Below are 64959 nucleotides of genomic sequence, written 5' to 3'. Positions count from 1 at the left end.
AGACCCCTAGCACTTAGAGACCCCTAGCACTTAGAGACCCCTAGCACTTAGAGACCCCTAGCACTTAGAGACCCCTAGCACTTAGACCAGCACTAAGACCCCTAGCACTTAGAGACCCCTAGCACTTAGAGACCCCTAGCACTTAGAGACCCCTAGCACTTAGAGACCCCTAGCACTTAGAGACCCCTAGCACTTAGAGACCCCTAGCACTTAGAGACCCCTAGCACTTAGAGACCCCTAGCACTTAGAGACCCCTAGCACTTAGAGACCCCTAGCACTTAGAGACCCCTAGCACTTAGAGACCCCTAGCACTTAGAGACCCCTAGCACTTAGAGACCCCTAGCACTTAGAGACCCCTAGCACTTAGAGACCCCTAGCACTTAGAGACCCCTAGCACTTAGAGACCCCTAGCACTTAGAGACCCCTAGCACTTAGAGACCCCTAGCACTTAGAGACCCCTAGCACTTAGAGACCCCTAGCACTTAGAGACCCCTAGCACTTAGAGACCCCTAGCACTTAGAGACCCCTAGCACTTAGAGACCCCTAGCACTTAGAGACCCCTAGCACTTAGAGACCCCTAGCACTTAGAGACCCCTAGCACTTAGAGACCCCTAGCACTTAGAGACCCCTAGCACTTAGAGACCCCTAGCACTTAGAGACCCCTAGCACTTAGAGACCCCTAGCACTTAGAGACCCCTAGCACTTAGAGACCCCTAGCACTTAGAGACCCCTAGCACTTAGAGACCCCTAGCACTTAGAGACCCCTAGCACTTAGAGACCCCTAGCACTTAGAGACCCCTAGCACTTAGAGACCCCTAGCACTTAGAGACCCCTAGCACTTAGAGACCCCTAGCACTTAGAGACCCCTAGCACTTAGAGACCCTAGCACTTAGAGACCCCTAGCACTTAGAGACCCCTAGCACTTAGAGACCCCTAGCACTTAGAGACCCCTAGCACTTAGAGACCCCTAGCACTTAGAGACCCCTAGCACTTAGAGACCCCTAGCACTTAGAGACCCCTAGCACTTAGAGACCCCTAGCACTTAGAGACCCCTAGCACTTAGAGACCCCTAGCACTTAGAGACCCCTAGCACTTAGAGACCCCTAGCACTTAGAGACCCCTAGCACTTAGAGACCCCTAGCACTTAGAGACCCCTAGCACTTAGAGACCCCTAGCACTTAGAGACCCCTAGCACTTAGAGACCCCTAGCACTTAGAGACCCCTAGCACTTAGAGACCCCTAGCACTTAGAGACCCCTAGCACTTAGAGACCCCTAGCACTTAGAAGACCCCTAGCACTTAGAGACCCCTAGCACTTAGAGACCCCTAGCACTTAGAGACCCCTAGCACTTAGAGACCCCTAGCACTTAGAGACCCCCTAGCACTTAGAGACCCCTAGCACTTAGAGACCCCTAGCACTTAGAGACCCCTAGCACTTAGAGACCCCTAGCACTTAGAGACCCCTAGCACTTAGAGACCCCTAGCACTTAGAGACCCCTAGCACTTAGAGACCCCTAGCACTTAGAGACCCCTAGCACTTAGAGACCCCTAGCACTTAGAGACCCCTAGCACTTAGAGACCCCTAGCACTTAGAGACCCCTAGCACTTAGAGACCCCTAGCACTTAGAGACCCCTAGCACTTAGAGACCCCTAGCACTTAGAGACCCCTAGCACTTACCCCAACCATAAACCTCAATATCTAACCCCCCTAAAGCACCCTAACCCCCCTAAAGCACCCTAACCCCCCCTAAAGCACCCTAACCCCCTTACTTACCGTTTTTTACTTACCTTTTTGGGATCCCCCTTGGTAAATGTACCTGAAACCCCCCTCCCAAAGGCAATAATTAACAACAACCACCAGGGGGCATGATATTTTATTCAATTGAACCATTATCACCAAGGTGACCTGCAAGAAAAAATTCTGAAACAAAAAACAGGAGATATGAACTTACCTTTAAAACCCATTGCCTGCCATATGCTTACTTCCCAGGGCTTACCACTACGGGGAACAGTCATTTATACTAGATGTATAGTTTCCTATTGTAATACTATAAAGTAATCTAATATTTTCAAACAGCACTACAGTAAAAAAAAGCACTGCAGGTTTCTACCGATTAAATTAAATATTGTTATCAATCATTGTATGAGTTTAATCACTCACACACCATTACACACAAAAACCCAATATTACAATGCAGCAGAGGGCCATAAAAACATTACATAAGAATAAAGATATAATCATTAAACCGGCAGATAACGATCCCTGAGGCTTTATCTTGGATACACAGCAGTACAAAATTAGAAGCACTAAGGCAATTGGAAGAAACTAATTATTACATCCCACTGACAAAATCAAAGCCAAAACATTAAGGGACATCTATATACCAACCCAGTCTATAACAGAGCAATGTACAATAATTATATTTATCACTACCTACTCCTCGAAAGCTGTAACATTAAATAAGCTTAAAAATTACTTTCAGAGGACACAACAGTTGCAAAAATTCAGGTTCATCTCCGCCTATCGGTAAAACAAAAATCTTAAGGATATTTTAGTGCATTCCAAATTCAATACTTTTAAAGACAATACCTTAGCACAAGTATACCCTTATTTTAAACCAATTAACAGCATAAGGCATTGGGATCTCACATTTGTTATTCAGGAAAACATCTCTCTCACTACCTGTAATGTGATCTTTCTGATCCAATGTAACCATTGTCAGGAAAAGTATGTGGGAGACGGGCAACAAATTAGTAAACCATTAGTCTTAAACAACACTTGTACACATTTTCCCAGAATACCAAGCTCATTATGGTAGCACAACACTTCCAATAACATGGCCTAAACAATGTAGTAATTTCAGGCTTACTAGCAAATAGTACATGGTCACGCACAAAGGGTCAGAATGGAATACAGGTGGATCCAGCGATTACAGACCTGGACACCTCAAGGGTTTAATATGAGGTACGTGGGGCACACTTGGCGGGGGGTGGCCTCAGGAACCCGCTGGCAACATCAGAAATGGATTCAGTTTGTAGGGGGGATAACTTGTGTAGCATTTATGTATGCAAAGCACGGGGACACTTACTATTATATTGAGGAACACACACTAATATGTGTGCTGATATTAACATTTCTATCATACCACTAACATTTGAGCACTCACCTCTATGGACCAAGGAAGGCATCCCTGCACCAGGATACAAATTATTATTATTTTTTTTTAAATGCAGATACATGAATTGGCACTGCAAGGTTTTTTAGTTTAATGGGGGGATAATACAGCAGATAATCCTGTTAACATATTAGCATCAAAACCGGAAGTGGGCGTAACTCAGCCTAGGAATGTCGTCGACACAAGAAACAAAGTTACTCAGATCAAAGCCGATGAGTAGAGTAAAGACATAAAACTAGCATCAAAACAGGCTATGTACAGAAAAAACTACAATCATGTTAGCATATTAGCAACAAAACCGGAAGTGGGCGTAACTCACCCTAGGAATGTCGTCGACACTAGAAACAAAGTTCCTCAGATCAGAGTTGATGAGTAAAGATAAAACTAGCATCAAAACAGGCAATGCACAAAAAAAACTACAATCATGTTGGCATATTAGCATCAAAACCGGAAGTGGGCGTAACACCCTAGGAATGTCGTCGACACAAGAAACAAAGTTACTCAGATCAAAGCTGATGAGTAGAGTAAAGACATAAAACTAGCGTCAAAACAGGCTATGTACAGAAAAAACTACAATCATGTTAGCATCAAAACAGGCAGTGGGCGTAACACAGCCTAGGAATGTCGTCGACACTAGAAACAAAACGTTCCTCAGATCAGAGTTGATGAGTAGAGTAAAGACCACTTCCGGTTATCTCACTGCTGATTTCCTGGAGCTGCTAGATTCCCTCAACCTACAACAACATGTTGATGTCCCCACACATTCCAGGGGTCACACACTTGACTTGGTGTCAAGTGAGGCCAAGCACAGAGCCCTGTGGGACACCACAGGTGACGTTGTGGATGTGAGATTTTGCGCTGCCAAGGGTGACATGTTCGGTTCTGCCAGTTAGGTATGACGTGAACCAGTTATGAACAGTTCCTGAGAGTCCAAGGGTGCATTGCAGGCGGTGAAAGAGGATGTTATGGTCTATTGTGTCAAAAGCAGCTGTCAGGTCAAGGAGGATGAGTATAGAAGGGGAACCAGTATCTGCCGTCATCAGAAGATCATTGGTGACCCTGGCCAGGGCGGAAACCGGACTGAAATTTTTCAAACAGGTTACTCAGTTTGAGGTGATCATGAAGTTGTGCTGCAACAGTTTTTTTCCAGAACTTTAGAGAGGCATGGAAGATTGGAGATGGGCCCATAGTTAGAGAGAACTTCAGAGTCCATGGTGGGTTTTTTCAATAGAGGTCTGATGACAGCAGTTTTTAAAGTAGAAGGAATATGGCCAGTCAGGAGGGATTGGTTTATGATCCGGGTGATGAGTGGAGAGACGGCAGAGATGTTGACCTTTAGCAGGGCTGAAGGGAAAGGGTCCAGGGAACTGGTAGATGGTTTCATTTTCCTGATGACGTTCTCCACCTCTTCCCCGTGTGGTAGCAGAGAAGGAGCAAAGTGGCTGGACCTTCTCAGGTAGTAGGTCGACAGTTGGAGGAGGCAAGATATTCGTGATGGAGAGGTATGAACGGATATTATCAACTTTTTGTCTGAAGAAATTGATGTGCATGTTGCACCTCTGCTGTTGCACTGCTGACAGGTTCAGAGGAGAGAAATTTAAGGTCCAGGGCGAGGGCATCTGCATTGATGGTCTTCAGATTTCTGAAATGGATCTGACGTTTTGGTTTGATATGGGGGGAGAGAAAGGCCAGCTCCATTGACACTACTTTATGGTCCAAGATACCAAGATCATATACCTGTAGATTACTGATGGGGGCGAAGTTTGAAATGACCAAGTCAAGTGTGTGACCCCTGGAATGTGTGGGGACATCAACATGTTGTTATAGGTTGAGGGAATCTAGCCGCTCCAGGAAAATCAGCAGTGAGATAACCGGAAGTGGGCGTAACTCACCCTAAAAATGTCGTCGACACTAGAAACAAAGTTCCTCAGATCAGAGTTGATGAGTAGAGTAAAGACATAAAACTAGCATCAAAACAGGCAATGTAAAAAAACTACAATCATGCTAGCATATTAGCATCAAAACCAGAAGTCGGCATCTCACAGCCTAGGAATACCGTAGAGATTAGAAACAAAGATCCTCAGATCCATCTTAATAAGTAGAGGCAAGTGAAGAAATTAGCATCAAAACAGGCAATGTACAGAAAAAACTACAATCATGTTAGCATCAAAACAGGAAGTGGGCGTAACACAGCCTAGGAATGTCGTTGACACTAGAAACAAAGTTCCTCAGATCAGAGTAGATGAGTAGAGTAAAGACATAAAACTAGCGTCAAAACAGGGAATGTACAGAAAAAAACTACAATCATGTTAACATATTAGCATCAAAACCAGAAGTCGGCATCTCACAGCCTAGGAATACCCTAGAGATTAGAAACAAAGATCCTCAGATCAGAGTTGATGAGAAGAGTAAAGACATAAAACTAGCATCAAAACAGGCAATGTAAAAAAACTACAATTATGCTAGCATCAAAACCGGAAGTGGGCGTAACTCACCCTAAGAATGTCGTCGACACTAGAAACAAAGTTGCTCAGATCAGAGTTGATGAGTAGAGTGAAGACATAAAACTAGCATCAAAAACAGGCAATGCACAAAAAAACTACAATCATGCTAGCATATTAGCATCAAAACCAGAAGTCGGCATCTCACAGCCTAGGAATACCCTAGAGATTAGAAACAAAGTTACTCAGATCCGGCTTGATGAGTAGAGTAGAGTAAAGACATTAAACTAGCATCAAAACAGGCAATGTACAGAAAAAACTACAATCATGTTTGCATCAAAACAGGAAGTGGGCGTAACACAGCCTAGGAATGTCGTCGACACTAGAAACAAAGTTGCTCAGATCAGAGTTGATGAGTAGAGTGAAGACATAAAACTAGCATCAAAAACAGGCAATGTACAAAAAACTACAATCATGCTAGCATATTAGCATCAAAACCAGAAGTCGGCATCTCACAGCCTAGGAATACCGTAGAGATTAGAAACAAAGATCCTCAGATCCATCTTAATAAGTAGAGGCAAGTGAAGAAATTAGCATCAAAACAGGCAATGCACAAAAAAACTACAATCATGTTAGCATATTAGCAACAAAACCGGAAGTGGGCGTAACTCACCCTAGGAATGTCGTCGACACTAGAAACAAAGTTCCTCAGATGAGAGTAGATGAGTAGAGTAAAGACATTAAACTAGCATCAAAACAGGCAATGTACAAAAAACTACAATCATGCTAGCATATTAGCATCAAAACCAGAAGTCGGCATCTCACAGCCTAGGAATACTCTAGAGATTAGAAACAAAGTTACTCAGATCCGGCTTGATGAGTAGAGTAAAGACATTAAACTAGCATCAAAATAGGCAATGTACAGAAAAAACTACAATCATGTTTGCATCAAAACAGGAAGTGGGCGTAACACAGCCTAGGAATGTCGTCGACACTAGAAACAAAGTTGCTCAGATCAGAGTTGATGAGTAAAGACATTAAACTAGCATCAAAACAGGCAATGCACAAAAAAACTACAATCATGCTAGCATATTAGCATCAAAACCAGAAGTGGGCGTAACTCACCCTAGGAATGTCGTCGACACTAGAAACAAAGTTCCTCAGATCAGAGTAGATGAGTAGAGTAAAGACATAAAACTAGCATCAAAACAGGCAATGCACAAAAAAACTACAATCATGTTAACATATTAGCATCAAAACCAGAAGTCGGCATCTCACAGCCTAGGAATACCCTAGAGATTAGAAACAAAGATCCTCAGATCAGAGTTGATGAGTAGAGTAAAGACATAAAAACTAGCATCAAAACAGGCAATGTTAAAAAACTACAATCATGCTAGCATCAAAACCGGAAGTGGGCGTAACTCACCCTAGGAATGTCGTCGACACTAGAAACAAAGTTGCTCAGATCAGAGTTGATGAGAAAAGACATAAAACTAGCGTCAAAACAGGCAATGTACAAAAAACTACAATCATGCTAGCATATCAGCATCAAAACCAGAAGTCGGCATCTCACAGCCTAGGAATACCGTAGAGATTAGAAACAAAGATCCTCAGATCCATCTTAATAAGTAGAGGCAAGTAAAGAAATTAGCATCAAAACAGGCAATGCACAAAAAAAACTACAATCATGTTAGCAACAAAACCGGAAGTGGGCGTAACTCACCCTAGGAATGTCGTCGACACTAGAAACAAAGTTCCTCAGATCAGAGTTGATGAGTAGAGTAAAGACATTAAACTAGCATCAAAACAGGCAATGTAAAAAAACTACAATCATGCTAGCATATTAGCATCAAAACCAGAAGTCGGCATCTCACAGCCTAGGAATACTCTAGAGATTAGAAACAAAGTTACTCAGATCCGGCTTGATGAGTAGAGTAAAGACATTAAACTAGCATCAAAACAGGCAATGTAAAAACACTACAATCATGCTAGCATATTAGCATCAAAACCAGAAGTCGGCATCTCACAGCCTAGGAATACCGTAGAGATTAGAAACAAAGATCCTCAGATCCATCTTAATAAGTAGAGGCAAGTGAAGAAATTAGCATCAAAACAGGCAATGTACAGAAAAAACTACAATCATGTTAGCATCAAAACAGGAAGTGGGCGTAACACAGCCTAGGAATGTCGTCGACACTAGAAACAAAGTTCCTCAGATCAGAGTTGATGAGTAGAGTAAAGACCACTTCCGGTTATCTCACTGCTGATTTCCTGGAGCTGCTAGATTCCCTCAACCTACAACAACATGTTGATGTCCCCACACATTCCAGGGGTCACACACTTGACTTGGTGTCAAGTGAGGCCAAGCACAGAGCCCTGTGGGACACCACAGGTGACGTTGTGGATGTGAGATTTTGCGCTGCCAAGGGTGACATGTTCGGTTCTGCCAGTTAGGTATGACGTGAACCAGTTATGAACAGTTCCTGAGAGTCCCATGGTGCATTGCAGGCGGTGAAAGAGGATGTTATGGTCTATTGTGTCAAAAGCAGCTGTCAGGTCAAGGAGGATGAGTATAGAAGGGGAACCAGTATCTGCCGTCATCAGAAGATCATTGGTGACCCTGGCCAGGGCGGAAACCGGACTGAAATTTTTCAAACAGGTTACTCAGTTTGAGGTGATCATGAAGTTGTGCTGCAACAGTTTTTTTCCAGAACTTTAGAGAGGCATGGAAGATTGGAGATGGGCCCATAGTTAGAGAGAACTTCAGAGTCCATGGTGGGTTTTTTCAATAGAGGTCTGATGACAGCAGTTTTTAAAGTAGAAGGAATATGGCCAGTCAGGAGGGATTGGTTTATGATCCGGGTGATGAGTGGAGAGACGGCAGAGATGTTGACCTTTAGCAGGGCTGAAGGGAAAGGGTCCAGGGAACTGGTAGATGGTTTCATTTTCCTGATGACGTTCTCCACCTCTTCCCGTGTGGTAGCAGAGAAGGAGCAAAGTGGCTGGACCTTCTCAGGTAGTAGGTCGACAGTTGGAGGAGGCAAGATATTCGTGATGGAGAGGTATGAACGGATATTATCAACTTTTTGTCTGAAGAAATTGATGTGCATGTTGCACCTCTGCTGTTGCACTGCTGACAGGTTCAGAGGAGAGAAATTTAAGGTCCAGGGCGAGGGCATCTGCATTGATGGTCTTCAGATTTCTGAAATGGATCTGACGTTTTGGTTTGATATGGGGGGAGAGAAAGGCCAGCTCCATTGACACTACTTTATGGTCCGAGATACCAAGATCATATACCTGTAGATTACTGATGGGGGCGAAGTTTGAAATGACCAAGTCAAGTGTGTGACCCCTGGAATGTGTGGGGACATCAACATGTTATTATAGGTTGAGGGAATCTAGCCGCTCCAGGAAAATCAGCAGTGAGATAACCGGAAGTGGGCGTAACTCACCCTAGGAATGTCGTCGACACTAGAAACAAAGTTCCTCAGATGAGAGTTGATGAGTAGAGTAAAGACATTAAACTAGCATCAAAACAGGCAATGTAAAAACACTACAATCATGCTAGCATATTAGCATCAAAACCAGAAGTCGGCATCTCAGAGCCTAGGAATACCCTAGAGATTAGAAACAAAGATCCTCAGATCAGAGTTGATGAGTAGAGTAAAGACATAAAACTAGCATCAAAACAGGCAATGTTAAAAAACTACAATCATGCTAGCATCAAAACCGGAAGTGGGCGTAACAGCCTAGGAATGTCGTCGACACTAGAAACAAAGTTCCTCAGATCAGAGTTGATGAGTAAAGACATTAAACTAGCATCAAAACAGGCAATGCACAAAAAAACTACAATCATGTTAGCATATTAGCATCAAAACCGGAAGTGGGCGTAACTCACCCTAGGAATGTCGTCGACACTAGAAACAAAGTTCCTCAGATGAGAGTTGATGAGTAGAGTAAAGACATAAAACTAGCATCAAAACAGGCAATGTAAAAACACTACAATCATGCTAGCATATTAGCATCAAAACCAGAAGTCGGCATCTCACAGCCTAGGAATACCGTAGAGATTAGAAACAAAGATCCTCAGATCCATCTTAATAAGTAGAGGCAAGTGAAGAAATTAGCATCAAAACAGGCAATGTACAGAAAAAACTACAATCATGTTAGCATCAAAACAGGAAGTGGGCGTAACACAGCCTAGGAATGTCGTCGACACTAGAAACAAAGTTCCTCAGATCAGAGTTGATGAGTAAAGACATTAAACTAGCATCAAAACAGGCAATGTACAAAAAACTACAATCATGCTAGCATATTAGCATCAAAACCAGAAGTCGGCATCTCAGAGCCTAGGAATACCGTAGAGATTAGAAACAAAGTTCCTCAGATCCATCTTAATAAGTAGAGCCAAGTGAAGAAATTAGCGTCAAAATAGGCAATGTACAGAAAAAACTACAATCATGTTAGCATATTAGCATCAAAACCGGAAGTGGGCGTAACTCACCCTAGGAATGTCGTCGACACTAGAAACAAAGTTCCTCAGATCAGAGTTGATGAGTAGAATCAGGTGATGAAACTAGTGTCAAAATAGGCAAAGTACAGAATGTAGCGTCCCCGGTTGAAATGATCGTCTCTCAAACTGATGGTTCACAATCCTTTATTTAACCTTGCCTTGTGAACTCACCGTAAGAGCTATAAAGTGTACAGAAAATAATCACTATTAGTAGCTCAGACAGCAAGTTACCTTTAACACCTTTCCTTATTCCAAAACATAAATGAATTCTTTCCTTTAAGTTCTAATATCCTTTTGTCAACGTTTTCTACATAGATTATCTTTTACACGTATATTCAATTAAACCATTTTAACAATGTGTAACAGACTGGGCCACAGCCTGCGTAGTAGAGGTCTAGGCTGCCCAATCCTCCGGACGGAGATGGTACAGCAGGATCTAGGTCCCTGTACCCTCACCAATCGCCTCCCTAGTCTGGTACATGCACTACGTGAGCAGATCGGCTAAGGCTCCAGGACTTCCCTATCAGCGTCACGGTGCCAACCTGGAGTGTAGTACTGTTGGGGATAGCGTGATGTTTAAGTACCCACACCGTACCCCCACCCTCCGACCGAAGTACCCAGCAGTAGCAGGTGAGACGCCCCTACTCCGGAGAGAGCCTAAATAATAGAAGCAGGGTAACCACTGTAACCCAGGATAGGGTAAATTGAACACATAGGCAGTTTATTCTCTGCAAGATGATTACCAAATTATTGATAGATGGAAAATAGATGGAAAGAACCAAAGCTCACATAAAACAAAGGACTGCAATTACCAAATTGAGTTTCACCAACCACCTAACTCCCCTCTATTAATGAAACCCCAGCCCCAGTCACCCTACTGAGCGCTCAGTGTCTAACGGTGGAGGCTTCAAGTAAGAACTCCCGTTTACCTCCGACGGGATATTTTTTACCCTTCATATAACACGTTCGTAGTAACCTTACAACAGGACACATTCATATTACACATGCACAACAACAACCTCATAACAGAAATGAACCTTATTCATTTAGCACTTTATACCACCGGCACATTGTAATAATCCGTCCGATAACATCAACACTCCCATGCGAAAGTCTGTTCAGTACATCTACTTCCAAAAATGACCGCCAGAGAAATCAGGCATCCGGGCATGCAGTTAGAACATAGCGGGCCTGCCCTGCCAGGTGGTAGCGTGCGCAGAAAATGGGGTGTGCAGCAGCGATCTTTTAAAACTCCGCTTAGTGTCCGTCACGTTAGCAGAAGTCTTCTACTTCTTGGCCAAGTTGCTGATCATCCTGATGTACATTCGCCGAAATAAACTTTATTAAATATCACCTGCGTCGTCCTTGGTGCTGGAGCTGATGAGTCGTCTCTGTATAGCAGGGAAGCTACCGCGATTCCTCCAAGCTCCGGTTCCCTCTGCGCGACACCGGGAGCAGCTCTCGTCTGTCGTTCTGGTAACACACAGCAATTTCCCTTCTCCGGAGCACCAACGTGGCTCGAACCTGCCTTCAGACTAATCTGGTCCTGTGTACCGGTTGACTACATTAAGGAATTCTCCCTACTTACTCTACATCACCCGAACGAACCAAAAAAAACCTCCTTTCCCCCTCTCTCTCCCGCCAACTCCACTGCCCTGCTATACGCAGCCACGTTACGTCGTGACGCACCGTCACACTTGCTTTTAAACACCTTCGAATCACGAAATAAAGTAAATCATTATCAAATTGTCCGTGACCTTACATGACAAATAAAACAAAGCAGCTTGTAAATTATAACCCTTTAACACGCTTAATTTATCCGTGCTCTTTAGCACCTTGTAGTGAGCAAAAACGTAGTCCATTTTACTCGGCAAAACACCTTACAACACAAATATTAAACATATATACATTTACAAATCAACCTTCAAAATCCACCTTGTTCCTCATCAACCAGGAGCTAAAACCATCACTGGTATTTAAGAAATTAACCAAAAAAGAATCGTAATATAACTATTCCTTTTTCACGGAACACACCTTGCTTCGACTTCCATGAAGTTTTCCCGCTACTGTGCGGTTTGCAACACTGGTTTATGGCAGCTTGTTGCTCTATGTTCCTTCAAAATAAAAGCCGTTCTTTCACAATAAAAGGCATCACTCGTCTTATACAGTTAAACAAGGAATAACATTTGTAACCAATAAATGTAATAAACGAAATATTAATACGGTCATTTACACTCCCACCAAATCATTAGAGCTCAAATGGGAACCAAACGGAGTGATAATGATTTCCTAATGAAGAAATGACCTGTAACTGTTGACCTGTAAACATTACATTGTATGAAAACACAGTTTACATGACAGAATAAACCTTAAACTTCAGAATGTAATTAAACAGTCTCCAATAGCAAAACCAGTTTCTGCACTGGGCGTTCCACTACAGAAGGTTTACTGTAACATTGTCCTTTGTCCATCTTCCTTTCTCCAAAACGAAGCTTTACCTTTCTTACAAGTCCATCTTTGTCAGTTGTTGTGTCCATTACACGTGCTAATCTCCATTCATTGCGTGGCAAGTCATCCATTTTCTCCATCACAACATCTCCAACCTTCAAGTTTCTCCTTGGAGAGTGCCATTTCTGTCTTGTTGCGATGTTAGACAGATACTCCTTTTTCCAACGTGACCAAAACTGTTCTGATAAATACTGCACCTGCAGCCACCTTTTCTGTGCATAAATGTCCTCTTTAATGAATCTACCTGGCGGGGGCATGGATGACCTTGACTTCATCATTAGCAGGTGATTGGGTGTTAATGGCTCGGGACTGTTTGGATCACTTAAGTTGTCCACTGTAAGAGGCCTGCTGTTGACAATCGCCATTGCCTCATAAAAGAATGTCCTTAATGATGCGTCGTCCATTCTGCCTGATGAAAGAGAAACTGTTGAGCGCAGAACATTTCGGACAGTCCTGATTTGCCTTTCCCACACACCTCCTGTGTGGCTTGAATGAGGAGCGTGCATTTTGAAGTCGCATTGTTTCTCAGCAAGAAACGCAGTAATGCGATCACAGTCCATTTGTTTCAATGCTTCTTGCAGCTCATTTTTTGCGCCAACAAAGTTACTTCCTTGATCACACCTTATCTCACTGACAGCTCCTCTGATGGCTATGAAACAGCGGAGGGCATTTATAAAGGCGTCCGTGGTCATGTCGTCTAACATTTCCATGTGCACTGCTCTGCAGCAAAAGCACGTAAAAATAAGTCCATAATGCTTGTTCACCTTACGAGCTTTCTTAGTTAGAAAAGGGCCAAAACAGTCCATTCCACAGAATGTGAATGGTGGAGCTGGATCTAAACGCTGGACTGGGAGATAAGCCATTTTCTGTTCCTCAGTACCCCTTCTGAGTCTGCGACACCTTACACATTTCTGTATAAAGTTTCTTACAGCTTTGTTGATGCTTGGAAACCAAAATCCATTTGATCTGATTTCATTGATTGTCAGTCCCTTTCCTTGGTGCTGCACTTTACTGTGGAAATGGCTGATTATTAGCTGAGTGACATGGTTACCCTTTGGAATTATCACTGGGTGTTTCAATATAGAGGAGAATGAAGCATCTTTAAGTTTTCCTCCCACCTTGAGGAGTCCATCGCTATCAAGAAAGGTATCCATTTGATACAGTTTGCTTTTGTAGGGGAGTTCCTTTTCATTTTTAAGCAACTTTATCTCCACTGCATACTCCCTGGCTTGTATGTCTTTCAGAATAACATTTTGTGCGTTTTGTCTTTCTTGTACAGTACTGTGGCTTGTTGTTTTCTTTCTCTTAGCACAGCGAATGAGGCGAGCTAGGGCTTGAGTGGCCTTGTACCATGATGAAAATTTTGTTAACCTCTCTGATAAACCTTTCTTCTCTGCTTTGAGGGTGTTCAGTGTATGTACCCTTTTGACTTCTGGATCCCCGAGTAGTATGTTTTCGCCAATTCCTGAAGCTGGAGGAACTTCCTTCTCCCACAGAAACTGTGGCCCTTTGAACCAGACTGATGTTATAAGCTCACCCACACTGGAACCTCTGGAGGCGATGTCTGCAGGATTCTGGTCAGAAGGCACATATCTCCACTGCTGAGGGAAGCTGTTAGTCCTTATCTTTTGAATTCTGTTGGAGACAAATGTGTGAAACCGACGTGCTTCATTATTAATGTAGCCTAAAACTACCTTTGAGTCAGTCCAGAAGTACTCTTCACTCTGTGTCAATCCAAGCTCGTCCCTTAACATGTTACTTGCATTAATGGAGACAACCGCAGCTGTCAGTTCAAGACGTGGGATTGTTGTTATCTTGATAGGAGCCACTCTAGTCTTTGCTGTAACTAAAGCACAATGCACTTTATCATCTTGGTTTATATGTTTTAAATAAGAACACTGGCCATAGCCATGTGAGCTGGCATCAGAAAAATGATGCAACTCTCTTTTCACTATTTGCCCAAAGTCTGTAGGAACATAACAGCGTGGAATTGTGATTTTCTCTAAGTTCCTTAAGTCACTGTTCCAATTGTCCCACACTGGCCTTAATTCACTGGAGAGGGGGTCATCCCAGCCTGAGCCTTGTTTGCAGGTCTCCTGAAGCACCCGTTTGCCTGTGAGCACAAAGGGGGAGATGAATCCCAGTGGGTCGTAAAGAGATGCGACAGTAGATAGGATGCCACGCCGTGTAGCAGGTTGTTAGTTGGGTCGAAAGCGAAATCTGAGTGTGTCTGATTCAATATGCCAGTGAATGCCTAGCACTCTTTCAAGTTTAGAGTCATTGAGTGTCAGATCACATGCCTGCTGTGAAGGAGCACGTTCAGATGGTGGGATGCTGTTTAACACAGTTTGGTCGTTGCTTACAAACTTGTGCAGTCTGAGGCCACCTGATGCGCAGATTGTCTGAGCATCTTGGGCGAGCTGAACAGCTTCTTTGATGCTTGCAGTGCTTGTCACCCCATCGTCCACATAAAAATCTTTCATTATGAACTGAGATGCAAGGGGGAACTGTGTCTCATTTTCTTTGGCAAGATACTTTAAACCGTAATTTGCACATCCTGGTGATGATGAAGCGCCGAAGAGGTGAACCTTCATTCGGAATTCTTGGGGCTCTGTGTTCATGTTGCCATTTTTCCACCATAAAAATCTTAAATAGTCTATCTGATTCATGCACAAAAAATTGGTGGAACATTTTCTCAATGTCGCACAACAATGCAACTTCATGCAGTCTAAATCTGATGAGAACTCCATTTAGATTATTTAGCAAATCTGGGCCAGACAGCAGATGGTCGTTCAGACTGGTACCTTTGTACTTAGCGGAGGCATCAAAGACTACCCTCAGTTTGTCTGGTTTCTGGGGATGATATATCCCGTGGTGGGGAATATACCACCTTTCTCCTTCCTTTGCTTCACTTTCCACTTCCTCTGCTTCTCCTCTTTCTAGGACTTCATTCATAAACTTCACATACTGCTCCTTATGCCTTTGGTCCTTTGACAGTTTGTTTTTGAGACTTTGAAGTCGCCCAATGGCCATTTGCTTGTTGTCCGGTAAGAGTGGTCGTTCTTTAAATGGAAGTGGCATTTCGTAATGTCCTTCAGTATTTTTATAAATTCCTTCCTTTAATGTCTTTAGAAAGAGAATGTCATCTTGCGACACTGACCTGTTGTCCTTGACGTCATCCTTGAAGTCTGACTCGAGAACCTTAAGTGCATCAGCTGGAGTCACTAGGGGGAGCTCTTTTACTGTTATTCTGTGACACACAGTGCTGAAGGAGTCATTGTGAGATGATGTGGGGCCAACAATACTCCAGCCCAATGCTGTGTGGACTGCATAGGGTTCGTTCTCCTCTCCTAATATTACCTGTCTCGGAGCCAGAGCCTTTGAGCAATTGTAGCCAATTAAAAGGCCAACTTCACATCCTAGATGCAGGGGAATCTCATTCACTATCTCCTTGAGATGATTCCATCGTTTTGCTGTTTCACAAGTAGGAATGTGAGAGCGGTTAACTGGTATACAGTCTTTGGTGTAAGCTAAAGGGAGTTCAATTGTTTCCGTGGAGTTGTAGCCTCTCACCTTGAGACCTGAAACACGTTCGCTTGGTACAACAGCATCTTTACCCAGCATTGTAGTGAGCTTTAATCTTATTGGAGTGGACTTTGCCTTGAGATCATTGGACACATCTTGGTCTATGAACACTGTGTCACTCTGAGTATCTAAGAGTGCATAAACAAGCTTCTCTGTACCTGGAAGTTGCTCTGAAGAGACCCATACTGGTACAATCATGGAAGTGCTGACACATTGTTCACTGTTTTCAACATTGAGAGACAGGGTAGTTGCAGTCTGCTCTGTGTTGATCTGAATTGAGTCTGTAGTTGAATTTTTCTTGTCGTAGTTGAAGTCGTACAGACAGGTAGGGTGTTTTTTCTTGCACATTTCACACACAAGTCTGTAACGACATGCCTTTGCACTGTGTCCTGGTTTGAGACAACCATAACAGAGCCTTTTGTTCTTTATGTATTTCCTTCTCTCTTCAAGTGACTGGACCTTAAACCGTGGGCAAACATGAAGTTTGTGTCCATTGTCTTGACAGAGCATGCATGGTAGTTTAACATTCAATCTTTGTTTTGCATTTTCTGTCTCTGTTAACACCTGCGTGTGGAGGACACTTGAGGTAGGCCTTTTTTCCCTTTGTAAGTTCCTTGCAGTGGCTGTGGTGAAGTCTGTAGAATGGAGAGCCTGGAATGATGTGATTGGGTTGCATACAATCTCTGATTCAGAAGACATGAACTCAGCAAAGTGCTTTAAACCAGGAAATTTTCGATTATCTCTCATAAACTGAGTAGCTTGACGATTCCACCTTGCAGCAGCCCAATTTGGTAACTTTTGAACAAGTTTCTGGTTCTCCTCACAATCGTTGAGAATGTTTAGGCCTTCAATGTAAGGCATCGCCTCATGGCATGTTTGAATGAAATCAGCAAATGCCCTAAATCCTTTAGAGTCATTTGTTTGTATCTTTGGCCATTTTGACAGCTTTTCTCTAAACGCTTTCTGAACAATAAATGGATGTCCATACCTTTGATTGAGGCGTTCCCATGCATCCTTATACGCTTCGCTGTCATTCCTGTAGAAGATGCCATCAAGTGTTTGTCGTGCTGCACCTCCCACATATTTCTTTAAGTAGTATAGTTTGTCAGCAGATGAGATGTTCTTCTTGTCAATGAGGGCAGTAAATGAAGCTTTCCACTCAATGAACTGTAGTAGGTCACCTGTGAACATGAATGGCTCTGGTATTGGCAGCCTGTTCATGGAGATACTGTCTGTTGGAGAAAGCGTCAGGCTTTCCACTCCAACTCTGCACACAGGACCAAACTACAATACAGTATATGTTGGAGAAAGCGACAGGCTTTCCACTCCAACTCTGTACACACCATTAATTACGAGACAACACACTTAGAGTTTTACTTGCACAAGGGTAACCACACTCTCTGCATGCTAGGCTACAAAGGAATGTGTTACAAAGGGTGGTTCCCCTTGGCACCTTTATTTATAGTCAATGGGGGGCAGGGGTCTTGGAGTGAGAACAAAGAAAAGACTGTGAGAGTAAGAAGAAGTTCTGGTTTTCCTCAGGTAGACAACTATTTAAACACGTGCTCAGGATACATGTAAACTAATATAATCTAAATTATGAAGGTAAAGGAAAACAAAATAATGTATATACATATTTACACTCATTGCTGATTATACAGAAATGATAACAAATGATTACTAACAGTTTCTTCAACCTAACAGTCCCTCCTGTTTATCATGACAGTATGATCAGAAGCATCAGTATTGTACAAATTGCAAAAACACTTTCAGCACAACCGTCATTCAGATCACATCATCATCATTATTAAGAGGGCTAGACAAGGTTAGTAAATCCATTCGTTCTTCTGCAGTGTATAGCAGAAAAACAGAACTAAAAGTATGTTGTATCATGGAACGGAGGCAGGGTATAATACAAATGAAACAACAACATACAAATAATAATGTAACAAGAATGGGGAGTGAGAACTTTAGCAGTAACTGCCACCAGGACCCAGTAAGAAACCAATTCAACCATGAGGGACTGGCATGGGGATCCAGGGACATATGTGTACAGACATAACAGTTAGTTAAATTGTCTTTCTTTGCTGAATCATAAACATAACGATACCAGTAATTTTGTAGGAAAGGATGGGTCTCATTTGTGGAGATAGGTCTCAGGTAGGAACCATCATGTGTCCATCTAGGTGGATGAAACACCTGCTCTGGTGAGTGCAGAAGCAGACCAACAATTCCCATAAAGAGAATTACACCGAGAGTTACCTTACCACATCCCCACCCAATCAGAGCCATTCTAAATGGAGTGCAGATCAGCTGTTTTCTTCACCGGGTTGAGACGTCAGTATCCTATTGATTGCTGCGCCTTTGTAGCGGACTTCCACTGCTACTCCGAAGGTACAGAGGTCTCTGATACGTGCTTGATGGGCTTACAGTGACTCTTATGTATCCAGGAAGGTCGCTCTGCTATCTTCACCGCTGTTGGTGTTGTGAGGAGGACTTGATAAGGACCGTCCCACCGAGGAGTGCTCCAATCCTTTCGCAACAGGACCTTGACCAGGATCCAATCTCCTGGCTGCAGATTATCCTGTTGAACAGAAACAGAATTTACTGGCAGACTACTGGGGTTATGTTTTTGTTGTGATGATAATAGCTTACGCATCCAATCGGCTAACGTATTTTCTCTGTCTGCTTTTCCTATATCACTCATTTCGGTTGCTAAGGGAAACGGTCTACCATACACTATTTCAAATGGTGTCAATCCTGCAGGAGTGGGAGTTATTCTCATCCATAATTTTACTAGAGACAAACATTCTGGCCACGGTCTTTTTGTCTCTTCCACTGTCTTTCTGAGTCTTGTTTTAATGGTGCCGTTGGTCCTTTCCACTAAGCCTGCGCTCTGGGGGTGATACGCGCAATGATTCTTAAGCGTAAAACCTAATGCTTGTGAGCAAAGGGACATGGTCTGATTTACAAAATGAGTCCCATTGTCCGATCTTATAATATGAGGTATGCCATAGGTAGGGAAATAATGGCCTACCAAACATTTTGCAACGGTCATTGCATCACAGTGTTTTACAGGGTATATTTCTACCCACTTAGAAAAGGTGTCTATAATGACTAGACAGTACTTCTTTCCTTGTGACCAAGATAATTCAATGAAATCCATATGTACAATTTGAAATGGATACTCAGCTGCGGGAAACTGGCCACGTTTTGGCCTTATGTTGCCTTGTGCATTGTGTTTACAGCAAATTAAGCACGCTCGACAAAATTGTTTTGCATAATCAGAAAAATTTATAGTATAAAAGTATTGTTGAATAATATGTACCATCCCTCCTGTTGAGACATGGGTGTTTCCATGGCTCACTAAGGCAGCTGTCTTGTATAAATTTTTTGGTAGGATGGGCTTGTCATTCATATAATAAGTTTTCCCTTGCTGTATTGCTCCTCTCTTAATCCAGCTCTGTATTTCTGTTTTAGGTGCATGAGTCTGTGCATCACATAGTACATCACTATCTATCAACAAGACATCTGTAACATTTAAGGCAGGTTGTTTTTGTGCAGCACTTTTTGCCGTCATGTCCGCAAAACTGTTTCCTTTAGCTATTGCGGAAGCATCAGTTTGGTGTGCCTTACATTTGCATATCGCAAGGCAATATGGTAATTGCACAACATCTAACAACCTGAGTAATAGGTTCGTATGAGTTAAAGATGTTCCTTGCGATGTCTTGAATCCTCTATTTTTCCACACTCTTGCATGGTGATGAACAGCTCCAAACACATATTGACTATCAGTGTATATTGTAAGTGGCTTGTTTTTGAAGAGCTCGCATGCCCTAATTACAGCATAGAGTTCAGCCGCTTGTGCTGAACAAGCAGGGGGGAGTGCATTGGCCTCCAACACTTCAGTAGATGTAACTACAGCATATCCGACCTTGTTCTTCCCCATGTCATTTTTTGATGCTGATCCATCTACAAAAACAACTGTTGAATCTGGTATTGGGGTCTGTAAAATATCTGCTCTTGGTTTGGTTTGTTCTTCCACAACTGCTTTGCACGAATGTGGCTCTCCATCTTCCGCTGTCGGAAGAAGGGTGCTAGGGTTGAGAGGACCACATCGCTGTATTGTGATGTTTGACTGTGAAAGCAGGAGTGAGACTAGGGTCAGATGTCTAACATGTGTGAGGAATGGCAGTGGCGTCTGCAGTAAAACTAAAGAAACTGAATGTGGCACCTTCAAAGTGAGTGGGTGACACAACACTAATTCTGCTGATAATTTCACTGCTTCTGCAGCAGCTGCACATGCCTGCAAACACTGCGGAAAACCAGCTGCCACTGCATCTAATCGTTTAGAATAGAACGCTAATGGCCTCTCTTTTGCGCCGAATGGCTGTGTTAATACTGCCTTCATATACCCTTGATTTGCATCAACACATAGGGTAAATGGTTGTTGATAATCTGGCAGAGCAAGTGTCACATTAGTTTGTAACATCATTTTTAAGTTTGTGAATGCCAATTCTCCTTCTTTTGTCCACTGAATTTTATCTTTCAGTGCCATGTTCTTCCCATAAATCAGGGTTTGTAAAGGTTGAACGAGTGCAGCATAATCAGGTAACCATTCCCTGCAATAATTGCAAAGTCCTAAGAAGGACATCATTTGCTGTTTAGTCTTTGGCTTTGGTGCCTCTTGTATTGCCTGTTTTCTAGTTTCTAATAACGATCGACCTTGTTGGGAGAGTTTATGTCCAAGATATATAACTTCCTCTCTGCAATACTGTAATTTTTGTTTTGATGCTTTATGTCCTGTATCATACAAATGCTGTAACACTAACAGTGTGGCTTCTTTGCAATGCTGTTTTGTATCTGAAGCAATTAATATATCATCTACATACAATAGCACTTGACTATGGGACGGTATTTTACAGGAACTCATTGAATAGCGTAGTGCCATTGTATATACATGTGGACTTTCTGAAAACCCTTGAGGGAGTCTAGTGTATGTGTATTTATGTCCTTTATAAGTGAAACCAAATAAGTGTTGTGAATCAGGATGTAGTGGTACTGAGAAAAAGGCATTACTCAGATCCACTACTGAAAAATACTTCTTGTCAGGGGACAAGGAATTTAACAAAAGGTGTGGATTAGGCACATCTGGTGCAGCATGTTGTACTATTTCATTTACTGGTCTTAAATCCTGCACCATGCGCCATTTCCCTGTATGTCCCTTCTGGACGGGGAAGATAGGAGTATTGCAAGTGGCCTCAGGAGCCTCTCGCAATATTCCTGATGCCAAAATATCCTGCACTACAGGGGCTATACCTTTCTCTGCTTCAGGTTTTAACGGGTATTGTCTAACTACCGGGCGGTGTTCTGATTTCACAATTACTTTGTAAGGTGGAAACCCCTTTACCAGTCCTACATCAGCGGGGGAGGACGACCACAACCCTTCCGGGAGGCGATCTAGATCTGGACATGATCCCTCCTCCAGGGTTGGAAAAATTTGTCAGGTTGGGTTCTGCAAGTGTGTGGTGAGAGTGGTTTGAACTCTCCATCCCAAAGGAAACCGCCACACATTGTGTTTTTTGTCATAGCTCCAACAGGAGCCAGGTACGGGTTGGTAGTCATTGTAACTGTGCATGGAATCTCGTAAGAACATCTCTACATCCCTCCACTGCATCTGAGGTGGTTTTGATAGAGATACGTGTGGTGTTCCCCCTCTGAACACAGCCTGTTGTTTATTAGATAAGATGACTGAAGCAGCAGAAAAGCCAGTAGTGGAGTTAACATATATATGTTGTAAGGTGATACAAGTGTCTTGAAGGGCATGAAACGTTTTGTCATAGGCATAATCTGGTCCTGGGGTGCCTTTGTACCACATAGTGACGTGTAAGGCATCGCCAGGCATGAACTGGGTTTGTTTAGGGGACTGCTTTTCTCTAGTTTTTCTCAATATTTCACGTGTCTGTGCTGTCCCCCCCAGATCTAGGGACCAATAATACTGTGGAGCTGACATGCCATGTATCACGAAAGTTTGCTTTTCTACTATAGCCTTCATGCCAGTGGGTGTTGCAATCACACTAATACCCATTTGTATCATAAGATCCCTTCCTAACAGATTGACTGGACATGAAGGGCTTATTAGCACTTGGGCGTGACATTCTAACTCTGTTTCCTCATCTTTTATGCTAACTGGATTTGTCAATTGATGACTTTCAGCTTGGCCTCCTGCAGTTCGGATATTTATGGAGGACGAGGAAAAGGTGACCCTTGGAGGGCTAGTGGTTAACACTGTTCTACAGGCTCCGGTATCACATAGGCACTCATATATTTTCCCATTTATAATAAGCCTTCGTTTTGGTAGTTCTTCAAGTTGTTTTAGTGCTAGCAGTTGGCAAACTGCTTGCAAATCTATCTCTTCTGTCTCATCCTGTTTTTGCAGCTTATCTGGCTCTTTTGATAGTTCACAGGCTAATTGTCATTGATTCTCTGTGGAATTTGGGTTGTTTATAAACTTGGTTCTACATTGCCTAGCTAAGTGCCCAAGTTTTCCGCATGTCCAGCAAGTGTTATCTTGCTGTAATAAATTTCGCTGATTGCTCCTAAAAGCACCTCTCCCCCTTCCTCGGCCTCGTCCCCTTCCTCTGAACCCTCCCCTCCCCGGAGGATTCATATGTATTATTGCAACAGTATCATTAGCAGCAAACACTGCGTCTGATTTCTGTTTTTGTGCTGTATGGGCGTGTTGGGCATATTCTAGGGCTTGCTGTACTGAACCAGTATTCTGATGTACCCAATGTTTATCTATGTATCTCTTCAGTTCAGGTTTTAGCCCTGTGATGAACGCACGTTTTAACTGTTGCTGATAAACTCCTCCATTTTCCTCATTATGAGGAATTCCTGAATTCCCTCTAAACACCACTCTTATCCTATCCATAAAATCCTCTGGCTCTTCTCCATCTTTTTGCTTGCATTGTGCAATTCTGCCATAATCTGCTCGTCTCATAAACACTGTCTCTATCCTTCCATGTAATTGCTGCATACTCTGTTGCAGAGCTTGTGAATTATGTGCAAGTGGTTGATTGTCTGGTCCATGACCAGTAAAGTCTCCTGCTACTCTTCCCCACTTATGGTTGAACAGCTGTCTTAAACATTGGAACATTTCTCTACCATTCAGGTGGAAACTGCTCTGTAGTTCCAATATTGCTGTCCAAAATTCTGGTACCCCTTCATCAACAGGAGGTATTCCCTTTAATGCTGCCGTTCTATCTTCAGCTGTCCATGGTCTATAGACTAACATTGTTTCAGGTCCTCCATCTGGCTCTCTATTAGGGTTTGCCACCTCCACTAGGGGGCATTGTAATTCTATTTCTTCCTCTTCACTATCAATATCAATGCCTTCATTTCGCGGATGCCATCGAATCTTAGCAGTAGCTAGATCGCGCACAGGGTATAACGTAGGATCTCTACTCCTAGTTATAATGGGGGAAGAAGGAAGAGCTGATGGCTTCTTTGGTATTGTGCCCGTAGCTGATGGTTGTTTTATTTCCCTTCTATCTACGGGTTGCATAGGGGCAGGCAATAGTGGTGGTGTTGGTGGTCTATTTTCTCTACTTTCTGTTTTGGCTACCGTCTCATCATCTAAAGTGACTAGAGCGGCTGCAGTTAATTTATCCTTTCTATCATCCTTTTTCTGCTTTCTACGTACATCTCATAACTTACTTTGTTCCAACCAATTATCTGAATACTTATATTCTTTTTTCCTTTTTTCCATTTTTCCTTTCTTCAAGGTTTGTAACATTTCTAGTCTTAAATTTCCTTGTAATTTTAAGATATCTGGAGTGTGGAGTTTCCCTTCAAACCCATGTTTTTTTTCTCCACCTCCGATTACTTATTTGTCCTGAACCTGGTTTATATCCTTCCATAAACTTCTCATCTCCCTCTAGTTCAATCCTCTTACTTTGATTCTTTCCCATTTTTACCCTTTTTTTTTTTTTCTTTCCCGTCTCCGCACTACACAGGTCCTGGGTGGAATTTCACTGGTACGAGATATATGGGAGGACACCAATACGGCCTTCTACTGCACGCTGTTCGTGCAGCGGTATCGGTTTTCAGGGATGAAACCCGTCCTTGATCCTTCAATCACCAGTACTTCTTTCCCACCAGGCAAAATAAGAAATGGACTGACCAAAGCAACTCTAAGCCTCTATAATAGTCTTAGTCCAGTCATTCACACAATACATGCATGTTCATATTTCGCTTAATTACGGCTAAGCCTAACCCCTTTTCTGCTTAATTACGGCTAAGCCTAACCCACGTCAATTGACCCGGTTATTTCGCTGAATAACCTTTGTTGTCTCACCTGTCCTGTGTGCCTGTGTTCCACCACCGAGGTCCGTCAGACATCACCAGACGTTGAGCGCAGTTCTAACCACCGGCCTGATGACGAATTCACGTCACAGGTCTTTCTTGCACCCGTCTCCGAGTGGCTGTCGACAGACTTCGGTGTCGCTCCTCTCGGTGCGCTGGCGATGTCGTCAGGTGTCCTCGGATCCGGCTCGAAGGACCAAATTATATGTTGGAGAAAGCGTCAGGCTTTCCACTCCAACTCTGCACACAGGACCAAACTACAATACAGTATATGTTGGAGAAAGCGACAGGCTTTCCACTCCAACTCTGTACACACCATTAATTACGAGACAACACACTTAGAGTTTTACTTGCACAAGGGTAACCACACTCTCTGCATGCTAGGCTACAAAGGAATGTGTTACAAAGGGTGGTTCCCCTTGGCACCTTTATTTATAGTCAATGGGGGGCAGGGGTCTTGGAGTGAGAACAAAGAAAAGACTGTGAGAGTAAGAAGAAGTTCTGGTTTTCCTCAGGCAGACAACTATTTAAACACATGCTCAGGATACATGTAAACTAATATAATCTAAATTATGAAGGTAAAGGAAAACAAAATAATGTATATACATATTTACACTCATTGCTGATTATACAGAAATGATAACAAATGATTACTAACAGTTTCTTCAACCTAACACTGTCTTGTACTGCTTGAGTTAAATAAATGACGTCTGCTTGAGGAGGTGGGGTGGAGACTACATTATTTGTAGGAGCTTGAACATAAGTGGAAACTGCGGGGGGCTTCTGATCCCTTCTGCTATGGTCAACAGAATGAACACTCTTCTCACCTTTGATTTCCTGGTCATAAGTCATTAATCTAGCTCGTGCAGCCTTTACTTCCTTTTCAGCCTTTAATCTCTGTAACTCACGTTTCTGTATTTCAAGCTCCTTATTCTGCCTTTCCTCTAGGAGTTGAATTTTCTCCTTTTGTTTTTCCTCTTCTAGTAGCACTTCATACTCTACTTCTTTGGCTGCTAATTCTGTGGCAGCTTCTGCCCTCTTTCCAGCTATTACTGAGCTTGCAGAGCATGACTTACTGGCAGTAGAGTACTTACTGGATCGAGGGAGAGAGGAACTGTAGATGGATTGAGCGTACTCTTGATGGAGAAGCTCGCGGAGACGTAGCTTCACTTTATCACTATCATAGTCTTCTATGCCCGAGAGCCTTTCTAGTGCAACCTTGATAATGTCTCTAGTGACTGCTTCACAAGCATCTATGAGTCTTCTAGTATCACTGGAGGGAGTGATAATTTCCCTAATTTCTATATACAACCTTATGACATTATCCTTTTCACTCTCTAAAATGTCCATGAGTGAAGCAATTTCACTGTTTGTTATGTCTCCTTTTAATTGCTCTCGTGTTGCACGTACTTGTTTTTTCCATTCATCATAAGCTTTGAGAAGCCGTTTTTCCTTTCTTTGAGCCTCCTCCTCCAGATAAGCTTGCATCTTTTCTGTGGGCCTCCTTTGCCGAGTGGAGCATGGACATGCCTTTTCCTCGTCAACCTGGAGGTCCCTTGTGTTCTCTGATTCCTTTTCAGACGTTTCCATGCTATAAGCGTGGTGATGCAGATGACCATCGGATCCCAGAAGACCTTTTTTGAAGCCGTGGAGCTGAAACCTAGAAGTGGCTTTCACTGGGACGGCGGCGCTGAACGTGGTTGAGCTCTTTATTCTCTTGTGGTGAAGCTCTGCTCAGCTTGGGTCAAGCTCTTACTGTAGCGTCCCCGGTTGAAATGATGGTCTCTCAAACTGATGGTTCACAATCCTTTATTTAACCTTGCCTTGTGAACTCACCGTAAGAGCTATAAAGTGTACAGAAAATAATCACTATTAGTAGCTCAGACAGCAAGTTACCTTTAACACCTTTCCTTATTCCAAAACATAAATGAATTCTTTCCTTTAAGTTCTAATATCCTTTTGTTAACGTTTTCTACATAGATTATCTTTTACACGTATATTCAATTAAACCATTTTAACAATGCTTTTAAACACCTTTGAATCACGAAATAAACTAAAGTAAATCATTATCAAATTGTCCGTGACCTTACATGACAAATAAAACAAAGCAGCTTGTAAATTATAACCCTTTAACACGCTTAATTTATCCGTGCTCTTTAGCACCTTGTAGTGAGCAAAAACGTAGTCCATTTTACTCGGCAAAACACCTTACAACAAAAATATTAAACATATATACATTTACAAATCAACCTTCAAAACCCACCTTGTTCCTCATCAACCAGGAGCTAAAACCATCACTGGTATTTAAGAAATTAACCAAAAAAGAATCGTAATATAACTATTCCTTTTTTCACGGAACACACCTTGCTTCTACTTCCATGAAGTTTTTCCGCTACTGTGCGGTTTGCAACACTGCAACACTGATGTGATTGGGTTGCATACAATCTCTGATTCAGAAGACATGAACATGTCACATCCACATGAAAATCTCACATCCACAACGTCACCTGTGGTGTCCCACAGGGCTCTGTGCTTGGCCTCACTTGACACCAAGTCAAGTGTGTGACCCCTGGAATGTGTGGGGACATCAACATGTTGTAGGTTGAGGGAATCTAGCAGCTCCAGGAAATCAGCAGTGAGATAACCGGAAGTGGGCATATCTCCGCCTAGGAATGTCGTCGACACTAGAAACAAAGTTCCTCAGATCAGAGTTGATGAGTAGAGTAAAGACCACTTCCGGTTATCTCACTGCTTCTCGCAGGTGTACCAAGTTTCTGAGCACAAAAATGAGACAGATCTAGATGTTAAGGGGGCGTGGAAGTCCAGGAGACTGCTCAGGGACTGGCTGTAGAAATCTACGAGGTCAGCAACAGAGAGGGAGCTGACAGGTTCAGAGGAGAGAAATTTAAGGTCCAGGGCCAGGGCATCTGCATTGATGGTCTTCAGATTTCTGAAATGGATCTGACGTTTTGGTTTGATATGGGGGGAGAGAAAGGGCAGCTCCATTGACACTACACTTTATGGTCGGAGATACCAAGATCATATACCTGTAGATTACTGATGGGGGCGAAGTTTGAAATGACCAAGTCAAGTGTGTGACCCCTGGAATGTGTGGGGACATCAACATGTTGTAGGTTGAGGGAATCTAGCAGCTCCAGGAAATCAGCAGTGAGATAACCGGAAGTGGGCATATCTCCGCCTAGGAATGTCGTCGACACTAGAAACAAAGTTCCTCAGATCAGAGTTGATGAGTAGAGTAAAGACCACTTCCGGTTATCTCACTGCTTCTCGCAGGTGTACCAAGTTTCTGAGCACAAAAATGAGACAGATCTAGATGTTAAGGGGGCGTGGAAGTCCAGGAGACTGCTCAGGGACTGGCTGTAGAAATCTACGAGGTCAGCAACAGAGAGGGAGCTGACAGGTTCAGAGGAGAGAAATTTAAGGTCCAGGGCCAGGGCATCCGCATTGATGGTCTTCAGATTTCTGAAATGGATCTGACGTTTTGGTTTGATATGGGGGGGAGAGAAAGGGCAGCTCCATTGACACTACACTTTATGGTCGGAGATACCAAGATCATATACCTGTAGATTACTGATGGGGGCGAAGTTTGAAATGACCAAGTCAAGTGTGTGACCCCTGGAATGTGTGGGGACATCAACATGTTGTTATAGGTTGAGGGAATCTAGCCGCTCCAGGAAATCAGCAGTGAGATAACCGGAAGTGGGCGTAACTCAGCCTAGGAATGTCGTCGACACTAGAAACAAAGTTCCTCAGATCAGAGTTGATGAGTAAAGACATAAAACTAGCATCAAAACAGGCAATGTACAAAAAACTACAATCATGCTAGCATATTAGCATCAAAACCAGAAGTCGGCATCTCACAGACATCTCACAGGATCGTCGTAGACACTAGAAACAAACCTCATGAGATCCGTCTTAATGAGTAGAGTCAAGTGATGAAACTACCATCAAAATAAACAATGTACAAAAAAAGCTACAATCATATTAGCATCAAAACAGGAAGTGGGGGTATATCAGCCAACCAGAATGGCCTCGGTTTTGGAGCTGTTGAGTTGAAGGAAATTGTGATCCATCCAAACCTTTATCTCCTCCAGACAGACGGTGAGTTGAGATGGGGATGATGGGGATGATGAGAGTGGCGTTGCAGCTGTGGCATTTACATAAAGCTGTGTATCGTCGGCGTAACAGTGAAAGGAAAATCCATGGCGGCTGATGACCTGACCGAGCGGAGAAAGGTAAAGAATGAAGAGCATGGGGCCAAGAACTTACCCCTGGGGAACGCCACAGGAGACTGTGTGTGGCTTTGAGGTGGAGTCACCCATAGCAAGGTACTCTATCCGGTTTGCGAGGTATGATTGAAACCAGCTGAGGGCAATGTCAGTGAGTCAAAGGTGGAATGTAGTCGATTTAATAAGATGTCATGGTCAACTGTATCAAATGCAGCAGATATGTCCAGGAGAATAAGCAAGGAGGAAGAGCCAGCATCGGATGACATCAGGAGATCATTTGTGACTCTTACGAGTGCAGTTTCTGTACTGTGGTTTGACCGGAAACCAGATTGGAATTTTTCATAGAGGTTGTTGAGTTTCAGGTGGTTATGCAGCTGGATGGCAACTACTTTCTCAATCACTTTGGATATGAATGGGAGATTGGAGATGGGCCTATAATTGGAAAGGACTTCTGGGTCCAGGTTGTGTTTTTTGAGAAGTGGTCTTATAATGGCTTTTTTTAAGACAGAGGGGATATGACCAGTTTGAAGAGAGTTATTTATAACAGAGGTGATAAGGGGACTTAAGATAGTGATATGGGTCTGCACCAGGGAAGTTGGGAAAGGGTCTAAGGCACAGGTGGAGGGTTTCATCTTCCTGATGATGTTTTTCACCTCTTCTGATGAAGCCAGAGAAAAGCAGTTTAGGCGCTGAGAAATAGCACATGTTGAGGAAATGGTTTGGATCTGAGGACCGGAAAGGGCAGAGCGAATATGTGCAATTTTGGATGTGAAATAATCCATGAAATGGTTGCACTGCTCTGCTGTGGTGCCAGTAAGTGGGAGGAGGAGTTGCGGTTCGAGGAGATGGTTAACAGTGGAGAAAAGCTGTTTGGAATTTCCCGCACTATTTCTGATGGCATCAGAAAAAAATTTCGACCTTGCCTCTATGAGAGATTTCGAATATTTTTGTTGGTGCTCCCGGTAGGCTTGCTTGTGAATGGTAAGGCCAGATGCTTTATAGCGCCGCTCAAGGACCCGACCTGCTGTCTTCATTTTACGAAGCCCATCTGTGAACCAGGGCGCTGAGCATGAGAAGGTCACAGCTCTGGTTTTAACAGGGGCATGGTGGTCCAGAAGGCTACTCAGATGGCTGTTATAGTAGTCCACTGCTTCATCAGCTGATGAAAAATTTGTGGAAAGATGCTGAAGGTCTGCTGCCAGGTGTTCTGGGTTGATGTTTTTGAGGTTCCTAAAGCAGATATTGCGTTCAGGCTTGGTGAGGCTAGAAGGAGATGGCAACTCCATAGAAATTACCTTGTGGTCGGAGACACCTAGGTCATACACCTGCAAGTTGGTGAGAGAAGCAGAGTTTGTGATGACCAGGTCCAAGGTGTGCCCCCTGTTGTGTGTAGGGACATCAACATGTTGTTTTAAATTAAAGCAGTCGAGCAATTGAAGAAATTCAGCAGCAAGGCGACAAGTGGGGGAGTCAACATGGATGTTCAAATCTCCTAAAATGATGACATTGACAGAGGATGTGCAAAAAGTTGTAAGGAGATTAAACATCTCAGAGATGAACGATGAGTTTGGTTTTGGTGGTCGGTAAGTCAGAAGAAATAGCAAGGGGGAAGGGAGCTTACATTTAAATGCAAGGCATTCAAATGAAGAAAGTTCAGGTAGTGGTAATAGAGACAACTCCAACTCGCTGCGGAGTATACTGACAGGCCGCCACCACGACCAGTACTGCGGGCTTTCTGGAGGTAGCTGTATCCTGTGGGACAGCTCTCATTCAGAGAAAAATAAATATCTGGTTGGTGCCAGGTCTCTGTAATGCACATAAAATCCAAACATTTGTCGATTATATGGTCGTGTATTAGGCAAGATCTGTTAGTAATAGATTGAGCATTAAACAGTTCAATTTTGGAGCTAGATAAAACAGCAGATCTTTGCAATGGCCGAAGCAGTGTGGAATCCACTCCACGTTTTACATCTGACTCCCGAAGAGATGTTGTCATAGGAACGCCCAAACTACTTATCCAGTAGGAGACACTGCTCTGATGACGTTTGTGAGGAGCGACAGTTCGCGTGGCCGACCAGAGAGCCGGGATGGTAGAATTAGTCTGTGAGTAAAGGAACTTCCTTCGTACAAAAAAAGCTACAAGCCTGATAGCATATTAGCATCAAAACAGGAAGTGGGCGTATCTCAGCCTAGGAATATCCTAGAGATTAGAAACAAAGTTCCTCAGATCTGTCTTAATGAGTAGAGTCAAGTGATGCAACTAGAGTCAAAATAGATAATGTACAAAAAAAGCTACAATCATATTAGCATATTAGCATCAAAAGAGGAAGTGGGCGTATCTCAGCCTAGGAATATCCTAGAGATTAGAAACAATGTTCCTCAGATCCGGCTTGATGAGTAGAATCAAGAGATGCAACTAGCGTCAAAACAGGCAATGTACAAAAAAAGCTACAAGCCTGTTAGCATATTAGCATCAAAACAGGAAGTGGGCGTATCTCATCCTAGGAATGTCCTAAAGATTAGAAACAAAGTCCCTCAGATCTGTCTTAATGAGTAGAGTCAAGTGGTGCAACTAGCGTCAAAATAGGAAATGTACAAAAAAAGCTACAAGCATTTTAGCTATTTCAAAAGTTAGCATTCTAGCCTATTAGCATGTAAAATGCCTTGGCATGCTCAGATCAGGCTGAAACGTTGGATCTAGGCATTTTGCGCATTCTAGATTCAGAATCTGCACTTATCTCAAAACTTAGCATGTTAGCATATTAGCATGTTAGCATATTAACAGGTTAGCATATTGGCAGGTTAGCATATTGGCAGGATAGCATAGCATGTTAGCATGTAAAATGCCTTAGCATGCTCAGATCAGGCTGAATCTTTGGATCTAGGCGTACTGCGCCTCCCAAATTCAGAATCTGCAGTTATCTCAAAACTTAGCATGTTTGCAGGTTAGCATATTAGCAGGATAGCATAGCATGTTAACACGTTTGCATGTAAAATGCCTTAGCATGCTCAGATCAGGCTGAATCTTTGGATCTAGACATACTGGATCTAGCTTTAAAATAGACAATGTACAAAAAAAGCTACAAGCATGTTAGCATGTTAGCATCAAAACCGGAAGTGGGTGTATCTCAGCCTTAGAATGTCGTAGAGACTTGAAACAAAATTCAACAGATTCACCTCAATGAGTAGAGTCAACTGATAACACATCAGTTGTACACATCAAAATGTACCTATATAGAAAAAAGTTGACTTTTTTTTTGGAATTTCTCAGAAATGGAGTGAGAAAGAGACTTCCTTGGCACACGTGGCGTGTATGCATGAGGCAACCACGCCCCCGGTCTCGCCCCAAAATGGGATTATATGGGGGTACGATAGTATGCTTTTCGCCCCTTATTCTAACCTAATCCTAACCCTAACCCAAACCCCTAGCCCCTAACCCTAATTTGGGGCCTTAGGGTGAAACAACAGGCTGTTGGAAAGTAAGAAATATGCTACATAATCATGCTAAACTGTGGTTTCCTATCCTACAGGTGCACAGAACTGTCATAAAAACACATCAATATTTCAAAGCTTTGGCAGCCCAGGCACCCCAATACACAAAATCAGCAAAATCAGCAAAATAGGCCACAAAATCACCAAATTCCCTTCGTAAATGTGCACCCTCACATGCAAAATCCACAAAACAGGCAACCAAATTGCAATATGTCTTTATTGTATGCATGCTTTGCATCAAGGTGATGCAAAATGTTAAAAAACGTCATACTTCGTAACATACTGAAATTTAAGACTTGGCAGCCCTGGCACTGCAAAATCGGCAACCACTGACTCTTTTCCATGGAGGGCCAGTGGGGGTACAGGTTTTTGGGATGACCTCTCAATCAGCCAATAATAAAACAGCGGTTCTCAACGCCAGTCCCGGGGACTGAGTGTTATTAGCTGATTAAGAGGTAATCCCAAAAACCTGCACCCACACAGGCCCTCCATGGAACAGGTTCCTCACGCTAGCTCTAAACTTTGCCAGAGAAGTTGCCATTGGTGGTACTGCACCCCATGTTTCCACTAGTATGGTAATTTCATAATCATGCTCCAACTTCCCACAATTCACACAATGGAAGGTGGCGCCTCAGAGTCTATTTTGCTAATTTAATTAGCTCAGATTGGGCTTCAGAACTGGTTGTTCATATGTCATTACTTACTGCGAAAGTTACAGAAATGACTTTAAATTCAAAAGCCTTTTATTTCACATATTTCACATATTGTTACAAAAAAATCAGCTCAAGCATCCTTAATTTACACACTTGTGAAAATCATAATCATTACATATTAGATTTAATCTTTACAGTACAGCTAGCTATCTATTGGTAAATGGTGATACATTTGAAATAAAAATGCCATTTACAAGGTATCTGAAACAATGTACAACTTCAATTCCCCAGATTAGAATATTCCAGACCTCCCTTTTGATATTTAATCTTCAAACAGGGCCAAACAAAAAATTCAGAATGCTCAGTGTTTAAGGTGTTAAAATACAGTAGGCGCAAGAACGTGACAGGCAGATTAAAATAAATTCTTTCCAGAACCAGTGCTTTGTTAAATGTAATGTATTGTATGGTGTGTGAGAGCCTTATACATTTACATATCCCAGGAAGCATAAGGCGGCTCTAAAAGAACACATAGCTTGAACTAGTGATATGTACATTTATTTAAAAGACCTTTTCAGTCAAGTCTGGTACAGCAATCCTCCAGTGTCTCTAATGTGCTCAACTGAGTATAGTTGTAGTGATATTTTGCAATAGTACAGTATGAAGACATTTCCTGGTGCTTAGAAATTCCTGGAACTGGGATAGGCAGTCTTGTCCAGAGAGGGCCGCTATGTGTGCTGGTTCTCTCTGCAAATCCCTAATGAAATTACTAATTAAAAAACTTATTGGCTAAAGAGTCCTCACACCTAGGTTTGAACAGCTCCTTTGCAGATAAGATTGCCCACTCCCAACCTAGAATATATGAGCAGTTAAAGATGGTTGGACATTTTTAAGAGAGGAGTCCTTACCAGCAAGTTAAATACACACCTATGTGCAGCTCTGGGCATCAGTTCAATTAAATAAAGCCTAATTACTTGTCATTTTCATTTGATAGGCTGTTGAGTTACTTTTCACTCCACCTCACAGGAGTCTTGTATGTGAGTGCATCTTGCCCGTATATAAAGCTCTTTGCTGGAGAGCGTGACCTCCCAAGATGCCTCAAATGTTTGAATGGGAAAGCCCCCCACTTTGGATGGAAGCAGTTGTGTGCAAATCCTTTGTAGCATGGTTTACAAGCACCAAAATGGGCAGAGTACCACCCCCATGGCTATTGAACGTGGATTCACCTGTAGATATGCAGGCTGAATATTAAATAGCAGGGTTATGTGGGGGGGGGCTATGACACGAGAGGCCAGGATGAAGAAAGGCAACTGATTCAGCAGCAAGTATCATATACAACAATCTCCTCGCTTCATGTCCTGGAGAAATCCTGTCTGACCTGCAGCCCAGTTTGTCAAATCTGTATCCAACTGTGGGACCATGAGGAAGAAGAAAAATCTCTGCCTGGCTCAAAGGAGGAAGAGGAAGCGTAGGATTTGCTGACCTCTCTCCTAGAGGCTGGCATCTCATTTTTCTCCCCAGTTTTGTTTATTTTATATATATATATATATATATATATATATATGTGTGTATGTATGTGTGTGTGTGTGTGTGTGTGAATTTTAGCAGCCTATCACAGTGACCAGGGGTGAAGCTTTTTTTGTTGTGTACCAGTAGTCAAAAACAGTGAATGTCCTTCGACATTTAGAGAAATAATTCAAATAGGCCTTATTTGTGTTGTGGATCAGTCCCAGGCTTGTATCAGGGAAAAGGATGTGCAGCAGGTGGGGTGGGGGGGCTTGGTGCTGTGCCCATGATTCTCCTCCTCCTTAAATCACAAAGGTCGGCTGCTCCTTAGTTTTCCACTTCCATGTATTCATCACACTCCAGGAGAAACAGGAAGATGACAGAAGTGGACCATTACTGATATTTTTCAGTACTCACTAACTAGATGAAAATCGACTGAACTGACATGAATCAACTGATCGAATAAAATGTAGTCTTTCTTTCATTTCAATTTGTAAAGAATATTAATTGCTTATAGTTGCATTTACTAGAAACAAAGACATGTTAATGTTTTTAATTCAAGAGTCCCCTGTCACATATCTGTCGGATATGGCCCTAGTTACCTGATCGAGGCTTTTTTTGTCCCCATTGACACCCTGAAGCAGCACAGTCTCTTCCGTCTTGTCCGTCTTCATCTCCATGACAATGTCGTCTTTCTTACCCTTTTCCTTAGTTCTGTGGAGACATTAATATCCTTGGTCACAAGACAACATGCGATGATCAGCCCAACTGATCATTTAAAAATCTGTAGTTTGTGCTCACATTTCCTTCTTCCCAGAATGTCCACAGGAGATCTTGCCCTTCTTGTACAGAAAGTAGAGGATACTCCCCAGGACAGCCAGCAGGAGAATGGAGATGATAATGACAGCAATAATCACGCCACTCTCTGGTGGAAAACAATGGAAATGCAGTCACACGCATTTTTCTCTCTCCTTATGTTGCCAGTATTTACAATCTGAAGATTAATGATTCAAAGGATGTCATAGCAAAGTTATCTTCATTTTCATGAAGATGCTGACAGCTGACAACATTTTCTGTGCTGTAAATCTGAAGGGATTTATGACCTCAGTGTTTTATTGTCCTGAATTGAAGCACATAAGCACTATATGCCCAACTGAAGAGACAGCCATCAACATATGATTACGCCCCATTTGGCATCACACAGCAGCCAGTGTAGATGACTGGATATCAGCTCAATAACATTTGCAATATTATTAAATATTACTTTGCTGTTGAATTACAAAAGTACAGTAAATGCAGTAATTTTAACTGGAATTTCCACTGGATATTTGTACGTAAGGGGTGTGTGTATTAGACATGGGATACACACCTTTTTGAACCTTCTCTGCTCTAGTACCTGTTAAACCAGATTACAATTATTAGAACAGATTAGATTAAACATAGGCAGTAGGGATTTTTGTTGAGTCATCCAACTTTTCATTTGTTATGGTTAGTTATCAAGCTGGTGCATGTGTGTTTGGTCAGGTCCAGGATTGTTATTCTGGATTATTGTGTTGCCATGTAAAGGTGATTAGCATTGAGAGGCTATTTCAGCTCTCAACAGGAAGTCTTTAAACAGTCAATGCAATTCAAACATAAAATTCGAAACAAAAATGTTCCCTGCAATGGCAGCAAGGGCCAGTGCTTAAGTTTGATTAAAGCTATGTGCCCCTCTGCTCTTCATTCCCCAGCCAGCTGCATACAAGGCACGTTCTCACTGTTGGGTATGGGTCAGAACTGGGAACAGGTCACGTTCTCACTGTTGGGTATAGGTCAGAACTGGGAACAGGTCACATTCTCATTGTTGGGTATGGGTCAGAACTGGGAACAGGTCACGTTGTCACTGTTGGGTATGCGTCAGAACTGGGAACAGGTCACGTTGTCACTGTTGGGTATGCGTCAGAACTGGGAACAGGTCACGTTCTCATTGTTGGGTATGGGTCAGAACTGGGAACAGGTCACGTTGTCACTGTTGGGTATGCGTCAGAACTGGGAACAGGTCACGTTGTCACTGTTGGGTATGCGTCAGAACTGGGAACAGGTCACGTTGTCACTGTTGGGTATGCGTCAGAACTGGGAACAGGTCACGTTGTCACTGTTGGGTATGCGTCAGAACTTGGAACAGGCACGTTGTCACTGTTGGGTATGGGTCAGAACTGGGAACAGGTCACGTTGTCACTGTTGGGTATGGGTCAGAACTGGGAACAGGTCACGTTGTCACTGTTGGGTATGGGTCAGAACTGGGAACAGATCACGTTCTCGCTCATGCGTGTGGGTCGGAACTGGATACAGATCACGTTCTCACTGTTGGCTATGGGTCAGAACTGGATACAGATCACATTGTCACTGTTGGGTATGGGTCTGAACTGAATAGAGGGCACACCTTACCAGTCACTCAAGTGTTGTCACATACCATTATTGTCAGGTGGAAGTGAACTTGATATACCTATAAAACAAATATATTACCACAGATTACCTCTCACATAGTATTTCCTTCATGAAAATCAGCTTGATGTGTAAAAGGCTTGTATACATAAACCCAGCAAAGTAACAGACACCCTAAACCCCCTGCAGAGCCCAGTTGGCTGCTGGCACTTACTGGCCCTGACCCTGTAGAACTTCTCGTCTGTGCCCTCTTCATTGATTGCAATGCAGGAGACTGTGAGGTTAGAGGTCACCTTCATGTCCAGCGCACTGAGAGTCCTGCCCTCCAAATGGTTGCTCCATCCTGTCATCTATATTAACCAGCAGAAGACCATGTGGGTCAATCCATGTCAAATCTTCACACTTTTGGACGTCATCGTCACGGATTTCAAACAAACTTGGGATGCTAATTTGGTCACATGAGTAACTCATGAAACTGAAATTGGGCGAGTCTTGGATAAATATTCAGGGAGATTTAAGCGAACATAGTTTTAACTTTTTGGTGGGGCCTATGACTTTGACTGACTATATTTACCTTAATGCAAGCTGCACATAAGCAGTCCTCATATTGTTTTGAAGCTATTGTTCAGCTCTATAAGTTGAACAAGTAATACGCCATCCCCAAATGAATATGTAATAACTGATTAAAATATTAACAATTCAATAACAAAAAAAACAACCTATATTTCAAAATTGATCATTTTTTTTACTAAAGCTAGAGCATAATGTCAAACATCTCCAGAAAATTTGGTCTTTGGTTTTTAAGGTGTTGCTGAGATATCTTGACTTAAAGGTAGCATCACATGGTTTCATATCACTAATGGGCCTTTTTAATGGCAGCCAAACTAACATGAAATAGTATAACAAGCACAGGTGTAAGTGATAAATAAAAGGTTACAAATATACTTCGGATCATGGGGCTGGGATGTCACCTGACTGTTGTTGACTTTCCAGGTGAGGGTTGGTGTAGGTGAACCCAGAGCCTCACAGGTCAGGTTCAGAAAGTCCCCAATGTGGGTGTCCATAATGACATCATCTGGAGAGGTAATCATAGGGGGCCCTGTGGGGTGGGGGAGGTATTAATGATGTCATACCTACCCAACTGCATTACCCCTCTATCCACAGTTCTTGTACCGTGGGAGATGGTGGGGGGTTATAGGAGCTCACCCAGGGTGATTATATGGATGGCGGCACTGCGATGCAGATTGGGCAGAGAGGATACAGTCACTTGGCATCTGTACTCCCCTGCCATTCCATAAGACACATTTTGTAGCTCTAGCACATGTTCCTCTCCAATCGTCTTTCCACCCTACAGTCACAGATTGACAGATGGTTACTGTCAATCACAGTCAATGTATCATGTGGACCACTCGATTAACTGGTATCTATGGCAACAGCAGTAGTACCTTGAACCACTTGGTATGGGTGCTCAGGGAGGACAAGGCATTACAGGCAATCTTCTGGCTGTCGCCCAGCTTCATCACCCTCCCTTTCTCAGCCGTAAGTACCACTTCATCCAGGTCTGAGGAGATCACAAGTAGAGCATGGAAATATCGTGTCCCTTACTCCCTCATGAAAACGCTTGTTGTGTATGTTTTTTTAGCAAGATGGAGCAGGTGAAGAGCTGTCTGGACAGGTTTTACAGCACTCACAGTGGACTTGAAGCTTAGTTTTCCCCTGGTGCTGGTCGAGTATGACGTTTATATCCATGGGGTCACACAGGTACGTGCCACTGTCTGCACGAGTCACGTTCTTTAGCAGCAACTTTTCCCCATCTTGTTCAAAATCCATTTCGAAGTCCTAGGTACAGCAGAGGCAAACAGATCCATGGCACTGCACACACTCATGCAGGTGCATAGACATGCATGCTTACTTGTGGTCACATGTCCCTGTATGATTTGGAAGTGTTCACTGCAGTGCAAAATCCACTGTAATTTTGTGAGCTGTTAAAGCAATAGTTCACAACCCAGCCACCCTGCACAACTCCACATTTTTGGTGTAATCCACCATCTACATGTGGTAATTAGTTGACCAGTAAAATTAGATGTGTATGTAGCACAAAAAATGGACTGGCTTTTTGGGGGGGATGTGTTGAGGACATATGAAAACCACTATGGTAAGCAAGAGGGCTGGTTTCCTACCTCCTTAGAAAACAAAAAATATGACGGTGGATTCCCATTTCCACGACAGGAGATCTCCACCGTATCCCCCTCTTTGACCTGCCTCTTTGGATGCGATATCCACATCTCAGTCTTCGTTGATGGATCTGTGTGTGGGTAGTAAAAAAGGGCAAGGCTTTCATTATACTGGTACTTGTCAGTGTTCAGGAGGCCCACAAGTACATGAAGGCATTGTACATATGTTGTTTCAAAATGTGCGTACATGTACGGTCAGGTGTGGGACTGGTATGGTACTCGCGTGTGCTTTGGTCAGGTGTGGGACTGGTATGGTACTCGCGTGTGCTTTGGTCAGGTGTGGGACTGGTATGGTACTCGCGTGTGCTTTGGTCAGGTGTGGGACTGGTATGGTACTCGCGTGTGCTTTGGTCAGGTGTGGGACTGGTATGGTACTCGCGTGTGCTTTGGTCAGGTGTGGGACTGGTATGGTACTCGCGTGTGCTTTAAGAACATAAGAACACAAGAACTATACAAACGAGAGGAGGCCATTCGGCCCATCAAGCTCGCTTGGTGAGAACTAAACTAATAGCTCAGAGTCGTTAAAATCTTATCTAGCTTTGATTTAAAGGAACCCAAGGATTCAGCTTGCACTACATTATCAGGAAGGCTATTCCATACTCTGACTACACTGTGTGTAAAGAAGTGCTTCCTTAAATCCAGCTTGAAATGTTCTCCCGCTAATTTCCACCTATGGCCACGAGTTTGTGTATTTAAACTAATGCTGAAGTAACTATTTGGTTGAACAGCATCCAAACCTGTTAGAATCTTATATACCTGGATCATGTCCCCCCTCAGTCTCCTTTGCTTGAGACTGAACAGATTTAGCTCAAGTAACCGTTCCTTGTATGACATTCCTCTAAGACCAGGAATCATTTTTGTGACCCTACGCTGCACCTTTTCTAAGGCCACAATGTCCTTTTTAAGATATGGTGACCAAACCTGCACACAATATTCTAGGTGAGGTCTCACCAAGGAATTGTATAATCTTAGCATTACCTCCCTTGACTTAAACTCCACACACCTGGAGATATACCCCAACATCCTATTGGCCTTTTAATTAACCCCGTCTAGCTTACATTATGTAGAAAATGCTGACATTACGACGTTGTGAATTTTGCTTTGCTAAATTAGTGTGATGCAGTATCAGAGGTCACATTCTTATACCTCAAAACCGTTCTTCCCAAATCCAACATGACAGCACTTTGCCAACTTACTTCGAAGAGGAGCAGCTCTTGTTCCCTTGTCACTGACCCTAACTGATACATTTGCTGTGAACCGAATGGTCCTTCAATCAAACTGACGGACCTGTGTGTGTAGTGCAGATGTGTTTATTCCTTCCCAGATCAGGGCTACAGTTCCGTTCGCTCTTGTACCCGTAGCAGTATATATTTAATATTTTAATCTGACAAGGGGGGGGGGGGGGGGGGTGCCTTTTTTGGTGTAAAACGGCAATATAACTTTTAGTCCTATTTGACTCTCCCTGCCGGCCCCTGGAGGATGGGCTCCCCCTTTGAGTCTGGTCCCTCCCAAGGTTTCTTCCTTCTTGGGAGTTTTTCCTTGCCACTGTCGCCTTTGGCTTACTCACTGGGGGCTTTGGGTGGGGATGCTGTAAAGCGCTTTGAGATGATGTAATATCGTGAAACTGCACTATACAAAAATTAATTTGTTGTTGTTGATATAACTTTCAATATGACATTCACCTGTCCAGTGGCTTTCAGGAGCTCCGGGGGATTCGCTGCTTGACGTATGGACAACGCCTAACGTGTCAGTTGCAGGTTATCTGCGTATTTCTCCTCACCTCCAATCGTTTACTATCGATATTCTCATCCTTTTACTGTCTCGAGGGCGCCCGCGTGTGTGCGTGTTTGTATGAGACATTCGCAAGGCGCCCTGAGCTGTGTATGCAGCCCTGCCCTCCTGCTGCAGACTGAAACAGCAGCCAGCAAGAAACTGTGACCAGCTGCTTTTTGCGTACTTTAGAGTAATAAATCGTACTGTCGTACTTTGGTGTAAAAATGCGTGCCTGCTACGCAAAATGTATACAGGTTGGTAGGTCTGCATGCGTTTGTTTTGGTCAGGTGTGGGACTGGTATAGTGTGTGTTTTTGTCCGGTGTGAAATCAATGTGTGTCTACATTTGTTGAGGTCTAGGAACAGTATGGGGCATGTGCAATTGGTCATGGCTGGGGTCACTATGGTGCACGTGCATTTTGTTGGGTTGGGGGTGAGTATGTTGTGCGCTTATGGTAGGCACTTACAGTGAACAGTGATATTGATGTGCTTTGATTCCATCATCCTTGTTTCACCAGGTAACTGGTAGGTGACCTCACAGTAGAAGAGTGCGTCCTTATCTTGCTTGGTCACTACATAGTAAAGTTCACTTTCGATGGTAAAAAGGCCGCTGGACTCCTGTATCTCCCGCTGCTGTATGAATACATCTGAGAGAAAACAGAACAGATTCATTACACCACCTACTCAAGCAGGTATCCCTTTTAGCAAGAATCCACCAGTGAAAGAAAAACTGAGGTTAACCAATCATAAGTAAATGCCAGAGCACAACTGAAGAGTGAAAAGTTAAACCAAACAGAGGCAGGAAGTCTGTGTGATGACAGCCCTGACTCTGACTGTCTGCTTTTTCTCTGCCTGGCTTATTCAACTCTCTACTCACCTGTGCTTTGCTGCAGTGTGGTGCGGTCACGGTACCAAGTAATTTTTGGTCTAGGGTAGCCATTTCTGGTCTTGCATGTTGCGACCTATAGCAGGGGTGGTGGGGGAGGGATGAACAGTGCAGGCAAAAGTAGAAGGCAGTCTCTATGCTGAAGGTCCCTGAGTGTCCAATTCTTTACTATTTCCGTAGAACAGACTCTGTCCACTTATACATCTGGACACGTGAACAGAAGTGGATCCATACAGTAGAGCTTCCCCTGTAGCTTTAGCGTGATGTAAACCCCTTGACATGTCTGCCCACAGTATCTCCTTCCCACACAAAAGAAATGAGACAAAGAACCGAGCATCTCACCTTTAACCGCTCATTGCTGTCGACTCTGAATATAGACTCAGCGTCTTCAATCTCTGGTGAATCTGGTGATTCTGTCAGTGGTGTGAGGGTAGCAAAAAGTTTTGTTTTAACATCAAACGTCCTTTTGTCCAAGTCAATCTCTTAATTCACGTTTAAATCAGCATGTCTTGAATAACTGAATATTTATTGTGACAAAAATTACATATGAAAACATGATTAAAAAACCTTAAATTTTATTTGATGGCTCAGTTTAGTCAGAATTATATTGGACACATAATTATGTTTTTATTAGCAGACATGCCATCATATCTAATTCTCATACATGGTTTTTAATTGTTAATTATATTCCACTGTTGACTAAGGTATCTGACTATTCTGCATGTTGACAGTTCCATCTCTCTGGTACACATAACCCCAGAGGTGTACAGGCGTAGGTTAAAAAAGATTGCAGATAAACTCCCCACAAAGAGACGGTTTACTTCCAGTTGCTGGCAGTCGTACCGAACACCTTGAGACTGGTCTGGTGTTCCTGCATCCCAGCCGACATGCCATCCACCTGGCAGGCAAACTTCTGCTCGTCCTTCACCTTCAGGTCCATTATGGTTAGCACTGTTTCTCCCCGCCTGTCGTCCTCAGAGTCCCAGCTGATGTTGATGCGGCCGACGAAATCGGGCAGCTCATCGGAAAAGCTCACGGTGATGTTGCTGTTGTAGATCCTCTTTCTGTCACCTTTTGACTGGTGAACAGGGACCTTTTAATGATCTTGGCTGGTCTCCCCATGTATATGAACCAGTGTTAACTTGAAATATATCATCAGTTTTGTCCTCGACTTCGCACCCTACCCAGTTCTCATCCCTGACTCCTTTCTGTTCATGTCATCCCACTGTCAACAATTGCGTTCTTGCTTTTGACACGTACAAACTGGGAGATGCTCTTGTGCCACTGGGCCTGCTGGGATTGGCGGAGAATATACTCACCGCAGTCCACTGTATAATCACACCCGGGGGCTTTTCGCTGAAGAAGTATGAGCAGGAGATCTGTGCCGTCTCTCCCACAGAAAACTCGACAGCGTCCTCCATCTGCACACTCAGCTCTGACTGCACTAAAACACATACATGGAACAGGTATATGCATTTTTGTGGGCACTCTTCATATTTTTCTGTGGCATATCCATAATTCAAACTGTGACAAACTTAACCCCTACCCAGCCCTAAAATTAACCATAAGTAATCAAATAAACTTTTTTGGCATTTTTAAATTTTAGAATGTTTTATATATAAATCTCTGAATGCTAAGTAAAAAATATATATACATTTTTACCTTGTCCCTACAAGGTAAAAATAACAGGTCTTCATCACATTTTAATACATATATTGCACATTCCCTAACCCCTCCACCACACATACACTCACACACACACTCACACTTACATTTGGGCTGCTAGCACAGACGCCTGTCCAGTAGGGACCAGAGCCATTCACCACAGAGCCTCTAATCCCAAATACAGTCAACCCTTGGATAACGAACATAATCCGTTCCAAATTCTGTACATTAATCAAATTAATTATTCCCATAAGGAATAATGGGAAATGAAATAATCCGTTCCAGGTCTAGTATAAAAACCCACTTTTATTGGTAAATAATGCACGAAAGGTTTGTTTAAAAACGAAAAACAATAATATATATTTAAAACAATTATTTTACTTTGCATAATAAAGTTGACATCAGGGGCTTGCTGGAATGGACAGGAATCCCCTCCCAACACTTCACGGCTAAACCGTTTTTCGCATAAATGAGCGTTGGCTGGCGGTCCCCGTCTTTGCCCGTAAAGAACAAAACAGAACAGGACCAAGCGGCTCTGCTGGGCAACCATCAGCTAACCCGGTTGAGTGGGTAAGCTCTTCGCATAAATCAGCGTTGGCTGGTGTTGGAGTTAGACTCCACCGAGTCCGTTGATGAGGGAAGGATGCAGTCTGAGGCGAAGGTTGGTTGCAAGTCAGCTCTCTTTAATGACGACACAGATTGCAATCAGGGAGCACACTTAGATGCACAAAACAGTACATACCAAGAGTAGCTCACTATCTCTTGTCTGTTTCTAGCTTTTATACCCCGTTTAGGGCGTCTACTGTTCTTGTTGGTATCTTTCCAGTTGGTGTAACATACAAGTGTTGTTGTGAAATTGCTGGCGTTAGTCCCCACACCGTTCCCTTTTACCTTGTCTTGTTATGTTGCAATTTAGCAGTGTCAGCGACCCCCTCCCTTGTTATGTCCCCGCATGTCAAGCGTAAGCTTAATGTTACCACGACCCTGTCAATGTACCTTCTGCTTTCCGAAATTTACTTGCACTTCGAGGAGGGCTGGAGCCCCCCTTTTTGTCCAGCCTATGTTCCAGTTCCAGTTAGTTCCCCATTCTCAGTGTGACAAAGGTTAGCACGCGGCCTAGCCCCCCTTCACTGGCAGCCTCCCAGTTTCCACGTAAAAAACAAAACTGAACGGGAGGAAGCGGCTCTGCAGCACGACCACTGGATAACTTGTTTGGCTAAATGTAATGAATGAAAAGGTTTGTTTAAAAACACAACAGATCAGTAAAATTATGAATTAAGCAATCTATAAAATAAAAACTACGTAATCTGAAAAAGAAAAATGTAAACAAAACAAAGCGTGGGTATCGTTTATGAGGCTATAGAGTGGAGCGTTCAGTTAGTCCACCCAGAAAGCGCTCGCGGACGGCGCTCAGCCTCTGCCAGCCAGCCATTGAGTGACTGGCCGACGGTTCGCTAACCGCGTTTGTGTTCGTTTTTCAGTATGAGAAAAAAATGTTCGTTAATATAGACGTTCGTTAAGCAAGGGCTGACTGTACCACAGGCGCACATGGTCCACATGGTGTTGCAGGTCATCATCATCTCATGCAGTATGCATCGTCAGGTTGGCTGTAGTACACACTGCCAACCCCCCCCCCCCCCCCCCCCCCATCCCCCCACCCACAATCAGGAAACAGCAGCACATGCTCCCAGTGAAGGCCGCCCCATTACAGGGATCTGATTAAGGAACCCACAAAGACATTTTATGTGCATTAGTCCAGCAGCACTGACTCCTACTGACTCCTGTTTCACCCCAGATGGAAAAGCAATGTCAGTTGAGAACATGGTCCATTGGCATAAGTATAAAACACCACAGTGGTCTAGCTCCAGGACAACACACCTGTGCGATGCATCAATCACCAAGAGCATGTTTTATTACATATAACGAATGCCCCCTGCCCTTTGGTATTGACATGCCTAGCAGGCCACATCTGGGCGCGCTAATGTCAGTGTGCCCTGGTGCTGCCCCCGCTGCATGACCAAGGCGCCTTGTTAAAATCTTTAAAAACAAAAACTGATATTTTGGTAACTGGCTGCATGCTGCTATTTATTTTTAGAGAGACACATCACCCTCCTGCAATACGGAAGACACCAGTGGTGAAGTGGAGGTCATGAGATAATTTCCATTTTAAAAACGTGAACAAATATTCCATTTTAATAATAGCCACCACAATTGGACATTATGATAAACATACTGAGGGAACCTCCCCCCTCCCCCCCAGCCTGGGATATCTGCTACAGGCCCATCTTGGGGTCGTGGGCTGAAAATTTTGGGAATCCAAGTATTATAGCAATCCTTAGAGACCCACAGACAGACGACATTTATGCTCCCTCCCAGACATTTTTGCTACCTACTGGAGCCGAGAGGGAGTGAAAACGTGGATTCTCTGTGGGTCCCTGCAGACCAGTTTGGGAAACCCTGCACTAGGGGGTGAAGTGGGATAGTCCTGGGGAATGACCTCCTCATGCATGTGACAGATGTACCCACAAGAATACACGATGTTTAAACTCGTATACAGTGTTTTTTGTTTGTTTTTTTTTTCTCAAAAGTACTTGTAGCTCATCCCATAATACTCTGTTCATGTTTAAAATGTGCTGAATGCTCCTGCAAGAAACAAGTCTGCTGTTTTATTTATTGAATTTTAGAATTTATTGATCAGTGATCATTGGTGACACACCACAGCACACAGTGCACAACAACGAAATGTGTTCTCTGCATTTAACCCATATGTGACCATGTGACATAGCAGGGGCAGCTAATTCAGCACCCAGGGAGCAGTGCTTGGGGATGGTACCTTGCTGATCAGGGATTCGAACCAGCAATCCTTCAATTACAAGTGTGCTTCCCATTAAGTCACCACTGCACTGAAGTTTGTTTGCTTCGCTGTAGTCATCTTTTGGAGGAGTTTTGCTGGACTTTCATGTTCTCTATGGGACGCAAGGTAACTGAGGACCCATGTAGCAGCCAGCTGGTTCAGGGTGTAAGCATTCTTTAAAAGGGCAGCACAGCTGACAGGAGGGGCTTATCAGGTGGACACGATTGCTGCCTGGCAACATGCCTGGTTCCTGAAGCCAGCCTGTGAAGAGGCAGCATGCCATGCAGGCAGCTTCCCTGGAGACTGTTGCTGTGGCTAGTGTATCGAAACACCTCCCACCAAAATACACACTCCAAAATAAATAGCCACCACAAAAAGCACATGATCGAAAGGTTACAGGTGCAAACAGGTATGTGCTGGGGGCGAAAGTCTCAGCCCTATAAATAGCAACTTTGCTTCCCTCGGCCCAACTGATTGCCTGGTGGAATATTTTTCAAATAAGTAATTCAGGTTAAAAGTATAACAAAATGAGAAAAGCTTCCTTTCTGAGCCGTCTTCCTCAGGCCCCCTTTTTAACTGCACAAGCACAGACTGCCCTCAGGGCAAATTTTATCTGTTTACTCATTTATTAAGCAGGAAGGAGCCTGAGGCCTCCACTAAATAAACTGGTTTCATGCTCCCCTTGATCTCAATTCAGGACTTTCAGATATTCCCTAAAAAGTTAATGTAAAAAGGTCATTTTCTCGGTCATTCTGACTGTTCTACAACCTCACCGTCAGTCGCTTAAAAGTTCTCTTATCCTGGAGTAAATGCTGTGATTCAGTGAGGATGCTGTTCAGGGGTACCATACTTTTGGTACTAATAATTCAGTACTTTCTCTTTTATATTGATTTTTGGTCAGGTACCAATACCAAAAGTGCCAGTAGGAAAAGTACCAGACCAGCTGGACTTTTGCAGTACTCCAAACTAGGGCTGAACGGCTTATTGATTTCAAATGGAAATCGCAATTAGAAACAATCGCAAAGACAGTGAATTAGGATATAAATTATACAGCACATCTGCCCCAGGGTTTGTCCTGAGAACAGTTTTACAAATTCATGTCGTCCTTGTTTGACAATCACTCTTAGCAATCAGACGTGCTGCCCTCCTCACGAGCCGGTTATGCTCAAATCAGCTCTTGTGGAAAAAAAATGAACTAAACCATATATTTAAAAAAATACACTTAACACAAGACATATACTTTCAGCAAAGTGTATTATTTTGAGATATCCTATTGCAACTTAAATAGCACTTACGAACTAATTAATTACATTTAAAAGTACATTAAGTGCTATATTTTAAGTCTACTCATACATGCATTGTCAATTATGTGTACTTCAATGCTATTTTATTTCAATTAGAGTTGAACTCCATTTTCACTTATATGTTTAAATTGTAATGTTTTTCATATTTTTGAGGTTGACAAAATAATGTATTTCAAGTATACTTATATATGATTAAATATATTAAGCCATATTAATGCAATAATTTAGTACTCATTAAGTATTCGTTTCAATAGCTTAATCTTGTAAAATTGATCTCAATTCCACACCGGTAATAAAATAAAAACCTCGCTTTAACAAACACCAAAAAACTGATCAATTTAATCACTATTACAAGAGGGTATGTGCGGTCTAATTATTTCAAAACGACATACCTTGTAAATAGCCTGTAAGGATTTCAAACAAATTTTCAGAAATAATTTTATATTTATGATGTAATATATGGGCCTATATTTGACATAAAATTTCTTGCCTGAGCGAGTCTGAAAGCATGTGTGATGCTGGATGTGAGAGATCTGGCAACCCTGAAGACATACATTTAAATATTTAAATAGTTTCACCAGAGTTTATTTGTACAGAAAAAAAACCATTACTTTATACACTTGTTAAAAAGCGGAAACTTTGACAAACATGAAATCACCAGTTTACTACGATTTCAGGAACATTGGAGTGTTTTGATTGAATGTGCAAGATGTAGCTGCTGTTATTAACGCCAATGGCTCATTAACGCAAACAAAAGGGTCACATACGCTGAAATACGCCGGGCTTAGAGGTTAAAGGTGTTTGTCGCTCTTTGGCGTGGGAAACCACAGTTCTAGTGATACTGGGGGTCCAAGCATTTTTAGCTGCAAGATCACTGTTTTTCGTTTAACTGCAATTGTTTTATTTTTTTATTATTACTTAACGCAACAGTCACAGCTTTTGTGATTATCGTTTTATTGTTATTCTCTGCTAAGTTAAAAACTAATAGTCATGCGAAAAAATTTGCCCACCCCATTAAATATTTAGTTCCTTATTAAGAAATAAACATATCAATATTAAATCATCTTTCACATCATATCTGTAGATATCACCTATGCTTGAACAAGAAAGCAAATTCACTTAACTATGGTGCCAATTTCCACTGAAATGTATACATTTAACAAAGCACTAGTTAAACTGATTAAATAGAATGAAATAGGTAGTTTTGGAATATTCTAATCTAGGGAATTTAAGTTGTATATTGTACACTGCGTAACTCAAACAGATGTTTCAGATACCTTGTAAATGTCATTTTCATTTCAAATGTATCACCATTTAACCATAGATAGCTAGATTTAATCTTTACAGTATAGCTAATGCAAATCTTATGCAATATTTATATTTTTCACAAGTGTGTAAATTAAGGATGCTTTTGAATTTAAAGTAATTCCTGTAACTGTCACAGTAAGTAATGACATGTGAACAACCAGTTCTGTAGCCCAATCTGAGCTAATTAAATTAGCATAGTAGACCTCTGAGGTGCCCCTTTCCATTGTGTGAATTTTGGGAACATTACTGGCTAATTGAGAGTTCATCCCAAACGCCCACACCCTCACTGGCCTTCCATGGAAAAGATTCCCCACCCCTGCGTAATTCTGAAATTGCCTATGGGTTGCCTATTTTGCCGATTTGCATTTTGGGTTGCCTGGGCTGCCAAATCTTCTAAACTTTGATGTGTTGGTAAGGATGACGTTTTCAATATTTTGAACCAGATTCTAATTCTATGTAATTGAAATAGTAATGGATGTGAGGGTGTCCTTACATTTTCCTTAGTGGAAATTGGCATCACAGTAAATTTCTTCTGTTAAATAAGTGAATTGGTTTCTTTTGCATAGGTGTTGCATTTATATGAATACAATTTGAAACAAGATTTAATATTGATATGTTGATATTTCCTAATAAAAAGTACTAAATATTTAATGGGTGTCCTAATTTTTTCACGAGTTTACATGTTGGAAGCAATTCATATCCAAGTTCTCATGCTTGCACTAGAATACAGACCAGTTAATATTTTGACGGTCTGGTGTGGTAATACTGTGTCATATGTTTTAAATTTCTTACACACTAAATATGGAACTGGAGCTTGACATAAAAAATTATATCCCAAATAAAAGTATTTGCTATAATATACTAGGGCTACATGATACTGGAAATTGTGATTTTGTTAAAATAAATATTAGGATATTTATAAAAAGGAGTTCAATATTAATGAATTGTTCACAAACCTGTCATTTAAATGGCAAGGATGAAAAGGATTGATTATCTTGGCAAATGCGTGCCAAGACACTCATGCCAAGATACTTTTGCACTCATGCAAAAGCAGTTGTGGTAAACTTACATTTTTTAGACATATACAGATGCTCCTCTACTTAGGAAGCATCTACATTCCAAATGGCCGCTCGTAACTTGAAATGTTTGTAAGTCGTTATTCAACATCGTCTTAAGGGTATACACAAGTACAAAGAAGTAGGATGCTGGGAGTTCGCACGCTACACTGCTGCGCGGCGGGAGTAGCGGCCAGAAGACGTACTAGGCGGAACTGGCTTACTGAAAAAAAATTTAAAATGACACTGCAGACAGGAAACAGGAGCCCAAGGAACACAATTTGGAGTTACAGTCATCTTCGTTCATATGTCTGATAGTTCACAAGTAGAGGTGGGTCTGTACTATATAATCTTGAAAATGAACAATTAAAATTGCAAAGCTTGCGAAGTTGTTCCCTATGACAGAGTAAATGTTTCAGCGAAACTTAAATCCCCCCATGCTGTAATGTCCATACAGTATGAAAAAGCTCAATCTTAACCCAGCTGACTATAACAGTCCTTGAAACGTGAGAATTGCATGTGACGTTGTTTATTAATATCGCACATCACACAGCCTTATATACCGCACCTTGTGTTGTGATAATTCAGTGCCAGTACTAGTCATTACACCAGCAGAAAAGGTACCACACTTTTGGTATTTTTCTGAAGTACTAAAAAAAAAAAAAAAACCAAACACAGTGACCTTTGTAGTGGAAAAGCACCCAAGAGTCGTCAGCCAACTGAGCTCTTCCAAGTTGTGAAATCAGCAGAGGAGGCAGAAGAACAAGAGCTGAGAACTGGAAATATATGAGATTGAGCATAAACAGACTGAAGACCCTCTCATACATACAACCTGCACCTGAACAAAGAGCATCGCACTAACAATGCAATAGCCATGGGTTCTACACAAATCATAACCCTTCCCTCTACTGCAAGTTGCTTTGGACAAACAAACAAACATTCTCACACTGAGAGTCACATGAGTACTCTACTTCTGGAAGGTCTCTTTCATTTCCTCTGAAGTTTCTCCACACAGGTCCTACCTGCTATCAGTTAGGAAGCCCAAATAGTTAATCCCTCCAGATGCCCCTCAACCTGACACCATATGACAACCCCAGACTTTCCAAAGATGTAGCTTTAGCTCTACGACCTCCTGGCCTCACACGGCACCATCATCAAAACAAACCAGAAGACCTCCATGTTGCTCTGGAACGCCAAATGTCACATGTATGTGGGCCATGCTCTTAGTGCTGTCATAAAAACTCTTTCATTCCCTGTTTAATGGTTTTCTTTTGGCAATTATCCAAAAATCACAAAAAACTTGTAAATCTTCTTCCAGCTGCAAGAAATGCTCTCTTTTCCCATGTCCAAAAGCTCAAAGTGGTTCCCACATCAGCAAAAATTTCCGAAGGTCCCCCAAGGTCATGAACTCCCAAGAAAGGAATGACACTCATTCCTGTCCCCCCCCCCCACAATCCAAAACAACCTCTTGGGGTGGGGGGTCTGTTTGACGACTCTCCATGGCCAAAATTACTGTGACCAAAATAACAAGGTGACTGAGAAGTGCAGCAATGAGGCCTGGCGATGGTTCGAGGGGTTACATTCTGCTTGAGCGGATTCTAGCTCCAAAGATACAAGTCTGGAGCTTTGTTTTGGTGGTGAATGCTTTACCCAAGCAAATAAAGTATTCCTAAGCAGCTCGGGCCTGTTTTTTGTATGCCCCTATACAGGAGTGAACCTCTGTGCTGGGGGAAAAAACCCAAAATCCACCATAAGCACAGGGCCCATAAGATTAAAGAGGCATCATTTAAGGGAACTTAATACCTAAGTATTACAAGCTATTAAGAATATGAACAAAACCACAAATATACATAATTCCTAAAAATTCATCATCCTTAACAGGGTCGTGTTGAGGATGGAGCCAATCTCAGCCCATCATGGCACACGAGGCAGTGGACAGCCCTGGGTGGAATGCCAGCCCATCACAGGGCAGGAGGCAAAGCATAGCCCTGGACTGGATGCCAGCCCATTATGGGGCACGGGGCAGTGCACAGCTCTGGGTGGAATGCCAGCCCATCACGGGGCAGGAGGCAGTGCACAGTCCTGGGTGGAATGCCAGCCCATCACGGGGCAGGAGGCAGTGGATAGCCCTGGGTGGAATGCCAGCCCATCACCGGGCACGGGGTAGTGGACAGCCCTGGGTGGAATGCCAGCCCATCACGGGGCAGGAGGCAGTGCACAGCCCTGGGTGGAATGCCAGCCCATCACTGGGCACGGGGCAGTGGACAGCCCTGGGTGGAATGCCAGCCCATCATGGGGCAGGAGGCAATGCACAGCATTGGGTGGAATGCCAGCCCATCACGGGGCAGGAGGCAGTGCACAGCCCTGGACTGGATGCCAGCCCATCACGGGGCACGAGGCAGTGGACAGCCCTGGGTGGAGATGGCAGTCCAACACAGGGCACGAGGCAGTGGACAGCCCTGGGTGGAGATGGCATCCAACACAGGGCACAGCCTAATAGCAATTTGAGTTGCCAAGTCACATGAACCTCACGTTATTGGATTCCAAAGTAAACACTAGGAAAAGATGCAAACTCTACAGACCAACAGAGGTAGATATACATGATTCATCAACAGATAAATAAATAATGAGTAACAGACTCATAAATAGGCTCAAAAGCAACAAACATTTTTAATAAGTAGCATGTAGCAGAACCAAGTGTATGAGTGATGAGTCCTGCATCTACACAAATTTAAAACTCCCCGGCTCATCTTGAGAGACTGGAGCTTCAGGAAACAGCATCAATTATTAAGCATTGCTTAATGATGGAGGCTGGGAAGGCCCCACCCTTCGGAAAATGCATTGGCTGATCACACACAAAACTCTCAGGCAGTAAAGGGCAGCCTCCCCGGGGACGGACAAGCTAAAAGCCGGCCTGAGCAGGGCTCTTACACATGGACAAAGATAGGGCCACAGTGACCCCACCCCCACCAATATGCTGCTGTGGGAGTCTCATGGTGTGTGACTGTGATGTAATGGCAGCAACGAGCAAGTGACTGGACTGTTAGCATTGATACAAAGCACCTTGTCCTGTTTTTCATTCTCTTACGTTTTGACTCTTTCCCACCCTTGGTGATTAGGCTCTGGGGTTGGATCAATCACCTGCATGATTCCTTTGCTTTTTCTGGAAGTCCGTCTAAAGTTTGGGCTGTTTATCAAATCTTGATGAGACCCCTATTCATTCTGGCAAACCTGCTACTCTAATCAGATCCTGCTCCATTTTGTCACACACAAAACCCCACACTTACATAAAACACAACTGATTCATTCCCAGCTGTCAAACACACGACACCCCAAACTGGCTCTAGGACTTGGCACGTCGAGGCAAACTCAAGCAAAGAGCACTGGAAAGACCAACAGCAGGAACAAGGGGAACATGGGAAATGGGACTGAACAATGCAAACAAAACCCCCAAATAAGACTCCATCTGCTCAGCACACCGGGTGGGTGTGTAATTCCGGGCAATCAAGACGACAAATCTGGAAGAGACAGAAACATCTGGACAATAGGTAATAAACTAAAATTAGCCCCATAGAGGTGTAAATGCGCCTCTCTCCCAGAATATATGCATTCCAGTCAGAGAGCACCTACAAGACTGAACTGCTGAATGACTGTTTGGTCCAAACCAGGGGCAGCTCGCGCACCCATGAAGATCATTTTGCCAAACAGCCCTATAATAATTCCAAATACAACTAATAATACAATGTTTGGACTTGTGCGCTAGATATCATGCATTCACTCATTTTCATTTAGTCTGTACAGATGTCTAAAACTTTCACACTGTGACTGTAGTTTCGATTATACAATTATCACTAACATTCACTGGCTGGGGGGCGGCCTGGTGGTGCCTCACACCTCTGGGACCCTGGTTCGAGTCTCCGCCTGGGTCACATGTGTGCGGAGTTTGCATGTTCTCCCCATGTCATCGTGGGGTTTCCTCCAGGTACTCCGGTTTCCTCCAACAGTCCAAAAACATGCTTAGGCTAATTGGAGTTGCTAAATTGCCCGTAGGTGTGCATGTGTGAGTGAATGGTGTGCGAGTGTGCCCTGCGATGGGCTGGCCCCCCATCCTGGGTTGTTTCCTGCCTCGTGCCCATTGCTTCCGGGATAGGCTCCGGACCCCCCGCGACCCAGTAGGATAAGCAGTTTGGAAAATGGATGGATGGATGATCATTTTCATGATGGACCACAGCTGATGGTTATCACTAGACAGACATCGGCTCCACATTCCACGGGTAGCCTAACAGAAGCAGCATTTTGGCCTCAGTAGAGACCATCAGAACTTAGTCAGATTCAGCAGTTTTGGGGAACGTTAAAATAAACTTAATTTATAACTTATTATAAATATCAGTCTAGTGATAAACTCCCACTTTTTAAAAACAACTTCCTGTTTAAGTAAAATGCCATGCACATATACAACTGAAAAGCATTCACACACACTACTGAAACTGTCTCATACAAACAACTGAAAATCTCTCACGCAAACTAGATAACTTTTACACACACTATTGAAAAGCATTCACATACACTAGCAAAGACGACATTTTCGGTTGTGTATGTAAGCACCTTTTACTAGTGTGTCTGAAAGCGTTTTAGTTGTTTGTGTGAAAGTTTCAGTAGTATGTGTGGAAGGTTGCACTAGTGTTCGTGAGCTTTTCAGTTGCGTATGTGAATGAATACATTTTCAGTTATTGATATAGGAGTGTTTCAGTTGATTATGTGAGAGTCCTTCAGTAGTTTACGTAAATGCTTTCACTTGTGTGTGCAATTTCCAGTGCACTGTGTGAAGCATTTTGGTTTCACATACGTTTATGCATGGTAATTCTGAATAAAATCCCTAACAGCCCCTCATAATAATGGGTAGGGTAGTTTGTGATACTCTTATTTTCTTAGAAAGCTCTCATCCTGGAAATAAGGTTGGAGACCTCTGGTGCATGCAGTAGGCTTACAAACATGTACTGTATCAGTGTCAGTGAAGCCTGTTTCATACTCTAATCTAATCTATCGGGCCTGGCTCCCGCTTTGACGGATTATCTGCTGGCCATCAGTGGTGGGCTGATTGTACGACTGTACAAAAAGACTGAGCATGTTCTGATCTGTAACATATCATAACACCACATTGCAAAACCATGGAGACAACAGCAATTTCTTATCGATCATTAATCTGAGACTCAGGCAAAGCTGAAGAGTCTGATTATCTAATAAAGGTCTCCAGACCTCTTAGTGCCAAGCGACACTGCCTCATGCTTGCCCCCAGCATGCAACGCACTTCAACAGGCAACATGTTCTCCTTGGATCGGTCCTCTGAACATAAGTGCCCTTCAGAAGAACTGATCAGGATGCCTTTTATGGCTGAGACACTGACCCTGTGGCTTTCCCTTCTTTTCCTTCCCTGATTATGAACCACATTTCCACAGATGTTTTCCTACAACCAAACTGCACATTGCGGTTTTTAGTTAATTTGTTGTGACAGATTATACAGTATAAACAATCCTCAACAGTTGTTTAGCCACTGCATGCTCTGACAGAAAGCCACAACTCAATGCTCAGAGAAAAGGTTTTGTAGGGTCTGTCCTGGCAGTGACCCAACGTATGGGAATAGAGATCCTGCAGCCACTTGCATCAGACTGGGTGCTCCATGAGGAGTTCAAGGTCGGGGGTGGGAGTTTCTCCCCCGGGAAATTCCAGGCATTCCATATCAACATGGAAGGTGTGTCCCTCATGAACGTCACACAAGTGCTGTTATATCAGCCATAAGGAGCGAGCAAAGCTTGAGTAATTGGGACTGGGTTCCATATGGAGTATGAGTTGGCATCAGAAATCACCAAAACCCAAACAATCTTCCCATCTTACTCAACTATGTCATTGAGAACATGAGGCCCCTATTTGTGAGACTGATGTGTGCAATCGAAGCTTCAAGCTTCCCACTTAGCTTACTCCCAGCCCTCAGGAACAGAAGACGCCTGTGTCTGTCATTTCTGGCTTGGGAATGAAGATGCAAGGAGTCAAGTTGCATCGATCACTCCATAAGTGCTTCCACACAACAAAGATACCCCAGTTCATCATGGTGGCACATGTACTATTAAATCTCACCAGAGAATTACAGTAGAAGTAGGTTGAATAATTGAATCTACTAAATAGCCATGACTGACTACTTGCAAGTTTTCCTACATTTTTCAGTTCACAGACCCTAGTTTATAATAACTGAATATTTAAGTTGCATGACACCAAGGAATTAAACCATTTTCTCCAGTGACTTAATGGCTCTGGTGTCATTATAGGAAAATATGAGGTCGAGAAATATACAGGAACAAAATATGTGTTGGGATTTATTGCAGCACATGCTGCTACACTCGTGTTTCCCTTCATAACAATGTGAGCTGAGTCTTCCTCACAGATCAGAGTAAGCAGGCAAATTGCTATACTCATGAGAAGCGGAATGTCTTTGTGGGCTAAATTATCAGCACATTCCAGAACAGTTCAACAGTCATAATCATCAGTTTAGATTTTCTTAAAAGGCTACTTTATTTTTTACATTTACATTACATTTACAGGATTTGGCAGACGCCCTTAGCCAGAGCGACTTACATAAGTGCTTTGAGACTCTGCAATGAATTTCCGATGCTAGCTCAATAAGGACCCAAGCTATGAATACTATCTCTGAGAACTCCGTTGAGTAGTTTTACAACTACTACTACTATTATTATTATTGTCTGTGATGCCTTTGTCTTACCAATTATGAGCAACTTTTTTACACCAACTGTCTGAAACCTGAGTGAAAGATGTTATTAAATCAAATGGGGACCCATTTGTCAAACAGGCAGTGCGGGGTGGAGCCTGGTGACACTGCTGACAGCACATCATAGACCCTGACCCCAAACTATAGCAAAGGATAGTGCAGAGCAAGCAGGAGGTGAATACATGTAAAGAACTGAATTTAACAGCCATACGATCTTTTGAATGAGCAGTGGTGGTACCCTGATGTCCTGGCAAAAAAACTGTGGTAACATTTTACTTAAGGTCATGTTTTTAGTAATTTATAGAGAATCATAACAATAATGCATTTATAAAGCATTATAAACATGGCAATAAATATTTATCAAAAGGCACAACACATTATAGCCATGTGTATTATGCATTATGAACACTTTGTGAAGCTTTCCTCTATAAGGCACTATATAGATACAAGGTCTCCTTCCTAGACCGTCAATAATCCGAGTTCTTCAAAAGGCAGGCTTTCTAAGACACATGCACCTATACTCAGGTTTCTGGATGCAGATTGTGCCAGATGATGATCTACCAATTATAGTTGATGTGTGAAAGTTTAAGATGTAGACAGACCTCTTTCTGCTTATGCATATACATTAATAGCAGATAATTTTGATACCTTTCCAGAGGTTAATCTATGACCAGGAGGTTGTATTTATTGCAGATTAAGATGTTTCTGTTTATAATGTAATTACTGGAGATATGGAGCAAATGTGGGAACCCCATACCGAGTCATTTGGACCATTTCAGGATCACTAAGGACATCACTAAGTCTCTGGATGAAGTGAGCACAAAGCACTCTCCTCATCATCTCCTCCAGCTCTCAAAAATATGTTGCTTTGAATAAAAGCAACTGCTAAATAAAATGCTAATTATTCGACTAAAAACTGCTGACATGATTCTCCATAAATTCACAACCGAGCCCAGATTCACTGCAGACTTCCTGAAATGTCCAACATCAATACACTCAGCCTCTTCTTTGACTGCCATTAAAGCTTGAAACATTTAAAGATATTACAGGTTAAACTACGGAGTAAGATAATGGTGTCCAATGAGTGTTATTGCATATGGTGAACTCTGGGACGGCTCTGCCTTTTCAGGGGTCTTAGGCAAAGCTTTACTTGGAAGATCCCCCTACCAAGGAAACTGATGATTTCACTTACTCCTCAATGTAAGCAATTCATTAGCCCACGGCAACCGTTTACTCTGCCTATAGCTACAGCCGGGCCCAGGTCCCAGTTAAACTAGCGAGAAAAAGCAAGAAAATGAAAAAGGAGAACTTTACGGATCGAGATGGCAAACAGTGGCTTTGAATGTGGACAGTGGATATGGACAGTGACATGTCCATGGGGTTTTCTCCTTGTCCAGACATCATTAGTGACAAGGTCAACAAATAGAAAAAACAAGATTAAATGAAGGAATCTTGAGAAACAAGACATGAACCTTTCTTGTCTTGTCCTCGAATTGACACTGGGATCCCAGGTCACAAGGGCAAAAGAGAAACAGGCAAATACATGCAAATTGCAAGGAACAAGGCAAAGGTGAAACAAATTTGGAAAAGAAAAGCCTTAAAAGATTTCCTGTAGTTCCTGACCAGTGCTGGAGATGCTTGTGGCAGAACTGGAAGCTGGTTGAGAGCATCTTCTTACTGCTTTTTCAAGCAAGTTGGCTTATAACAACCTGGAGAAACAGGGTTCAGACCCAACCTTATGTCCTCAATCCTCCATGCATGACATCACAATGACAACAAGGCCAGAGGCAGGGAACTTTAGGGGGAGCATCAATGTCCTGGTGCCAAGCCAGCAGCCAAATGTGCTCATGCCAGTTTTTCCCATGTGGATTCCCACAGAACCCTGATAAGTGCCATGTCCAGTCTGTAACACAAACAAGAAAAGTAAAACAAGCCCACTGGGGTAAGCTCTTCTGCTGGCTCACGTCTTTTGCTTTTAGACAACATTGAAAGCACAGCTTCCGGGATATCAGCAGCACACTTAATGGGTGAGGAGCTGGTGCGTATCGCCAAGGCTGCAAATTCAAGTCTACATGCGAATTTTTCAGCCAACACCCAAATCTTTTAGCTCAAACTTAAATAAAAGCAAAGCAGTTGGAGGTCAATGCCCTGCATTATGCATAACAGATTTTCAGCAGAATTAATACTGCATAACAAAAGACTGAGCATTTCTTCTTGGCAGTGAATGTTAACTGCACCTATCTTTCCAGAAAAAAAAACAAAAAAACCACACAGCAAGAAGCTGAAAGACAGAGCAAAGAACAATGTGCATGTACTGTATATGGAAGTCCAGCGTAGCAATCTGGCAGATAAAACTTCTTGATGTCATCTAATGTATAAATATTTGGAAGGAAAGGTGGAGAGGAAATGAGGCCAAGATGGAGGAAAAATAGGAGATGAGAAGAAAGAGGGGATGTAGGAAGGAGTAGCAGCCAAGCTATGGGCAGTGGTGGCTTAATGGTCAGGGAAGCGTACTTGTAATTGAAAGATTGCAGGTTCGAATCCCTGATCAGCAAGACACCACTGAGGTACCCTGAGCAAGGTGCCGAACCCAAGCACTGTTGAATTAGCTGCCCCCTGCTATCTCACAATGTGGGATATGGATTAAATGCAGAGCACACATTTTGCTGTCGTGCTGTCGTGTGTGAGCAGTGACTATCACTAAATTAAAATTCACTAAAGGGTCCCTGAACAGAGGAAAGTTCAGCCAGCACCACACGCACATCATACATGCGTCCATCCTGCATCTCGAACTCCTTTTTCAGGTTATGGACCGGCACCCCTCTCAGATGACTCAAATCAGATGACGAAAAAAGTTATTCGCCCTGTATCAACTACAGAACCAAAGATCAGCGTTCATTGCAGTTTAGCAAAAATACATACCGCAATCGCGTAGAGAAACTGATTAGTTCCCCAATTTTAAAGCTTTCTCTCGGTGGTTTGTAGCCTACTGAAAGCAGCCATAGTCAAAGTGGACGCGTCTCAGTTTAACAAGTGTCTCAGTTTGGTCTGTGCGACGTGAAAAGCCAAATGACACTGAAGGCAAAACGTGCAATTCTTAAATCTCCTGCACTTTTTCTGACAGTCAATACGCATGCAGTTGGCAGATTTATCGTCTGAAACAAAATAAAATAACGGCAACATTATTCATGGGACACTGATAAATTAAAATAAATAAATAAAATAATGTAATCGGAATGGAAAACGAATTACATTTAAAAATAGTGATCAAGTTAACCTGCCACCCTATATTCTTTTTACTAAGAACACTTGTATTAAAGTGGAAACTATACGTAGAACTACATGTGTTGAACAACCTGTGTGATCTGACGCCGCACAAATCTAAACATGGCCAAATCACATTGTTAAATAAGTGAATAATAGTTTACGTTTGGTATAATTTGCGTTAAATAGTTCAGACTTTAAAAAACACACACACCCGTATAGTTTATTCCTAATCTACTACACATAAAAATAAATCCTAAGATTAGGTAGATGCCCTTTCCAGCTTATCACATTGTTTAATACGCGCGTTTTAAGCTTGTACACCACGCAGGAGCGCTTATGTGTAAATGCTCACTAGCGTTTCTCCGTTTGCCGCAAACAAACCTTGAACCTAGAATCGGTCATAATCCCACCCCAAGCGCTCCACGAAGTTTCCCTACACAAGCCGGCTTTGCCTAAGAGACAGCGCGCAGTAACTCAGCAAGATTGCCTATCGATTCCTGGTGCGCTTACCTTGCAAAGTCAAGAAGATGACATGAAGTCCTGCGGAGTAAAGAGCGCTCTTCGACGCGGCCATCCTCAAACCAAGTCGGATCCCGTCAGAAGAGCGAATGAAGGCACTGAGACGCGGACCCTAAATAGATTCAGTGAATGCAAGGGAGAGAGAATGGGCGGGGAATTAAGCCTGTTAGTAAGAGGCGTTTGCAGGCTACTGTGTTATCTGTTGACGGGCACGTATGGGGGAATTAATGCACAACAGACATATTATTACATGGCATCTCTGCATTGGGAATTCCTGATTCAGTTAATAATTACGATAATAATCCTTGCCACCCACAGTAATATCCTGTATTTATTAAGTACTAATCAGCCAGTTTGCTTCCTGGAAGAGAAAAACTGTGACAGACCAGCCAGGAGCAATGCGGGCAAAGCGGGCTCAACCTCAAGGATTCCATTTGAAGAGGTGAGTAGGTTTACTGAACAGGCACAGGTAACGATTGGCTTTGAAAGCAACCACATAAATGATCAATGTTATAATGTATATATGGTACTGAAAATGTTATTGATTATAATGCTAAGCAACTGGCTAGAGGCATAATTTCTCTATGTTCAAGGCATCCTCAAAGACAAGCCATACCTCTAATTGGGGGCCATACAGCGGAACACTTTGTTATTCATCACCCTGCCACATTCCATGTCTACATCAGATGGACATCCTCATTGTCAGGACCAAAAGTTCCTTTTCAGGCTCTGGTTCCTTTTGACTTTTGATTTGTGCCTTTCTGATACACTTTCAGAAATTTGGGGGTCATGAGAAAGCTCTTGAGAAGTAGGCTTTGGGACTCTACGACAGCGGAAGGCTATCAGGGGCTCACTTACACATAGAGTCAGGGACTGTATAATGCACAACATTGTCCAAGACTCTGACATAGAAGAATATGAGGAACCCACTCACGCACAGAGACAAGGACTGTATAATGCACAGCATTGTTAGGGACTGACACACACAGACTCAGCATATATACATGATAGATGTTAATCCAGACCTCCTTTTTATGGACTGGATGTATTGTATCTTTAATGTTTTGCACATTTTGAAGGAACGTCTTTATATGTTTCTGTCATCTATGCCATCGCTCTAGCCCCCGTCGTCATGAAATCCTTTCAGAGACTCGTAATGGCACAGGTCAAAAGCACCCCCCCCCCACTGTACTCACTACAATTTGCATATTGGCCTAACAGGTGGACTGAGGACGCCATATCTGCTGCATTTCACCTCTCCCTATCTCACCTAGACGAGGGAGACACTTACATTAGAATACTGTTCATGGACTCGGCAGTCAACACCATCATCCCCAAAGTCTGTACATGAAACTGAGCGAGCTGGGACTGAACACCTCTCTCTGCAACTGGATACTGGACTTTCTGTCAGAGAGGCCTCAGTCCGTCTGTATCTGCGACAACATTTCCAGCCCCATCAGACTGAGCACAGGAGTCTTCAGGGCTGCGTTCTCAGTCCACTATTGCTCCCACTGTTGACCCACAACTGCACTGCTACACACAGCTATGACCACATCATCAAGTTTGCAGAAGACACGACTATGGTGGGGATCATCAGCCACAACGATGAGTCAGCATACAAAGATGAGGTTCATCAACTGGCTGTCTGGTGCAGTGAGAACAACCTGTCACTGAACGTGGACAAAATTGCTTCAGGCAATCCTGCTCCACCCACATCCATACACCACTCAGCATCAACGGCTCCACGATGGACACTGTTAAGAAGGCCTTGTTTCTGGGAAACGTTTTCTCCATCACCAAGAAGGCTCAGCAGTGTCTTCACTTCCTAAGGCGACTGAAGTGGGCCAGCCCCCCCCCCCAGTCCTCACTGTGTTCTACAGGGGCACCATAGAGAGCGTCCTGACCAGCTGCATCTCCGTTTGGTTCGGCAATGCCAGCCTGCAAATTGTAAATGCATCTGGGAACATCACTGGCGCATCTCTCCCCTCGCTGCAGGAGATCTTCCGGAAACACTGCATCAGGAAGGCTTCCTGCATTATGCTTGACTCCTCACACCACTCACACGAACTGCTCACACTGTTCCCATCTGGCAGACGCTATTGCAGCATCAGGGAGCAATCCACCTGACTGCGCGACAGCTTATTCCCACACGTAGCATCAGCATACAAAGTACATTCTGCGATTGTGACTGCAGTTTTCTCTACTTAACTGATGCAATATTCGCACATTATTGAACATTGTTTGCATATATCTTTGTTGTTTTCTGTTACATAATTGCACATATTATTGGACTACTCACAATGAAATGAAATACCCCCTGTCAATTGTGTGTGTGTGGTAGCACTTATGTATGTGGTAGAACTTATCTCAGAATTGGATTTTTTCCTCATTCAATGTAGAATTGCGTAAATATTTTATACTTATTTAGAATAAGTTTGAAGTTATTACAGTGAAAGTGTTTTTCTTCTTTGGTCTGCTTAAAAGTTATATGGTTGTTTAGTTGCTTGATAACAGTAATTGCTAGAAGAATAGTCATCAGCTATATATTCTATTCTATATATTTTCCAATGCATACTTATTTTTCAGATGAAAAGCCTGCCAGCCTCACTATGTTATTGGGTGTTATACTAGTGGGGGGTGGGGGAGCATTTGTGATCAGGTGACTCAAATGCTTGATATTTGCTGATTATAAACTACCCAGCTGTTATCTTGAAACAGCACCGTGGTGGTATGTGTGGACCACTAGATTAAAAAAAAAAAACACTCCTGTTGCGTGTTAAGCTATATCCCTTTGTAGCATCACAACTTTAGGTGCCTGTTAAGCTCCACCCATATTGCCTGGTATTCTCTGTCATAATAATAATTGATACTTTTATTGATCCCTGTGGGGAAATTGTCTTTTTATGCCTCCCTCAACTTGCTCTTTGTAGAGTAAGCTGGCCATGAAGGGCAGCCACATGCTGGGGGCAAAGAGCCTTGCTCAAAAATCCACAAACAGCCTGGCTGGGTTTGAACCGGTGACTTCTGAATAGATGCACACAGGCTTAGCCCACTGAGCCACATGTTGCCCCCAAGCAAAGATTACCAAGTTTATGGGGAAGTTGGCAATCGGCGATTCACAAGGAAAGAGGAGGAAAAAGAAAGATCTAAAGATGGGAATAGAGTTTACAGAGGCACACAAAGAGTTCATTGAGAGAACTGAAAAATGTTACTCAGAATGGATTTGGAATGAGATCATATCCAATCCTTAATCCATTTCACTGTATACCTGCCGCTGTCACGGTTGTTCACCCTGAATGGGATGCCAGTCCGTCATAGGGCACGGGGCTGGGGTACACCCTAGATGGGATGCCAGTCCGTCACAGGGCACAGGGCTGGGGTACACCCTGGATGGGATGCCAGTCCATCACACTGCACGGGGTTGGGGTACACCCTAGATGGGATGCCAGTCCGTCACAGGGCACCAACAGGCACACATATTCACGCACTCCCTAAACTTAGAAGCTGCTGCACACTGTAAGTGGTGCTACCTCCCCCACCAGCAGATGTGCAGCACAGACGGCCAACACTTCATCCCGCTTCAACTTTGTTGCTGGACCATGACACCTATTTCAACATCTGAGAAATCAGAATCATACTTAGGCCCAATGGTTAGGGGTCTCCTTGTTTTCTCTGAAGAAAAAAGGTATGTTTTACACACAGTGATGTCATGGTGAATAGTGGGTGGGTTTGGGGGGTTGGCATTCTCTTTCTAATGCTGGAGGGGCTCCAGCTGGAGACTGTGGGAGGGGGAGGGGTGAAAGCAGGCATTCTTCTCTGCCTCAGTTCCAGACGTCATTATTCTGCATGAGTGGGGGGGTAAATATGAGGATGGGGGGTGCAAGCTGTATGCTAGTGGCAATGTCTTTAGAATATGGTCGGGCACCATTTTAGGGGTCTAGGGATTAGGGGTGGCTGGATGTTCACAAAGGCAAGGATTGTGTCCACAGGGCCTCCACTGCAAGATTGGACATTGTGTGAGTCATAACTGAGCTGTTAGTCATCATGGAAAAATGTATGGTGGGATGGGACAGCATCAGCCGAGACGCAGTGACAGTAATAAAGGCCTCCAGTTGGCCGGCAGAAGTCTAGCATCACCCAGAAACCGGAGAGGCATTTATCACCCATCGATCAGTAGCTAACAGGGCAGTTTATGTTCTCCACATTGTTACTTCACCAAATATCAATCCAATGACAGGAACACAGCCAGATGGACCAGTTCTGCACAATTAAAGTGCCATGATGCACATTTGAGAATTAACTCATCTGATGCAGCATCACTAAACAGACGTTAATCGTAATTAAGGCTACGTTTCTGCATTACTTAAGGATAGACTGGAGGATGACATCACAACCCAGCTGGGTCT

At 43.0% G+C, this 64959-nt stretch overlaps 2 protein-coding genes and 2 long non-coding RNA genes across 6 annotated transcripts; 2 read left to right on the top strand and 2 right to left on the bottom strand.

Annotated features, from left to right (window-relative positions):
- Positions 1–17587: 17587 nt before the first annotated feature.
- LOC125712289 (uncharacterized) lies at positions 17588–26179 on the bottom strand. The gene is made up of 2 exons (XM_048982199.1): positions 24582–26179; positions 17588–18806 (listed from the first exon to the last, which is right to left on the bottom strand). The coding sequence occupies exon 1, from the start codon at positions 26177–26179 to the stop codon at positions 25160–25162; it is 1020 nt and encodes a 339-aa protein (XP_048838156.1). The 3' UTR covers positions 17588–18806; positions 24582–25159.
- A 6877-nt stretch (positions 26180–33056) lies between these two features.
- Positions 33057–60685, bottom strand: LOC125712257 (cell surface glycoprotein MUC18-like). 2 transcript variants are annotated; one of them, XM_048982127.1, is made up of 17 exons: positions 60545–60685; positions 43123–43247; positions 42647–42881; positions 42146–42216; positions 41795–41879; positions 41385–41564; positions 39092–39216; positions 38603–38750; positions 38357–38472; positions 38118–38259; positions 37883–38010; positions 37126–37261; positions 36940–36972; positions 35857–35883; positions 35289–35412; positions 35090–35201; positions 33057–34844 (listed from the first exon to the last, which is right to left on the bottom strand). In XM_048982127.1, the coding sequence occupies exons 1-17, from the start codon at positions 60606–60608 to the stop codon at positions 34815–34817; spliced, it is 1881 nt and encodes a 626-aa protein (XP_048838084.1). In that variant the 5' UTR covers positions 60609–60685; the 3' UTR covers positions 33057–34814. The 2 variants fall into 2 exon arrangements, with proteins under 2 accessions (XP_048838084.1, XP_048838085.1); XM_048982128.1 differs by lacking the exon at positions 35857–35883.
- On the top strand, positions 36325–36839 carry LOC125712324 (uncharacterized). 2 transcript variants are annotated; one of them, XR_007383257.1, is made up of 3 exons: positions 36325–36441; positions 36484–36567; positions 36735–36839. It is a non-coding gene; the product is annotated as an uncharacterized LOC125712324 (long non-coding RNA). The 2 variants fall into 2 exon arrangements; XR_007383256.1 differs by having other exon boundaries at positions 36484–36609.
- A 40-nt stretch (positions 60686–60725) lies between the features above and the next one.
- LOC125712327 (uncharacterized) lies at positions 60726–63432 on the top strand. The gene is made up of 2 exons (XR_007383261.1): positions 60726–60995; positions 61775–63432. It is a non-coding gene; the product is annotated as an uncharacterized LOC125712327 (long non-coding RNA).
- Positions 63433–64959: the final 1527 nt, after the last annotated feature.

This window comes from Brienomyrus brachyistius, chromosome 17, assembly GCF_023856365.1.
Source record: "Brienomyrus brachyistius isolate T26 chromosome 17, BBRACH_0.4, whole genome shotgun sequence".
NCBI lineage: Eukaryota > Metazoa > Chordata > Actinopteri > Osteoglossiformes > Mormyridae > Brienomyrus > Brienomyrus brachyistius.
The sequence above is the reverse complement of the archived record's forward strand: the minus strand, read 5'-3'. Positions and strand labels throughout refer to the sequence as shown.

Coding starts and splice junctions, on each gene's coding strand:
- LOC125712289 (XM_048982199.1), bottom strand. CDS start 26,179: ATGGAAACGTCTGAAAAGGAATCAGAGAACACAAGGGACCTCCAGGTT.
- LOC125712257 (XM_048982127.1), bottom strand. CDS start 60,608: ATGGCCGCGTCGAAGAGCGCTCTTTACTCCGCAGGACTTCATGTCATC. Junction 38,473..38,602: donor AACTAAGCTTCAAGTCCACT/GTGAGTGCTGTA, acceptor TGATCTCCTCAG/ACCTGGATGAAGTGGTACTT. Junction 38,260..38,356: donor CCCATACCAAGTGGTTCAAG/GTACTACTGCTG, acceptor CTGTGACTGTAG/GGTGGAAAGACGATTGGAGA.